Here is a 72,089-nt window from a genome sequence, read left to right as displayed (position 1 = left end):
TTTGGCAAATAGTTGTTCATAGTATTTTCTTACAATCTTTTGTATTGCTTTGATGTCAGTTGTTACTTCTCTTTCATTTCTGATTTCATTTATTTGAGTCCTCTCTTTTTCTTGATGAGTTTGATTAAAGGATTTATCAATCTTATGTTCTCAAAGAACCAGATCTTGGCTTAATTGGTATTTTGTAATTTTTTAGACTCTATTTCATTTATTTCTGCTCTGATCTTTGTTATTTTCTTTCTTGAACTCACATTGGGCTATGTTTGTTGTTCTTTTTTCAAGTTCCTTTAAGTATAAAGATAGATTATTTATTTAAGCTTTTTCTTCTTTCTTGAGATAGGCTTGTAAAGCTATGTATTTGCCTCTCAGGACTGCTTTCACTGTGTTTCAAAGATTTTGGGTTGTTTTAAAAAATTTTTATTTGTTTCAAGGTATCTTGATTTCTTCCTTTATCTCATTGTGGGCCCCTTCATTATTTAGTAACATGTTATTTAGCCACCATGTCTTTCTGTGTTTTCTAGTTTTGATCTTATTTTTTATTTCTAGTTTCAAACTATTATGGTCAGAAAACATGCTTGATATTATTTCAATCTTTTTTAATTTATTGAGATGTTTTGTGTCCTAACATGGTCTATGTTCCATGTCATGTTCCTAGAATATGTTCCAAGTGCACTTGGGAAGAATATATATTTTGTTGCTTTGGGGTGAAATGCTCTGAAGATATCAGTTAAAACAATCAGATTTAGTGTGTCACTTGAGGTCATTGTTTCCTTGTTCATATTCTGTCCATAGGGTAGAGCAGACTAGAATGATGCAAGGAGAGATGGGTTTGTGAATTTGGAAGCCTAAGAAAAAATACAAAAATCAACGAAGTCAACAAATGGAACAAATTGGACAAGTTGGACAACCTGGAAACATACCATCTTCCAAAACTGAGTCAGAAATAATCAGAGAATCTGAATAGACAAATTGCACCTAGTAAATATGAAGCAGTAATAAAAAAAACTCCCAAGAAACAAAGTACTGGACTGGGTGGCTTCACAGGAGATTTTTACCAAACATTCAAAGAATTAATACTTCTCCTCCTCAAACTATTTCAAAATATTAAAGAGGAGGGAGGACTCTCGAGCTCATTTTATGAGGCCAGCATTATCCTAATTCCAAAAGCTGATAAATACACTACTGAGAAACAAAAATCATAAGCCAATATCTCTGATGAACATAGATGCTAATATCCTCAGCAAAATATTAGCAAACTGGATCCAGCTATACATATGCCATAATCAGGTGAGATTTATTCCAGGGATGCAAGATTGGTACAATATCCTCAAATCACTAAATGTGATTCACCACATTTTGTTTAAAATGAAGAATAAAACTCACATGATCATATCAAATGACACTGAAAAAGCCCTGGCTGGTGTGGCTCAGTGGATTGAGTGCTGGCCTGTGAACCAAAAAGTTGCTGGTTCAATTCCTAGTCAGGGCACATGCATGGATTGTGGACCAGGTCCCCAGTTAGGGGAGTGCAAGAGGCAATCACACATTGATGTTTCTCTCCCTCTCTTTCTCCTTCCCTTTCCTTCTCCCTAAAATAAAAATAAATAAATAAATAAAATCTTTAAAAATAAAAGACAGAAAAAGCATTTGATAAAATTCAGCACCCATTTATAATAAAAACTCAGCAAAGTGAAATTATAGGGAGAGTACCTCAACACAATAAAGGTCATACATTACAAGTATATGACCTTTACACTTGTATTGGTTATACACTCACATACATATTACAAACCCATAGCCACAATCATACTCAATGAGCAAAGACTGAAAGTGTTTCTCTTAAGACTGGGAACAAGACAGATATGTCCATTTTAACCATTTTTATTCAAAATAGTACTGGAAGTCCTCGCCAGAACAATCAGACAAGAAGAAGGAATAAAAAATATCCAAATTGGAAAGAAAGAAGTAAACTGTCACTATTTGCAGATGACATTATTCTGTATATAGAGAATGCTAAAGATTCCACCAAAATACTCTAGAACAAATACATGAATTCAGTATACTAGCATGATACAAAATAAATATATAGAAATTATTTGCATTTCTATATACCAATAATGAACTATCAGAAAGGGAAACTAAGAAAACAATCCCATAAGCAATTGCATAAAAAATAAATTACCTTGGAATAAATTTAACCAAGAATGTAAAAACATGTACTCAGAAAATTGTAAGACACTGAAGAAAGAAATTGAAGAAGATATAAATATGTAGAAGCATATACCTTATTCATGGATAGGAAAAATTAACACCATTAAAAGTAAGCATTACCCAAAGTAATCAACACAATTCCTATCAAAATACCAATAGTGTATTTCACAGAACTAGAATATTACAAAAGTTTTATGGAATCAAAAAAAGACACTGAATAGCAACAGTTATCTTGTGAAAGATAACCAAGTTGGAGAAATCATGATACCTAATATCAAACTATACTATAAGACCATAGTAATCAAAACAGCACAGTACTGCTATAACAACAGACATATAGATCAATGGAACAGAACAGAGAGCCCCAAAATAAACCCATACCTTTATAATCAAATAATATCTGACAGAGAATGCAAGAACATACAATGGGATAAAAATAGTCTATTCAATAAATGGTGTTGGGAAAATTGGTCGGTTATGTGCAAAAACATTGAAACTATACCACCTTCTTGCACTATGAGCAAGAATAAACTCAATATGGACTAAAGACTTAAATGTTAGACTTGGACCCATAAAAATACTGGAAGAAAACATAGGCAGTAAAATCTCTAACATTTCTTGTAGCAAAATTTTTCTGATATATCTTCTTAGGCAAGAGAAACAAAAGAAAAGTAATCAAATGGGACTACATTAAACCAAAAAGATTTCCACAATGAAAAAAAAAACCTCAACTATCAACATAATGAAAACACTACCCACTGAAGGGGGAACATATTCCCCAGTGTTAAAACTGATATGAAGTTAATATCCAAAATCTATGAAGAACTTATAAAAATCAACACCAAAACACAAACAGTCCAATTAGAAAATGGCAAAGGACCTGAATAGACACTTCTCCAAAGAGGACAGATGGACAATACGCACATGAAAAGATGCTCAATATAACTAGTCATCAGAGAAATGCAAATTATAACCACATTGAGATACCACCTCAACCTTTCAGACTGGCTGTCATCAGTAAATCAACAAACAGCACGTGTTGGTGAGGATGTGGAGAAAGGAGAACCCTCATGTACTGTGAGGAATATGCATATTGGTGCAGCCACTATGGAAAGCAGTATAAAGTTACTTCAAAAAGCTAAAAATGCAACTGCCTTATGACCCACTGATTCCACTTCTAGGAGTATGTTCAAAGAAACCTGAAACACTAATTTGAAGGAATATATGCATCCCTCTGTTCATTGCAGTCTTATTTACAATAGCAAGATTTGGAAACAGTCCAAGTTACCATCAGTAGATGAGTGGATCAAAAAGATGTACATTTACACAATCATGTATAACTCAGCCATAAAAAAGTAAGAAAATCTTACCTTTTGCAACAGCATTAATAATAGACCTTCTTCTTATGGTAAGAAGCCAGTCGAAGAAAGAAAAATACCTTATTATTTCACTTATTATGTGGATTCTAATGAACAAAATAAACTAACAAACAAAATAGAAACAGACTAATAACTGTGAGAGAGAAGGGGACTGGTTCAGAAAGGTGAAGAGATTAAGCAAAGAAAAAAATCCTTATAGACGGACAACAGTATAGTCGTTAGCAGAGGGAAATAATGGTGGGGGGAGGCCTGAGAGGGTCAAAGGCTGATGAGTGCTAAAGAAAAGAGACATGACCTGGGGTGGTAAACACACAAAACATATAGGTGATGTATTATAGAAGTTTACACCTTGAACCCATATAATTTTATTAACCAATGTAATCCCAATAAATTCAGTTAAAAATTATCTTCAAATTTGTTTGCAAATGTGTATACAATTAGAAAGGGACAAAATTATATTTACCATAGCATTATTTAATAGTGAAAAATTGGAAACCGTCTAAACATAAATTATGCTATAGCCATCAGTCATAAAACATGTTTACAAAATAGAAAACAAGAAAAACTTTTGTAACATTAGTAGAAAATTAAAAGTAGCTATAGGGGACCGTTCTGCATGGCATGGGCCCAGCTCCCAGTGGAAAGCAAGGTCTAATCACAAGACCCATGCCCATGGATAGGTTCTCCCATGGGGAATCAGGGCTGCGTTGTACCTAGGCTGCTTTGAGACTTACTTTACTAAAAGTCCCTCACCCTAAATTGAGGCAGCAAGTACTTACTGTAACCTCCTAAAGTCTGTGCTAAACCTTCCCAATATGGAATATAACTGGTTCAACCACTTTAGCCCTTGTTTGCAACATCCTTATCTTTGAAGTAATTAGTATCATTCTTCCCTTTGTTTTCTGTAAAAGGTAACTACTTAAAGTGAACTTGTGCATGGTAAATAAGTACCCTCCTCAATGTAATGTGCCCAGGAAAGCAATAGAAGCTTGTCAAGGCAAGGGTTGGGGCTCTCCCTTTGAGAGAATGGCCATGGGGTCTCTTTTCCTCCACAGGACTTGGTAGTCCATGTGAATTTGTCTCATCTCATCTAAAGTGCCACAGACCCCGTGAGCCGGGGTCTGCCCCAGAGAGCAAATAAAGCATGACCATTCTGTCTATTTCAGTCACTGTTATCTGCTGATTTTTCAGTTTCTCATACATATGCAGGAACATTTGGACACCTGTATTGCCACATTTCTCTCTTCCCTAATTCTACTCAACCATCCTGGATGGCATTATTGTCCCAGTATAACATACCTCCACACATCAGGTCTATGGTTCTTTGATTTCTGGAATTCCAATGACATACATCCTACTTAGCAGCCTTCTTCTATGATCACTCTAGATCTTATCAACCAGAATTTTTTGTCTTGTAAATTTTAAAATATGGTAATCCATTTATTGACCAAAATCTCTCATTATGTTCTTGCTCCCCACACATCTATTCTTCAAACTTATTTCTACTCCATACCCCTGAGCACTTCGTTTTACTCCCTAATACATTCCTTTCTGTCTGCCCCTTTCCCTCTCCAAGAAGTTCAGCCCTCATTCTCTAGAGTCCTTCAGTTTTCTGCTTCTGGTCCATCATCCCTCAGCCTATAATGCCAACATTAAAGGTCTTTGTTCTACTCCTTGGCTGCAAAACCCCTGTGGGGAGATCTGATCAGTCACATGTATTAGGTTGTGGTTTCCAACCTCCACTAAGGAAGTGCTCCCTGCTCATTTCAACATGCTCCTACTCCTAATTCCCCCAGAAGACCAATGCTGTCCTTTTCCCCTCTTTTGTTGGCTTATTGGAAGCAGGGTCCTTCCTCTATGCTTCCCAGCCTGTCTTAATTCCATTCCTTGATGCTCAGCCTTTTTAGTTCAGCCTTTTTAAAAATATCATGGCCATCCCATCTGCCATCCTTTGCTTTTCTTTTCAGAGTCAAGCTACCTAAAGGAATGATCAACCCTTGGACCCATTTTTTACCTTTTTTTCTTTCTTGTCAGTAGTTCAAATCTGACTTTTGCTCCCAAAACTGGTCTTCCCAAGATTACTAATACTAAGTGACCACCTTTTTGCTAAACTCAGTGAGAAAATTTAAATCCTTATTTTATTGACTGCTATATAGACATTAATATTCTTTTTTTTGGTTGATTGTTTTTAGTTGTTTTTGGGTTTTTTTCGTGATAGCTTTCTTAAGATAAAATTTACATATCATATAATTCACTCATTTAAAGTGTATAATCCAGTGGTTTTTAGTATACTCAGAGTTATACAACTCATTATTACAATTAACTTTAGAAATTATTATCAGCCTCCCAAAAAGCCAGGCCCTTTAGCAGTCACTTCACTCTCTTCATCCCTCTACTCAACCCAGAACAAACATGAATTTACTTGCAGTCTCTATAGATTTGCCTTTTCTGGATATTTCACATATGTGAAAAAATAAATCATACAATGTGTGTTTTATGTGACTAGCTACTTTCACTGAGCCCAACATTTTCAAAGTTCATCCATGTTGTAGTATGGATTAGTATTTTGTTTCTTCTAATGGCCAAGTAATATCTCATTGTGTGACTACACCACATTTTATTTATACATTCATCATTTGATGTACATTTGGGTTGTTCCCACTTTTGGCTATTATGAATAATACTGCTTATGAACATTTCTGTACAAGCTTTTGTGTGAATATAAGTTTTATTTGGAGTATATACTTAAGAGTGTAATTGCTGAGTTGTATAATAATTCTCTGTTCAATCTTTTGAGGAACCGCCAGACTGTTTTCCAAAGTGGCTGCATCATTTTTCATACTATCCACCAGTGTATAGGATTTGAATTTCTCCACATCCTCATAGAACCTTGTGGCTTCAGACAACTTGCTGTTGTCTATCTTGTTCAATACAGCCATCCCCTTGCATATGACATGGCAGCAGATGGGGTTTGATTTGCATTTCCCTGATGACTAACAATGCTGAGCACCTTTTTTGTAGATCTTCTTATTATTGAATTGTAAGATTCTTGATGTATTCTAGACCTAAATCTTCTATCAAATGTATTATTTGCATTTTTTTTCTCTTATTCTGTGGGTCCCATTTTCACTTTTTATATGGTGTCCTTCTAAGAACAAAAGTAATTAATTAACTTTGACAGAGTTCAATTTATCTATCTTTTATTTTGGTGTTTGGTGTTCGTTGTTGTATCCTATCTGAAAAACTATACCTGATCCAAGGTCATGAAGGTTTTTCTCCTATATTTTTTATTGGAGTTTATAATTTTAGCTATTATATCTGGGGCCTTGATTCATTTTAAGTTAACTTTTGTATATGAAGTATGGTAGGGTGAACTTGACACTCTCAGTACCTAAAATCTCTCTTCTCTTGGAATTCAACACTAGCTTTCCCCCAGTTTCCACCCTATCATACTTCATATTAATTTTTTTGTTTATAAAAAGTGTTTTTCCCCATGTGTCTCCATTATAACTATTGATTTACTTTTTGACTCCCTTACTTGATTGTAAGTGTGAGAACAGAAACTTTCTTACTTAACTTTATTTCTTACTTAACTTACTTAACTTTTTCAGAGGTCACCAAAACCTCTGAAAAATCCTGGAACTCTGTGGGTGTTAATCTATGCTTCTGTAAAAAGAAAAAAAGATGGTATCAGAACAAAGTCCTGAAAGTAAAATATAGAACATGTGTGTGCCCATATATATACACATGGATACATACATCTTACTTTTTATCTATTCCCTGGGTTATCTATAATAAAGATATATGAAAATAATAGGAAAACATCTGTATTTAAGGGAAAGACAGAAAGGAGTTAAACTTTTGACAAACAAGAACAGTAAGTTATTGCCCTGGCTGATGTAGCTCAGTGGATTGAAGCAAAGGGTCTCCAGTTCGATTCCCAGTCAGGGCACATGCCTTGGTTGCAGGCCAGGTCCCCAGTAGAGGACACATGAGAGGCAACCACACATTGATGTTCCTCTCCCACTCTTTCTCCTTACCTTCCCCTCTCTCTAAAAATAAAAATAAATAAAATAAAAAAGAACAGTAAGTTATTGCACTGATAGCCTCACTAGATTCTGAGACCAAATGAAACCATGTAATTGAAAGCAACTCTTATTAAAAGCTCTATACAAATATAAGGCAAAGCTCTAAAGCAAACCTCAGACATTGGTGCCCTTGTCATCATTGAATAAACTCTGAATTCCTTTAGACAGGATTCATCTCATATATGTCTCTAGTACTTAGCATGATGTCTGGCATATATCACATCTAAATTATTTTGTTTATTCAACTGCTATATCTTGAGTATCTACAATGGGCCAGAAACAACGAATTGTCCTGGAGATAAGAAACAAAAAAAGCATAGTCTTTGCACCTTGGGCCTCTCTGTGCAATTGAAATAAAGAACAGATTTATACTGAGCAAAATGAAACCTACTGGTGTTCTTCATATGGTATCTCTTTAAAAATTTAATTATAATAACAATATATTTCAAGCCATGTATAAGAAAGTTAAAGAAAAACTGAGGAAATATTAATGAAACTAAACCTATCAGACATTTGTAGAGCCCCTACGGTATAGGCAAACTTTCCTAGAATCTGTGAGGAATGAAGAGATGAGTGAGACCTGGCTCCTTACCCAGGAAAGGCTAGTGAAGAAAGTGATAGACAGACACTGACCTATAACTATAGCCATAGCAGCCTGTGTGCCAAAGCTGTAATAGAAGGTAGGGTGGGATTACAAGGAGAACATCATGTTATCCTAGGGAGGTTTCTGTTCAGGCATGCCTGTCTGGCAACTTAGGTTGGGACAGCTTTACAAAGACATTGGAGTATCTGTGTGCCCACAGAGCATTTTACCACCCCACCCACAATGACAGGGAAAGGGCAGCCCTACCTGCAATCAGTGAATGCTGGGCTCCTATTCATGTGCAAGGCAAGACCTGGTTATGGACAGGATTTCCATTTCTTCTGTACTGTGAGATCAGTGCCACAGGATGGAAAGAAAAGATGGGGACCATCTATTTCAACCTCCCACCTAGTACCTCACCATTTGTTACGTCTTTGATCCCTGAGCCTGTGTCCATGCTCAAGGACACATGTCTTTTTGACCAAAACCAGCCCCTTTGGTTTTCTAAGTTACCCACACTTACAGGAAAAGTGGAAGAAATGTACATTCAATTAAATATAACTCAAACTATCTGTTTTACCAAAGCAAATGTATCATAAATCAGAAGAATAGGTGCAGTCTAAATTACATAGATGACACAGGAACTTGTCAATGGCTCCACCTTGGCAAGCTATCATCCCTGGTCTACACAAGGTCAATAGGTAATTCATTTCCTGAAATTACTTAATTTTGCTGTTTGTAACCAAATGGTTATTTATCTTAGGTAAAGAAACGTCATTTCAGGTAAAATTGACATTTGGAAATCCAAGTTTGCACTTAGATGAATTGTTACTGTACCATAAAACTGACTTCCTTCACAGAGGAACATTTCTTAAACACCTTAAAATAGGAATCCATTTTTTAAAAAATTAAAATCATTTTATACCACCTTTCCTGGGACATAGTAATTACATGAAGCTGGATATATCTGTATAAAGATAACTTCCCACTGTGATCAGCAGGTAGTGTCTGTACTAAGACAAGTTCCCAAAGTTTCAGTGCTAAAAGTCTTCTTGCTGTCAAGACAGATTGCTAGAAGTCAATGTTAACTTCCTTTCAAATTATAGTAATTAATAACAGATTTTTCCTGTTATTGACCCAGGGATAAATGCAGACTTGAGAAATTTTCAAAACAGATTTACATGGTACCCTAAAGGAAAATTGTCCTCATGGCACCAGTGTAACCTTATCACAGATTTCTGGCAAAGCTTGTCTCAGTTGCCTTCCTCCAGCAAAGCGGGCCTATGCATACTGTAAATTAGACCCAAAGAATGTTCAGCAATCTGCTGATGGAGGGCCTGCTAAGTGAGCATCTCTCCCCTCCACAAGCTGAAGTCTGATAATTTCTCTGTTCACCTCATTTGCATTATCTAATTAAAAATGCACAACCTTGAACTATATTTGAAGCTACAAATTTATTAGAACTTTACAATAAGAAACCAGACCCAGAATGGGTGTCTTCACTGTAAACATGTTAAATGAAGCAGTGTAACATCTACATTACCTGAAGATGTTGGTGAAATGCTTTACCTACTTATAAAAATCTATGCACTTATTCAATGAATATTTAACAAACACTAAGAAGACAAGGTAAAGCACCTTGTCTTTGACAGGAAGAGATAAACTCCACATAGGATGGAGGGCTGGAAATGGCCTAAGAGAAATGGATAGACCCTCAGTAGAAATACTGATGCTATCATGGGCCAAAAGATGGATAGATTCTCAGTGTATTTAATGTAAAAAGTTGAAGAAAGAATCTAACCAGTGACTCTGCAAACACCTGGCCTTCCTTTCTCAAACATGAAAGCTTTCAAACGATGGTGTCTTTAGCAGAGATGCAAATCTGTTTAATTGTTTTTTTCTAAAACTGAAAGTATGTTTGTAATAACCTAGATGATTAGTCACATGAAAAACTTTTCTCCAAAAAAGAAAATATTTTATGCTGATGCATTACATCAGAAAGGCTTCCCTACTCTCTAAATAGTGCTCACCTTTTTAGAGTTGGTTATATGCTGCAGGTGACCTGAGGAAATGTTTCTCTCCTCGCTTTGGAGAAAATGATAGCTGTATCTAGCACAAGGCATTGCCATCTGTATGTATTAGACTAAGCCAATTAGGATAATAGGCCTTTCCAAGCCTTGGATGGTAAAGGCAAACTGTGGGGTGGGGCTGGAGGAAAGACCATATTAGACTTGTTCAGATTCTGAAAGCAATTTTTCTCCTTTATGTAAACTATTAAAGTAATGAAAACTTATCAATTTTATTCCATTTACTCCATAAGATCTTGTTTTATAAATGTATTTGAATATATTACAACAAATGAATAATAAAAGGTAAGGTGGGATTATCTGTCAGTGTTGGAGCTAAAGAGAGTGCACACTCCGTTGCAGACTGGGTTTCTGTGTGGATGGACATGAATGTCAGAACATATCAAACGAATTGGGAGCAGTCAGCAAATCCAACCTATTGTGAATGCAGGAGGTTGTTCTGTTTCCTATGGAAAGGCACAAGTAGAATCAATCAAATTGGGCTTTAACTAGGACGTGAGTTAATCAGGAGACTAAATTCCAAGGCTAATTTTGGCACTGTCCAAAACAAAAACAAAAACAAACAAAAATGCTCTGTTAGACATTGTCTCCTGGTCCTCAGCTAAAATGGAAGCATCTGCCTAATTAGAAAAAGACATCATTCATCCAACACAAATTACGAAACTCATCCATGGAGGCTGCATACAAAATTATGTGGAGTTGGGTAAGAATTTCTATAATTCCCAAGAACGTGCTTACAGAATTACTCAGCCTTGGATGAAATTCTCATTTCATTCTGCTCACAGGACTGTGTGAAGGGAATTATTCTTATCTTTAAATGAACAAATGCCAAAAATATCCCACCTCAATATCCTCTCTCAGCAGAGCAAGAATATGTGTAATTTTTGACTGTATACACATTTTGCTTTCATTTTCTGGGCTGATTATATTTTCCAAATTCATTTATATTGAACTGGTCCAGCTTAAAATTTAATTGGCTTTATATAGCACAAAAAATAAGTCATAACAGTTGTACTAAATATTTAAAATACAAAATAAAAAATTAAATAATGCAAGCAGATTTATTCAAAGGCATCAGTTCCGCACTGTATTCCACATGTATACAGTTTGATCCAGACTGTACACCTATTATTTTAAGGTACCCAGAAAATTGTTATACATGTGACCATATTAAAGAACTGATTTTCTGTTTAGAGAAAGAAAGATTACCTACATTTCAACTCTGCATTTTAATGTCAGGAAAGCCAATGCATACTGTCACACATTTAGCAGGAGTTCCTGACACAAGAACATCTAAGAATTCACCTGCACATATGGCTGTGCCGTAATGAACAGACCTCGCCTGTCTCTTAAGGAACTGAAATGTCGGTGCCTGCAAATAATAGATTGCATGATGGCATTTTGTTCACATGGTACTTAGTTTTCATGTACCATGAAAAAACTAATTTTTTCAGACAAAAATTTTAATGAAATATTTTACTTTTCTCTACCAAAATATCATTCCCAGAGTATTCTTAAGAGGCAAAAAAGTATATACTAGTCAGTCATTCTTTTTTTCCATCCTCACTCTAGAATATGTTTTTTTCTTTTTTATTTGTTTTTTAGAGAGAGAGGAAGGGTGGAGGGGTAGAGAGAGAGAAACATGGATTGGTTGCCTCCCATACATGCCTCAACAGGGTCTTGAACCCACAACACAGGTATGTGCCCTGAGGGATCAAATCTCCAACCTTTTGGTGTACAACCCTCCAACCAATTGAGCCACCTGACCAGATTAGTCATTCTCTTTTGGTTTTTTTTCAGTTCAAGTTTCACTCATATTAAGATCTTAGAGTTTTATAGTAATAAAATGAGTATATGTTCAGTAATACGTCTAGTTATTTATGGTGGGTTGGTTAAACTTTGTACTTTTTCATTACGAAAGACTTTTTCTCACTTAAGAGCCAGTTAGGGAAGTTAGTGTAAATCATGGTCCCAACAGATGAAAGGCCCTAGGAATGCTCAATCTGCCACACAAAGGAAAATGATAAAAAATGGTCCACACTTGAAAATTTCTCCTGTCCCTTACCCAATCTCCTCTAGAGAATGCTGCCTCAAGCCCTTGAAGTGCTTAGAAGGGAAAGTATCCTCTCTCTAACATTGCTAGGAAGGTTGTTAGAGGGCAAGAAATCACCCACCCTTGTAGGAACTAAGTCAGTCTCTCTACCAAACTCCCTGAGTGCACTCTAAAGAGGAGACAGGGAAACTGCATCTTTCTCTTCTCCCAATCTCCACTCTTCATTCTTGTTCTAAGTGTCCCTCTTTTCTTGACCTATACAACATACTTCAAATACCCTACCCCTGCATGACCTAAACTCCTCTTTCCCTAAACTAAGATGTCACCGTACCATTCCATCCAACTATCTACCTCTTCCAAGCTAAGCCTCATCAGAATTCCTCGCTTATTTCATTGCCAAAATTTTCCAACAATTGCTTCTTTGACAAAAACACCTGTGTTCTTTTCATTCTGTGTTTTGTGTCACACACAGCATATCCCCATTGAACTAAACAATGTTGAGGTGTCGATAGAGCCAATGATATCTGTATTCCACCTGCAGCTGCCTGTACTGCCCTGGCCTCTGATATGCTCAGCACCACACTGGGGCTGCTTTTTATCTGAGGGTGGTGAGTGATAGGACAAATGGAAGCAGCCTGTGGGCTGTCCACCCAGGGCCCAGCTTTATCTTATGCATAGCTCTGACCAAGAGGACCACTGGTGTATAGTTAACTACATGGTTTTTGGATATTTGGGCTATACATACAAGGAAAGGTCAGTTGATATCAATAGCAGAATAAAACAAAAGGGAAGGAGACAAGGCATGGCAAAGAAATTGTATAGATCTTAAGAGAGCACTTGACCTAGCTCTATCTCCATGCCCTCAGTGCTACTTGACATCTCTCCCGAGTCTTGCTTAAATAGAAAATGCCTAATTAAATATGCACTAATCCATCCATTTTCCCTCCACACTTTACACTCTTCTCCCTTCCCCACACACCCAGGAATCCCAATCACTTGATGATTCTAAAACCTTATGCCCCTATCTCTACCCCTGCTTCTTTAGCAGTGCATCTCCCCATCACCATCCATGGAGATTGTTAGAGATAGCTAAAGACAACAGTCCTATATCATCTGTTTAAAGCACCAAGTGTCTAAAGATACTTTGGTTAAAAAGCTTTGGCTAGCTGACTGTATGTGAGAACTGTTGGGAAGATACATATTGTTTATTCCTGGTTCCTGACATCTGACTCAAAGCAATGAGATCATCCAATCTTAAATTCTGCTCAGTAGTGTTTAGCACTAAGCTCCTCTGCAATTTATTATCTGGCCTGTATTTACCACACCAATGAGAGAAGGCAGCTGGCTTTGCTATAATATTGCAGTTTAGTCCATTTAAATAAAGAACAGAGCCTGTAATGAACAAAAAATTTTTAAAAGATGAAATTTGTATTTTTATAATAAAATAAATGCCTTTTTATCTTTTTACTAAAGAGACTCTTTCTCAGAAAATGTTTTTGTTTTAGTTTTATATGGGTTTTTAATTGCTTATGCCATTGCAGTTATCCCAATTTTGCCCCCTTTGGTCCCCTCCCCTAACTCCTCCCTTTTCCACAGTGTTTTTCCAATCCCCACACTGTTGTTCATGTCCATGGAACATGCATATATGTTCTTTGTCTAATTCCTTCACTTCCTTTCAACCAGTCCCAACCTCACCACTCCCCTCTTACAGCTATCAGTATGTTCTTTATTTCTATGCCTCTGATTCTATTTTGTTCTTTAGTTTATTTTATTTTGTTCCTTAGCTTTCAGTTATAAGTGTGATCATATGGTATATGTCTTTCTCCCACTGGCTTATTTCACTTAGCATAATAATCTCCAGTTCCATCAAAGCTGTTGCAAAAGGTAAAAATTCATTCCTTTTTACTGCTGTGCAGTATTTCATCATGTAAATGTACCACAGTTCTTTTATCCACTCATCTACTGGTGGGCCCTTAGGCTGTTTCCAGATCTTGGCTATTATAAATAATGCTGCTATGAACATAAGGCTGCCTATATTCTTTTGAATTGGTGTTTTGGGATTTTTTGGATATATTCCCAGAAGTGGAATTGCTCAGTCAAAAGGCAGTTCCATTTTCAATTGTGTGAGGAAACTCCATACTGCTTTCCAGAGTGGTTGCACCATTCTACATTCTCACCAACAGTGCATTAGGGTTCCCTTTTCTCTACATCCTTGCCAGCACTTGTTTGTTGATTTATTAATGATAGTCATTTTGGCAGTGTGAGGCAGTGTTTTGTGGTTTTAATTTGCATTTCTCTGATGGCTAGTGATGTTGAGCATCTTTTCATATGTATATGGGCCATCTGTATGTTCTCCTTGGATAAGTGTCTATTCAGATCTTTTGCTCATTTTTTAATTGGATTGTTTGTCTTCTGAGAGTGGAGTCATGTGAGTTCTTTATATAGTTTGGAGATCAGACCCTTGTCTGATATATTATTGACAAATATGTCCTCCCATACAATGGATTCTCTTTTTACTTTGTCCATAATCTTTTTACCTGTGCAGAAACTTTTTAACTTAATATAGTCCCATTTGTTTATTTTTCCCTTTGTTTCCCTTGCCCTAAGAGACAGATTGGCAAAAATATTGTTACATGAGATATCTGAAATTTTACTGCCAGTTTCCCTCTAGAATTTTTATGATATTACAACTAATATTCAAGTCTTTTTTCCATTTTGAGTATGGTGTAAGTTGGTGGTCTAGTTTCATTTTTTTGCAAGTATCAGTCTAGGTCTCCCAACACCATTTATTGAAGAGATTGTCTTTACTCCATTGTATGCTCTTGCTTCCTTTGTCAAATATTAATTGACCATAAAGACATGGGTTTATTTCCAGGCTCTCTATTCTGTTCCATTGATTTATGTGTCTGTTCTTATGCCAGTATCACACTGTTCTGATAACAGTGGCCTTATACTTTGATATCAGCTATTATGATCCCTCCAAACTTGTTATTTCTCAAGACTACTGAGGCTACTCAGGATCTTTCTTTCATTCCATATAAGCTTTTCGGCTATTGTTCTAGATCTGTGAAATATGCCATTGGTATTCCAATAGGAATTGTGTTCAGTGTGTAAATTCTTTTGGGTAGTATGAACATTTTAATGATGTCAATTCTTCCAGTCCAAGAATATAGTATATTCTTCCACTTATTTGTACCTTCATCAATTACTTTCTTCAGTGTTCATAGTTTTTTTCCTAGGTACCTTATTTATTTTTTCTATAGATATTGTGATTTTTGTCTTGATTTCTCTTTCCGATAGTTCATGGTTGGTGAACAAAAATGCTACTGATTTCTGAATATTAACTTTGTATCTTGCTACTTTACCACATTCACTTATTAGGTCAAGTAGTTTTTGGTGGAGCCTATAGGGTTTTCTATGTACACTATCATGCAATTTGTGAATAATGACAGTTGTACTTCCTCCTTTTCAATTTGGATGCCTTTTATTTCTTCTTCTTGCCTGATCACTGTGGCCAGGACTTCTAGTACTATGCTAATAAGAGTGGTGAAAGCAGACATCCATGTCTTGTTCCATCTTAGAGGAAACGTTTTCATTTTTTGCCCATTGAATATGATGTTGGCCATCAGTTTTTTGTATATGGCTTTTATTATGTTAAGTTATGATCCTTCAATTTCTATCTCCACTTTGATGAGAGTTTTCATCATAAATGCGTGCTGGATTTTATCAACTGCTTTTTTTCCATCTATTGATGTGGTCATGTAAGTTTTATCTTTTATTTTGTTTATGTTATGTATCACATTTATTGATTTGTGAATATTGTACTAACATTGCATCCCAGGAATAAATCTCACTTGATTATGGTGTATGATCATTTTGATATATTGCTGGATTCAGTTTGCTAGTATTTTGTTGAGGATTTTAGCATAAATGTTCATGAGGAACATTGCCCTATAGTTTCCTTTCTTTGTTGTGTCTTTGCCTGGTTTTGGAATATCAGAATACTAGCCTCATAAAAAGAGCTTGGAAGACTTCTCTCTTCTTAAATTTTTTGAAATTGTTTGAGAAGGATAGGTGTTATTTATTCTTTGAATAATTGGAAAAATTTGCCTGTGAAACCATCTGGTCTGGTACTTTTTGTTTACTGGGAGTTTTTTTGTTACTGCTTCAATTTAATTAGCTGTTACCAGTCTGTTCAGGTTTTCTGTTTCTTCTTGATTCAGTCTTGGGAGATGATATGACTCTAGAAATGTATCCATTTCACCCAGGTTGTCCACTTTCTTGGCATATAGTTGTTCATAGTATTTTCTTACAATCCTTTGTATTTTTGTTGTATCCATTGTTGTTTCTCCTTTTTCATTTCTGACTTAATTAATTTGGGTCCTTCCTTTTTTTTCTTGATGAGTCCGATTAAAGCTTAATCAATTTTGCTTATCTTTTCAAAGAACCAGCTCCTGGGTTGACTGATCTTTTGAATCGTTTTTTTGTTTTTGTTTTTGGTTTTGGTTTTTTTTTTGAGTCTCTATGTCATTTATTTCCATTCTGATCTTGATTATTTCCTTCCTCCTATTCTCTCTGGGCTTTGTTGTTGTTGTTGTTCTAGTTCATTTAAGTGTAGGGTTAAGTTGTCTGTTTGAGATTTTTCTATCTTCTTTAGGTAGGCCTGTAATGCTATGAACTTCCCTCTCAGGACTGCTTTTGCTGTGTCCCATAGATTTTGCTTTGTTATGTGTTCATTTTCATTTGTTTTCAGGTATGTTTTGATTTATTTCTTGATCTCATTAATGACCCATTCATTATTTAAAAATATGCCTTTTAGTCTCCATGTATTTGAGTGATTTTGAGTTTCTTACTGAAATTAATTTCTAGAGTCATGACATTGTGATCTGAGAAAATGCTCGATATGATTTCAGTTTTTTTGAATTTGTTATGACGTCTTTTATGTCCTACCATGTGGTCTATCTCTGAGAGTGATCCATGTGCACTTGAGAACAATGTATATTCTGATGCTTTGAGCTGAAATAATCTATAAATATCAATTAAATCCATTCAATCTAATGAGTCATTTAAGGTGGCTGTTTCCTTGCTGATTTTTTATCTGGAAGATCTGTCCAATGGTGACAATGAGGTGTTAAAATTCTCTACAATGACTGATTGCTATTGATCTCTTCCTTAAAGTCCACCAAGATTTTGTTTTTATATTTAGGTGTTCCTATATTGGGTGAGTATATGTTTATGAGGGTTACATCCTCTTTTTGGATTGATCCCTTTAGTGTTATATAGTGACCTTATTTGTCTCTTTTTATGGACTTTGTTTTGAAATTTATTTTGTCAGATATAAGTATTGCTACTCCAGCTTTTTCCAAAAGAAAAACATTTTTATTTGATTAAACTCTGAAAATTATCCTATTTTTCACCTCCTCACTGGAAAATGGCATTTTTATTTAAAAGGTGATGTAGGTTTTTTCCTCAACCCATGCCTTTATATATTTTGTCCCAGGAAGCAATATTGTACACTTACAATGATTTTGAGGCATCTCTTTAGCTCTTTCCCGGCTATAACATAACCCATATGCCAATTTCTTCTAAACAACTCATTGTCAATAAAATTTATAGATACCAGGAAGATCCCACAGGTTAAAATTTCATTCAGTATAGAATACAAGTACTTGATTTGGAGGGAACCAGGCAAAGTGGATTTGGCATTAAAATCACCATGAAGAAGAAAAACCTATCTATTGATATTGACTTTGTGGTAGAAAATATTCTGCTCCTGATCTAGCTATCCTCTTAGTTTGCTTTTGTTTTAGGTGTGGTTGTTAATAACTGTGAGTTTGCTGTCCTTTCACTGTTCGTCTTTTTTATCTTCTTTTTCTTAGGTAAGTCCCTTTACCATTTCATATAATAAGGGCTTGGTGATGATGAACTCCTTGAATTTGGTCTTATCTGAGAAGCACTTTATCTGTCCTTCCATTCTAAATGAAAGTTTTGCTGGGTAGAGCAATCTTGGTTGTAGATCTTTGGTTTTCATGACTTGGAATACCTCTTTCCAGCCCCTTCTTGCCTGTAAGGTCTCTTTTGAGAAATCAGCTGACAGTCTGATGGGAACTCCTTTGTAGGTGACTGTGCCCTTATCTCTTGCTGCTTCTAAGATTCTCTCCTTCATTTTAATCTTGGCTAATGTAATTATGATGTGCCTTGGTGTGTTCCTTCTTGAGTCCAACTTCTTTGGGACTCTCTGAGCTTCCTGGATTTCTCGGAAGTCTATTTCCTTTGCCAGATTGGGGAAATTCTCCTTTATTATTTGTTCAAATAATTTTTCAACTGGTGGTTGTGCCTTTCCCCCTTCTGGTACCCCTATAATTCGGATGTTGGAACGTTTAAAGATGTCCTGGAGGTTCCTAATCTTCTCCTCATTTTTCTGAATTCTTATTTCTTCATTCCTTTCTGTTTGACCATTTTTTTCTTCCTTCTGGTTCTCTCCCTTGATTTGAGTCCCAATTTTCTTTCCATTACTATTGGAATCTTTTGTATCCCCATTCATTTCAATTAATTTAGCTTCCATATGTTTCTCTAATTTGTGGCTAAAGTCAACCAGTTCTGTAAGGATCCTTATAACCAGTGTTTTGAACTGTGCATCTGAAAGACTGGCTATTTCTTCATCACTTAGGTCTATCGGGGGTCTGGGGCTCTGAGTTGTCCTAGAGCCATTTTTGGTCTGTTCGCGCTGTTAAGTGAGCGGAGCGAAGCCTTAGTTGTTTACCAGGACGGGGCGACCCCTTTAAAATCAATCAAGCAAGCTACAGAAAATTCTTGATAATGCATGTACTAAATGAAGATATCATTGGCTGTACTCTAATTTTGTAATTATCTCAAATTTCTAAGGACAAAATTTTAAAATTTGTGTGTATAGATACATGTTTCACAAAGTGCTTACAGAAAACATGAGTGGCATAAAAGACATCATGAAGGACTTCCGCCAAGATGGAGGCATAGGTGGAGATACCATGCTTTCTCACACAACCAAGTTTAGAGACAATTAAATATTAGCAACAGAAAACACAGCCAGAACACAGAAAATTGAACTTTTCGGAAGTCTGATAACAATAAATTCTTCAGCCTGACTGGTAAGAGGGGCGAAACCAGCAGCTGGCGGAGCAGGGTAGCACAAGAAAACTCGGTCAGATGGACTCAGGTGTGTGGAATCCAGGCACAGGGTTGGACCTGGTGGGCAACTCAGCAAGCGACCACAGGGAAACAGCGAGGGAGCAGGACTACGGGTGGACTGTGGTCGCGCATTCGTGGGTGGATAGACAAGTGAGGGAGTGGGCAATTGGACAGGAGCCAGCAGGCCCCAGTGGTGAGCAGCAGTGGAGGGCTCCGCCATTTCCCGGCTCTGACCCTGCCTCCACATATAGCGTTATAACCCAGCGACCTAAGTGGCTCTGCCCTGGTGAACCACCTAAGGCTCTGCTCATCACTCGGTGGCACGAAGCAGCAGAGGGGGCCGCCATTTCCCTGCTCTGACCCCGCCCCCACATCCAGCTTCACAACCCAGCTACCTGGGAGTCCAAGGCTCCTCATACTTAACGGGTGTGAACAGACCAAAAATGGCTCAAGAAGATCTCAAAGCCCCAGAGCCTATAAATATAAGCGATGAAGAAAGAGCAAAACTCTCAGACGCGCAGTTTAAAATGCCGGTGATCAGGATCCTCACAGAACTGGTTGATTATATCCACAAATTAGAGAAACATATGAAGGCGAAACTAATTGAAATGAATGGAATTGCACAGGAAACCAATAGCGATGAAAAAAAAAACTGGGACTCGAATCAATGGAGTGGACCAGAAGAAACCAAATAATGGCCAAACAGAAAAGAGTGAAGAAGCAGGAATTCAAAAAAATGAGGAGAGTTTTAGGAACCTCCAGGACATCTTCAAACGCTCCAACATCCAAATTATAGGGGTACCAGAAGGGGGAAAGGAACAGTCACCAGTGGAAAACTTATTTGAACAAATAATAAAGGAGAATTTCCCCAATCTGGCAAAGGAAATAGACTTCCAGGAAATCCAGGAAGCTCAGAGAGTCTCAAAGAAGTTGGACACAAGAAGAAACACACCAAGGCACATCATCATTACATTAGCCAAGATTAAAATGAAGGAGAGAATCCTAGAAGCAGCAAGAGATAAGGGCACAGTCACCTACGAAGGAGTTCCCATCAGACTGTCAGCTGATTTCTCAAAAGAGACCTTCTAGGCAAGAAGGGGCTGGAAAGAGATATTCCAAGTCATGAAATCCAAAGACCTACAATCAAGATTGCTCTATCCAGCAAAGTTTTCATTTAGAATGGAAGGACAGATAAAGTGCTTCTCAGATAAGGTCAAATTCAAGGAGTTCATTATCACCAAGCCTTTATTATATGAAATGTTAAAGGGACTTACTTAAGAAAAAGAAGATAAAAAAGATGAACAGTGAAAGGACAACAAACTCACAGTTATTAAGAACCACACCTAAAACAAAAGCAAACTAAGAGGACAGCTAGATCAGGGGTGGAAACATAGAAATGAAGATCTCAAGGAGGGTTAGCAACAGGGGAGTGGGAGGAGGAGAAGGGAGGAGAAGGTACAGAAAATAAGTAGCATAGACAGTAGATAGAAAATAGATGGGGGGGGCAAGAATAGTATGGGAAATACAGAATCTAAAGAACTTGAGACGCATGGTCATAAACTAAAGGGGGGTAATGGTGGGGATGGGGGGTAGGGTGGAGGGGAATGAAGGGGGGAATAGAACAACTGTAATGCATAATCAATAAAAAAATTAAAAAAAGACATCATGAAGGCAAGGAATATTAGAAACTTAAAAAATTAGAAATCACTGGACTATAGAACATGCAAAAATTGTTGCCCTTTACTTTTTTTTTAATCCTCACTTAACTCTATCCACAAAAGGCCCAGTTCTCTTCTTTATACATTTCTCACACAATCACATCATGCTTAGAAAAGTACAAGTTCAATATGAAATAGAGCAAGACAAGATGCAGATTATTCTGGCTCTCTGTGAAGATCACTGCAATCACAGGACTTGAAGGTTAATGCCTGGCCTAGAGGAGGGTTACTGTCAGGCCCTGACATCAGGCCCCAGTGGATGTCTCTACTGCCTCTCTGACCACTCTCTAACCCCTCTGCAATAGAGTTATACTGAAGCGTGACAGACTACCATCCCTGGAGGCTGAAGCCCGTAGTGGGCTTCCAGCAGACAGCAGCATGCAGAAGTATGAAATGTTCTGTAAATCCAGCCCCTTCTCCTCCTCATTTGTGGCCCAGAAGAGCTACTCCAGGGACAGGAAGCAGCCAAATTGCAATTGGGCCCATATTTGGTCTTTGTCTTCAAAGGTGCCCTCAGGCTACAACAGTTTACTCAACTTAATTTGTGTGGGCTGGGTGGAATAACTAGCATGCTCATGTCCTACAGACAGGCTTAAAATGACAGGCAGTTTTCAGACTAATATCACTCAAGCAAATATTTCTCTAAGAAATTTTGCTTTCCCATTGCCATACCATGAGTTGTGTTTGTTTGCTTTAGAATATGGTCTTTTTTAAGGAATATGTTGCTTGTTCTTGACTCCATTTACCCTGACATAATAGAAAAATGTTAGTAAGAGTATGTTATCCTTCTCCAGTCATGTTTTAGAGTCTCTTCAGTATGAAATGTTCTGATGTATGATTCATCATAATGATAATTTATAAGAATAGAATCTTGCCCTTTGGTACAGCTATTTACATCTACAATCAACAGTTCTCCTAGTTGGTCCTTCTTCCCCCTTCTGGTTATTTGGCTTGTTAATTTACAAACACTCTCAACGTTAACATGCCTGTGTTAAAATCTTGCCTTCAATATACAAGATTAAATAAGATGGTTTCTTTTAATTCCTACTGCTCTAAGGCAACCCATGCATTTGTGTCTTGGCTAAAAATGTCTTTGAAAAACCTGTCTAAAAAAAATCTTCTTTCTACTTAGTCCCTATTATGTTTTACAAAATAAAATCTTTGCATCAAATATTTACCTGAGTTTAGCTATGTCAATTGCTGGAGCATAACATCATACATTATTCATTTATTGCATGAAAATTGGGAAAGGTCTAAATGATGCAAAGACAAATTGTTAGTGTTAGTTAGAAAACAAAAAGCAATATGCTACCTAAATACTTAAGACAAAAAAAGGTTTCAAAAATGTTCCATTGTATCCTTTCTCTCTTAATTTTACCAAGTAAAGCTAATTTATTGAGTAAAGAACAAAGCAGTTTGCTGCGTTCTTCCCCATGGTGGATGGGGAAGGCATAAGCCTAGACACATTTTGTGGTTTTCAAGTTTTATACATTTTGGCAAGTGAACCACAGAAAAACCTTCATTTATGCCACTTCACAGATATCTAATATTTCATTTTCAACAGTCAAGGGAGATTGATTTGTTGTCTTATGACATGTATTGAATAGCAAAGTAATACTAAATTTTTCCTTCTTTATTTTAATAGATCTACTTTTTTTTAAAGCTTTAGGCATTTACTATATGTTGGGTTTTTAGGAACTACACTATCAGATTAATAATTCACTTTATAAGTATTAAGAATATACTACCTGCTAAGCAGGAAGAACTAAGAATAAAAGAAGAAAACTGTGGTCTTTGCCTCACAGAGTCCCCATACTATGAGTGGCTAAAGACTAATACTTCCCTTTTCCATTATCTAGTTAATGCTAAGTCTTTATAGGATGGACACTGCCAGAGAGAATATTTAGCCATCTACCTATTAAATTGCATTGTACCTGAACTTAGAGAGAGAGAGAGAGAGAGAGAGAAAGAAAAGAAACACGTTTCAGTGAAATAAGCCATTCTCAATGTCAGACAAATATAATGCATTTTGTTCACATATTTTCTTATCACAAATTTCTTTCAAAGTCAAGGTATATTTTTACACAAGCAAACCTTTTTAAGATAAGTAAATTCTGAGTTTTAATAAAACCTGCAAAGTGCCTAATTCATATACGAACATTTGAGGAGAGGACAGAGTTACATAAAATCAGAAGACATTCAGCATTTTCTACATGCATACCAGTTCACCACTTTCCTCAGGAGGAAAGGTGAAAGCTGGCTTGCATTTTCCCTGACTGTAAACATTGGTATATCCATTCTCTGAACATAAAATAATAATGGGTTATAATAGCATCCACTTCTGGTATAGAATCTGCTGTCTGGAATCATGTTATTAATGGAATTTAAATTATTTTCACTTATTATTCATAGTAATACTTTCAGCTCTAGGCAACATTGTTTTTTTAAATATATTTTATTGATTATGCCATTACAGTTGTTCTATTCCCCCCTTCATTTCCCTCCACCCTGCACACCGCTCCCCCACCATTCCCCCCTTTAGTTTATGACCACGTGTCTCAAGTTCTTTAGATTCTATATCTTCCCTACTATTCTTGCCCTCCCCCTATCTATTTTCTATTTATCATCTATGCTACTTATTTTCTGTACCTTCTCCCCCCTTCTCCCACTCCCTTGTTGCTAACCCTCCATGTGATCTTCATTTCTATGGTTCTGCTCCTGATCTAGCTATCCTCTTAGTTTGATTTTGTTTTAGGTGTGGTTGTTAATAACTGTGAGTTTGCTGTCCTTTCACTGTTCATCTTTTTTATCTTCTTTTTCTTAGGTAAGTCCCTTGAACATTGCATATAATAAGGGCTTGGTGATGATGAACTCCTTGAATTTGATCTTATCTGAGAAGCACTTTATCTGCCCTTCCATTCTAAATGAAAGTTTTGCTGGATAGAGCAATCTTGGTTGAAGGTCTTTGGATTTCATGACTTGGAATACTTCTTTCCAGCCCCTTCTTGCCTGTAAGGTCTCCTTTGAGATATCAGCTGACAGTCTGCTGAGAACTCCTTTGTAAGTGACTGTCTCCTTAGCTCTTGCTGCTTCTAGGATTCTCTCCTTCATTTTAATCTTGGCTAATGTAATTATGGTGTGCCTTGGTGTGTTCCTTCTTGGGTCCAACTTCTTTGAGACTCTCTGAGCTTCCTGGATTTCCTGGAAGTCTATTTCCTTTGCCAGATTGGGGAAATTCTCCTTTATTATTTGTTCAAATAAGTTTTCCACTGGTGACTGTTCCTTTTCCCCTTCTGGCACTCCTATAATTCTGATGTTGGAACATTTAAAGATGTCCTGGAGGTTCTAAGCCTCTCCTCATTTTTTTGAATTCTTGTTTCTTCATCCTCTTCTGTTTGCTCATTTTTTTCCTCTTTCCGGTCCACTCCTTTGATTTGAGTCCCAGTTTCCTTTCCATTACTATTGGTTTCCTGTGCATTTCCCTTAATTTCCATTAGTTTAGCCTTCATATGTTCCTCTAATTTGTGACTAAAATCAACCACTTCTGTAAGCATTCTGATCACCAGTGTTTTGAACTGTGCATCTGAAAGTTTGGCTATTTCTTCCTTGCTTATATTTATCAGTTCTGGGGCTGTAAGTTCTTCTTGAGCCATGTTTTGATCTGTTTGTGCCTGTTAGCTACGAGGAGCAGAGCCTTAGATGTTCACTGGGGTGGGGCCACCCAGGTCGCTGGTTTGTGATGCTGTAGGTGGGGGTGGGGTCAGAGAGGGACAATGGCGGCCCCCTTTGCTGCTTCCTGCCACTGGGGCCTGCACAGTTTGTCTCACTGCTCCCTCCTTCACCAGTTTATCTACACGCAAATGTGTGACCGTTGTCAGCCCTCGGTGAGTCCGCTGCCCCGTGCCTTCAATGAGTCCACCGCCTTGTGCCTTCAGTGGGTCCGCCCACTTCTCTACACATGGGATCCGCCTATGGCTGCCGGCACACCTGGGTTGCGCTCCCTGGCTCCTGGGTCGGTCCTGTGGATCTTTCCTGCCTGACCCAGCTCTGCTGCTGGCTCTGCCCCTCTTACCAGTTTGGCTGAAGGGTTCGTTGTTGTCAGACTTCCGTGAAGTTCAATTTTCTGTGGTTTTGTTGCTAAAACTTTGTTGTTTTTAAACTTGGTTGTGGGAGGAGGTACAGTGCTTCCACCTATGCCTCCATCTTGGCGGAAGTCCTAGGCAACATTGTTAAATAGGCAAAACTTGTATTTGGTACCTCCCACTTTATTAGAAACTTCCACTGTTAGGGAAAGCTAGACCCATACTTACTCAGGTGTTTATTGCTAATGAAACAAAATATTCAGTATTTTTATTGAGTATTTTATCTCTTCCAGGGATATTTACACACTAATAATGTATTTTTAACACTCCAGAAAAAGATGGTTGTGAATTTGAGATTTCAGGTTGTAATGGACTACCAGAAAATGAGTGTCTGGTCCCGAAGAGCTCCACACACACCTTTCATCAACTGCCATGCTTCTCCATCAATGTGGAGGCAGACTCTTGTGAAAACAGCAAAGCACTCGATTTTAAGCATAAACCTATTTATTACTTATAAATATATATTAGATTAAGTATTCCAATTTAACATTATAGAATATCACTTTACAAAATATTACACAATCTCATCATGAATGCAGAGCATTCATGTTCTCTATGCTTTCTCAAAATACAGATAACAAGACATTTAACACATACTGTTCTTTGCTTGTCTAAAGGAAATTGCCATGAAATAAAGGAGAGAAGCCCTGACTGGGTGTGGCTCAATTGGTTGTGCATCATATCACAAAGCAAAAGGCCACCAGCTTGATTTCCAGTCAGGGTACATGCTTGCATTGGGGGTTCAGTCCCCAGTCAGCTGCATACCAGAAGCAATTGATCAATATTTTCCTCTCACATCGGTGTTTCTCTCCCTCTCTTACTACTCCTTTTTCCCTCTTGCTAAAAATAAGTAAAGTCTTTTTTTTAAAAAAAAAAAAAGAAGAGAAGAAACTGTAGGCTCCAGGCAATCTCACTGGTCTCCTTATTTAGCTAAATTACAGATGTCTTATTGATGAGAAAGAATAATAGAATTTTCATGGGTGTGATTGACAAGTTGACTGTCCATTTTTTTAAAATTATTCCCAGAGAAAAAAGAGAGTACAATGGAATGAATTATGAACTAAGAATCAAAGTTCTAAAAGTTCAAGTCATGGAATTGTCACTGTGAGATTTGAGCAAATCACATCTTCCTGTGCTTTAGAGTCCCATCTGCATAAAGAACTAGACTTCACAAATCCCTGCCAGCATCAAATGCACCTTGAAACTAAGAACACAGTTACAGACTAACATGAATAATTGTACAATAATTGTCCAGTTGAAACCCCAACTTAGAGTAATAAAATAGGACTTTAAATATTTGAATTGCTTGAAATAATGAATGGCTTTCTTATTCCCTCTTCCACATATTCACACTTGTCTCTTTTACAGCCTTCTAGTTATGATTCATTAAGAAGAAAAAATATCTTTCTTGCCAATTTAGTGAAAGGTTGATTTTAAATGTAATTCAGATCAAAGTTGCCTTTTCTGTGTCAAGTGAAACTATGTAACAAACTCCAGAAAGAGCATTACAAATTAGGTAAAATAATAGCATTTCCAATAATTAATGAGTCTGCTTATCTTGGTATCTTCAATAAACATTTTATACAGATCTGTATTTATTCTGTAGTCAGTTACAGGGAGGGGCAAAAGGAGGATTGCAATTGTGAATACATAAAACATAGAGTTTATTCTTGTGTTAATATTTATTAGTTATTATATTATCTTCTATACAAAAAACTGTAGAACTGCTTTTGCTTCACCCTGTACAAACCAAAATGATACAAAGAGCTGAACACCAATTTTGGTTTGTATATCACAGTAGGGGAATTCCTGCCAATAGCACAGCTTAGCCTTGTTTTTATAAATTGCTTAATAATGCTTAAATGACTTTTGAGAAATTGGATTTTCTCCACTTCTTTTTAGGCAGGAACCAGAAACAGGAAAAGATGTAAATATGGTTAACAGACCCCTTTCCTCCAGACTATTTCCTAAAGATGAATACAGATCTCAGGTCAGATTGGTTCCTTTATTTTCATTTAACATATTTTTGGAAGAACACTTTTTAATAATAGACTACTCTTTGAGTTTCTGATTTAAGTAGTGACTATTGATTGACTAGTTAGAACTTCCATGCTTTATGAATTGTTCTCTAGAGGTGATGAAATGAGGAAATCAATGCTCTTATTTGCTTTTATAGTCAGTCTACAGAGTGAATTGGATTTTCAAACACCAGAGACAAAAGGCTATTTTAGAATGCCATTAGCTAAGGAATAAAATTTTAAGAGGACTAATCATATCAAGGCAAATGTTGCTCAAAATATTCTTAAATGTTCTAAAATGAGTGCTTAATTTGAAGAGAACCAACTCTCTGCCACCAGATGTGGTGTGTTTGCTTTAAAACTAAAATTGTCACATTTGGCATTGTTCCCTTGTTACTTAAAATGTGCAAAGCACTTATCTGATGACTTGGAGTCACATAAAACTGGTTTTGTCCTGGATATGTGCCCAGTAGCAGGTAGCTTAGTTTATCTAAATCTAGTTTCTATTTCTATATGATGGAATAACAACAGTTACTCCTCCTAGGCTTCTAAGGAGGATTAAATAAGTAACTTATAACATGATGTCTGACTTATAAACAGCAACATAGTACATGGTACCTATCATATTACTATTATTATTACTACTACCACTACATAAGTAGATGCTCAATAAATGTTGATGGAGCAAACTTTGGAAACAAGTTTTTAAAGGTCTGTGGGTCCCTGACCTGTCCTTGATGTCTCTTCCATGTCTCATCCTCACCTGTATGACTTTGGCTTCAATTATTTAGAACTTAATAATTCAGAATAAGGACCCTGCCTCTACCATTTGAAAATTTGGCGTTAGTGAATGGTATACATTCCTCCAATCAGATTTAACCTACTAAGCACTTCTCTATACTTAACCCATAAAACTAACACTTCTCACAATGTTTTGTCTCATGAGGAGTGCATGGAAGTCACACTAACCTCCCCCAAGGACCAATCTGGAATTAAAACTAAACTGTGTAGAAATCACTTGGAACAAACAAGTAAACAATAGTGAGAGAGAAGTCTTACAACCTCAGACAGTCAGAAGAATCAACTTTATCATAACCTGACTGATAAGGAGTGAGGTAGAGACTCCAGAAGGCTGTCTGGGTGCCAGTCAGCAGTGCCAAAGGAACAATTGAGCAGCCAGTTGGATCCCTCTGAGAAGAGTAGGATCTAAACCCTAACCCGGGATTCTTAGCCTAGAGCACCAGAGCCTAAACAACCACCAGTGAAAAGCGGCAGGGTTGCTTCCTGCCAGAGATGGATGGCTGGAGATGCAAAGAGCCATTTAAAGGGCCAATGAACAGATTTCATTTGCAGCCCTGGACTCCAGCAAATGTAGGGGCAGGGTGGGTTAGAAACACCTGAGAAGAGACTGGGGATGGAAGCTTTGGAAAGATAACTGAGAGAGTAGATACTGGGATCTCAGTGCTGAGTCATCTACGGTAGAATAGAAGCCATCATGTTCAGGCAGACCACTCTCCTGAGTGGTACCAGCCTGAGGGGAAACAATAGCCCCTACCCTAGAAGGGACTCTGCCCTGACCTTATGGTGCCTAAGCCTGACTGCTAAGTACAGAGTGACTAGATTAACAACCAAAGGAGACAGCCACAGACAGTAGATCCCTAGAAGTCTCAGCTAGGGGCAACATCTGACATCACCAGAGGCGGATCCAGAAAGAAAAAACAATGGTAAATACTAGAGGCTACTGAGACAAAATCCACTGTGGTCTTCTCCATGGTTTGCATTTTTTTCTTTCCTGCATAGCTTTTTAACATCCATTTCTTGTCCATCAAGTTTGTGCATATTATGTCACTAGATTTTATACTATAGTGTATTTCAATTCATATATTTTGTTCCTCCCTTCTCTTACCTTCTTTCCTAGCATGATTTTCATATTATAATCTGTTTTCTCTCTTGATAAAACTTGTTTCCATCCTACACTCTTACTATTTCTCCACCACCCAGCCTCACAAAACCAATATTTTTGTTTATAGTCATTTCACATCCTTTTCCCCCCACTCTTAAAATACACACATTCTCACTCTACCTTTAGCAATCTATGCTAGTTGGTTGTGCACAGGGTAGTTGTTGTGGCATTCTTTTCAATTTTATCTCTAGACCTTCACTAAATTTCTGCTTCAGATATCAAATTTTACTGGTCTCCTTTTGTACCCTTTTATTCATCTCAAATTTTGAATTTTGCCCTGTCTTAGCCTGTTTGTTTCTTTTTTCTTTCTTTTTTTCTTCTCATCCTTACTTTTTATTTTCTTTATTCACCCTTTTTATTTTTTCACCTCAAATTTTTATTTTCCCTGTCTTAGCCAGCTTTTCATTCCTCAGTCTTAGTATTATCTCTCTCCTTATCATTTCAAAATCCACTCCTCTAGACATCTCTTAAGCTTTTCTTTTCTTTTTTTAACCTCTTATTTCCCTACAACCTCTGTTAATTTTGGCTCATTTGTTGTTAACAGTGCTGTGGTGAATCTTTTTCTCCAATTTAGCTCCTACAGTTTTATTATTTATTAACTTTTTTCCTTCCTTTTTATTTCTCTCTCTCACTTTATTTTATCTTATTTTAATTTCTGCTAAAACCTATTACTATGCACTTCCTTTCTCATATTCCATTCCTCTTTCTTCATTCCCTCTTTAATTCAGAATTTAAATTTTACTTTCTTCCTTCTCATTACTCTGACTGCCAACTCTTATTAGTGTTCCTCCCTCTACCCTCTCAAAATCATTTTTCTTTCAGTAGGTCATCTCATATTTATTCTTTTCTTATAACAGTCTTAATCTCTTTACACCCTTATTAATACTGGATCACTTACTGTTGGCAGAGGGATTTTGGGGGCAGTTATTTTTGCAGACATGGTTTTCTTCTGGAAGCACCTGCACAACAGCATACAAGATGTGGTATGTAGAGTGACCATCATCAGCCAGCTGGAGTGAAGGACCCACCAAAGAATGATCCAACAACAATCAAAACCCAATTACAACCACAGAGCCAATGTAAATAGCATCCCAAGAGCATCAGCTTCAGAGGTCAAGGAGACTGCATTACTGAATCTTACAGGTCTCCTTGCATAGAATTTCACACCACAAAGTCAGGGAGTGAAAACACATACTTTTTTCCTTCCTTTTTCTTTCTCTCTCTCACTTTATTTTACCTTATTTTATTTTAATTTCTGCTAAAACTTAACACTGTACACATCCCTTCTCATACTCCATTCCCTTCTTATACTCTGAGTATCAATATAAGAAGGAGAAGCAAACAAGAAGAGTCTGACAAACAGTGAGAAAACAAAGAAACACCCTCCAATCAAAAGAAAAGGAGAAATCCTCAGAAAGAGTGTTAAATGAAGTAGAGGCAGCTCAACTATCAGATATTGAGGTCAAAGCAATGGTTATCAGGAAGCTCAATGAGCTCAAAGAGTATTACCAAAAACTACAGGGAAACTACAATGAACTCACTGCAAACTATATCAGCATGAAAAAGGAAATAGAAACTATCAACAAGGGCCAAGAGGAAATGAAGAATACAATTTCTGAATTGAAGACCATAGTGGAAGGAATAAAAAGCAGGCTAGATGAAGCAGAGGATTGGATCAAGGAGCTGGAAGACAAGGTAGAAAAAACTCCTGGAAGGAGCAAGAAAAGGAAAAATGACTCAGAAAGAATGAAGGGGGTTAAGGGAAATTCAGGACAACATGAAATGGAATAATATCTATATAATAGGTATACCAGAAGGAGGATAAGAAGAGAAGCAAGGGATAGAAAAACTGTTTGAAAAAGTAATTATGAAAAACTTCCCTAATTTGATGAGAGGAAAAAGTCACAGAATCCAGAAAGCAAAGAGGATCCCAATCAGGAGGAACCTAAAGAGGCCCACTTCAAGACACATCATTATTAAAGTGGCAAACTTCAAAGACAAAGAGAGAATCTTCAAGGTATCAAGGGAAAAATGGGAAGTAATATACAAGAGACCTCTCTCTGATAAGGTTAGCAGTCAACTTCTCAACAGAAAGGCTGCAGGCCAGGAAGGAATGGCAAGAAATACTCCAAGTAATGAAAACCAAAGGACTTCAACCAAGCCTACTCTACTAGCAAGGCTGTAAATTAAAATGGAATGTGATATAAAGAGTTTCCCAAACAAAAGAAATCTAAAAGTATACACTTCCACCAAGCCAGTACTGCAAGATAAGTCAAGGGACTGCTTTAAGAAGATGAAGAGCACTTCCAGCCAAGATGGAGGTATAGGTAGACACACTTCACCTCCTCACACAACCAAAAGAAAAACAACAACAACTTTAAAAACAAAAAATAACAACTGCCAGAAAATCCAACTGTATGGAAGTCCGACAACCAAGGAGTTAAAGAAGAAACCAGTAGGAGGGGCAGAGACAGGCAGCCAGGTTGGAGAGAACTCACTGCAAGGCTGCAGCTACAGGAATGGAGCACGCAAGGAAGTGGCTGGTGGAGCAGGTGGTCCTACATTTGCATGCTTATAACTGGGAGAAACAACCAGGCAGCAAGACAGACTGTGCAACCCAGGGTTCCAGTGTGGGGAAATAAAGCCACAAAAGCTCTGACTGAAAACAAACAGTGGGGGTTGAGGCAACAGGAGATACTCCCATCCTCACAGGACAGTTTTTTGATGACACCCACAAGGTCCTAGGACATACACAAACCCACACGCCCAGGAATCAGCACCAGAAGGGCCCAATTTGCTTGTGGGAAGTGGAGGAAGTGACTGAAAGTCAGCAGAGAGCTAAACAAGTGGCATTGTTCTATCTCAGAACCCTGAGCTACTGTACCAATACCCACCTATGTGGGTACCCCAGCCCTGGCGAATACCTAAGAATCTACCCCTTACTATATAACAAGTGTGCAGAGACAAAAAAAAAAAAAACCAACTATGGCCCAAATGGAAGAACAGATCAAATACCCAGAAAATATATAACTAAGTGATGAAGAGATAGCCCACCTATCAGATGCATAGTTCAAAACACTGGTTATCAGGATGCTCACAGAAATGGTTCAGTATGGTCACAAAACAGATGAAAAACTGAAGGGTATGAAAAGTGAAATAAAGGAAAAAATACAGGGAACCAACAGTGAAGGGAAGGAAACCAGGACTCAAATCTACCATTTGCAGGAGAAGGAAGAAATAAACATTCAACCAGAACAGAACAAAAGTACAAGAATAAAAAAAAATTAGAAGAGGCTTAGGCGCCTCCAGGACAACTTTAAACATTTCAACACCCAAATCATAGGAGTGCCAGAAGAAGAGGAAGAGCAACAAATGAAAAATTTATCTGAAAATATAATGAAGGAGAACTTCCTTAATCTGGCAAAGGAAATGACTTCCAGAAGTCCAGGAAGCTCAGACAGTCTCAAAAAAGTTGGACCCAAGGAAGCACACACCAAAATGCATCATAATTACATTACCCAAGAATAAAGATAAGGACACAATCTTAAAAGCAACAAGAAAAAAGGAGACAGTTACTTACAAAGGAGTTTCCATAAAGACTATCAGCTGATTTCTCAAAAGAAACCTTGCAGGGAGAAACAGGAAGTAACATTCAAGGGAGTCCCAATAATACTAGCAGCTGTCTTCTCAATGGAAACGCTCCAAGCCAGAGGAGATTAACAAGGAATATTCCAAGTAATAAAAAACAAAGTCCTGCAAACAAGACTACTCTATCCAGCAAGGCTCTCAATTAAAATGGAATGCTAAAATATGAATTTCCCAAACTCAAGAACCTCAAAGAATATACCTCCAAACCAGCTCTGCAAGAAATGCTAAAGGGTCTGCTTTAAGAAAAGGGAAAAAAAAGAATGAGAGAGAGAGGACACAGGTATAAAGGAAGTAAAATGACAATGAGTAAGCACCTATCAATAATAACCTTAAACATAAATGAATTAAATGCTCCAATCAAAAACATAGAGTAGCTGCATGGATAAGAAATTATGACACACACACATGCTGCCTATAGAGAACCACCTCAGAACAAAAGACCTACGCAGACTGAAAGTGAAGGGCTGGAAACAAATATGCCAACAAAAGAATAGGAAAAAAAGCTGGGGTACTAATACTCACATGAGACAAAATAGACTTCCAAAAAAGGGCCATGAAAACAGAACTGGAAGGTGCAGTTCAAGGAAAGAATCCATCAAGAAGACATAAACATTGTAAATATATATGCACCCAACATAGGGACACCCAAATATATAATGAAAATCTTGGAGGACTTCATGAAAGATATTGACAGCAGCACAATTATAGTAGGGGATTTTAACACCTCACTGTCAAAAATGAACAGATCTTCCAAACAAAATATTAACAAAGATATCGTGGCATTGAACAATGCTCTAGATGAAATGGACTTAACTGATATATATATATATATATATATATATATATATATATATATATATATAGGGAGAGAGAGAGAGAGAGAGAGAGAGAGAGAGAGAGAGATTCATCCCAAACAAGCAAAAATACACATTCTTTTCAAATGAACATGGAACATTCTCAAAGATAGACCACATGATAGGACACAAAACGAGCCTCAACAAATTCAAGAAAATTGAGATCATATCAAGCATTTTCTCTGATCACAAGGGACTGAAACTAGAAACCAACTTCTAGGAAAAAACCCAAAACACTCAAATTTATTGAGATTGGATAGCATGCTATTAAACAATGAATGGGTCAAGAATGAAATTAAGAAAGAAATAAAAAATTTTCTGGAAACACATGAAAGTGAACTTACGACAATCCAGAACTTACGGGACACAGCAAAGGCAGTTCTGAGAGGGAAATTCATAGCGATACAGGCCTACCTAAAAACAATAGAAACATTTTATGTTAAAGAGACTTATCTAAGAAAAAGAAGATAAAAAGCATGTATAGTAAAATGACAGCAAACTCACAATATTAAAACCACACCTAAAATAAAAACAAAAACCAACTACAAACAAGTAGAATAGGAACAGAACTACAGAAAAGGAGATCACATGGAGGGTTAGCAAAAGGGAAGTGGGAAGAAGAGAGAGGGGGAAAAGGTACAGAGAATGAGTAGCATTGATGGTATGTAGAAAATAGACAGGGGGAGGGTAAGAATATTATGGGAAATGTAAAAGCTAAAAAATTTATAGGTATGACATATAGACATGAACTAAAGGAGAATGTGGGTGATGGGGTGCAGGGTGGAGGGGAGTGAAGAGGGTAAAATGGGACAACTGTAATAAAATAATCAATAAATATATTTAAAATTATTTTTAAAAAGATAGAAACATTTCAAATAAACACCCTAACTCTACACCTATAAGAACTTGAAGAACAACAACAAAGACAGCCCAGAGCAAGTAGAAGGAAGAAAATAACCAAGATCAGAGCAGAATTAAATGACATAGAGACTAAAACACAATTCTAAGGATCAATAAATCCAGGAGCTAGTTTTTTAAAAAGATAAACAAAATCAACAAACCTTTAAGCAGACTCATCAAGAAAAAAACAGAGGATCTAAATAAACACAATCAGAAATGAAAGAGAAGAGATTATAAGAGATGCCACAGAACTACAAAGGATTGTAAGAAATTCTTATGAAGAACTATATGCTAAGAAATTTGAAAACCTAGGTGAAATGGACAAATTTCTAGAAAAATATAATCTTCCAAAACTCAATGAAGAAGAAGCAGAAAGCCTGAACAGACCAATAACAGCAGATGAAATTGAAGCAGTAATCAAAAAACTCCTGAAGCACAAAATCCCTGGATCAGGTGATTTCACAGGAGAATTCTACAAAGCATTTAAGGATGAGCTAACCCCTCTCCTTCACAGACTATTCCAAAAAGTCCAAAATGATGGAAGACTCCCAAACTCTTCTCATGAAGCCAACATCTTCCTAATCCCAAAACCAGATAAAGACACAACAAAGAAAGAAAACTTCATGCCAATATTGGTGATGAGCATAGACACTAAAAGTCTCAACAAAATATTGGCAAACTGCATCCAGCAATACATTAAAAAGATCATGCACCATGGCCAAGTGGGATTCATCCCAGGGATGCAAGAATGGTACAATACTCGCAAATCAATAAACATAGTATATCACATAAACACAAGGAACGATAAAAATCACACAATCATATCAATAAATTCAGAAAAAGCATTTGATAAGGTACAGCACCCATTTATGATAAAAACACTCAGCAAAGTGAGAGTAGAAGGAACATTCCTCAATCTGATAAAGGCCATATATGACGGACCTATAACCAACATCATACTCAATGGGAAAATCTGAAAGCTTTCCCATTAGGGAAGAAACAACACAAGCATGTCTGCTTTTACCACTTCCATTCAACATAGTATTGGAAGTCCTAGCCACAGGAATCAGACAAGAGGTGGAAATAAACGCATTGAAATTGGAAAGGCAGAAGTTAAAAATTATCATTGTTTACAGATGACATGATAGTGTACACAAAAAAATCCTATAGTCTTTACCAAAAGAATTATTTGACCTAATAAATAAATTTGGCAAAACAGTGGGATATAAAGCCAATATTCAGAAATCAAAGGCATTTTTGTACACCAACAATAAAATGTCAGAAACAGAAACTAGGGCAAAAAAATCCTATTTACTATAGCAATAAGAAAAATAAAGAACCTAGGAATAAACTTAACCAAGGAGGTAAAAGACCTGTACTCTGAAAACTACAGAACACTGAAGAAAGAAATTAAGGAAAACAGAAACAAATGAAAGCATGTACCATGCTCATGGATTGGAAGAATCAACATCATTAAAATGTCCATACTACCCAAAGCAATTTATAGATTCAACACAATCTCTATTAAAATGCCGATGACTTAGTTCACAGATGTAGAAAAAATTTTTCAAAAATTTATATGGAAATATAAATAACCCCAAATAGCCTCAACAATATTGAGAAAGAAGAACAAAGTAGAGGGATCAGAATACCTGATATCAAATTATATTACAAGGTCACTGTAATTAAAACAGTATTGTACTGTTATAACAACAGACACATAGATCAATGGAACAGAGTAGGGAGCCCAGAAATAAACCCAAGTGTCTATGGTCAATTAATGTTTAATGAAGGGGGCAGGAGAATGAAATGGAGTAAAAATGGCCTCTTCAATAAATGGTATTGGGAGATCTGAACAAATACACATAAAAAAATGAAACCAGACCACCAACCTACACCACACACATGAATAAACTCAAGATGGATAAAAGACTTAAATGTAAGTCATGACACAATAAAAGTCCTAGAAGAAAACATAGGTAGAAAAAAATTCAGATATCCCATACAGCAGTATTTTTGCAGATACATCCTCTAGAGCAAGGAATATAAAGGCAAGAATAAACAAATGGGACTATATTAAATGAAAAAGCTTCTGTTACAAACATTCTGAATGAAGTTTCTCCACAACTAAAAACTCTGTACACTGTATTTTACAGGTCCTTCCTACTCTTACATCTACTAACCTGGGAGCTAGGTATAAACATGTAAGTAAGAAATAGACAGATCAAAATCTAGAAGGTACTTTTTCAGTATCATGCTACCAACCCGTTAACTCAGGGTACCTTAACTCTAGATTCCCTAGATCTTGTAATGATGTTTTTTCATTCTTTACTTTATTGGGAGTACAGATAGTAATCTATTAATACTCTGTTAACAATTTCAGTATTGTAAGTGTTACCACTTTCAATGACTAATCATGTTCCAGTGAGGAGAAGAGAGAATGAGAATTTTACTCCCATCACTGAATCAGTATTTCTTGGTACATTTGGCTTTACAGAATTTTACTCTAAAATAATCTTATCTTACAAGTAAAAGTGACAACTCTGAGTGAAATAAAGACATTTATTTGAGTAGAAGCAGTCATTTTTTTCCTTTTTTTCATTAAGTAGTGAGAATCATAGAAAACTTAAATTATAAAATAAAATTGCCATTAAAGTGGAAATTAGCTAAGGACAGAAAAAAAGATGAACAAGATGAATATGAATACTCTGAAAATTAAAAAAACAAGCAATGATAAAAATTAATAACAATTCCTTTGCATTTCCAAAACAGCTTATGTTTAGAAACCTAAGAACTGAAGGCAGTGAACAAAATTATAATGCATAGAAGAAAATCAAAAGAAGATAGCATTTCCTTTAACCTTTAGCAAAGGGAAACAGAATTTAAAAAGAAAATAAAAATTCAAGAAATTATTTCTGCCTCACCCTTCACTCATTAACATTCTTCTGAGGAATGATCAATTTTCTTTGAAGTTGTTATTCTCTCAGTGGGTTTTCTATACACCATGAATTACCTTGGATGGCAGAATAAGATAGGCTTAGTGTGATGAGGCCAAGATGGTAATGTGTGTGTTATGGAAGAAATACACTCCTTTCTTGTTCTGCTTCATTTTTCTCCCTAGTATGGTTTCTGAGAGAAGGGCAAAGACAGAATGGGAAAGCAGGAATTAAAATCCCTCATCCAGCCACACATCTTCTGGAAACCGCCCACCAGCAACATAAACCCATACCAAGCTCATCTTCAACCAGACAGGAGATTGGGAAACTATAACACTTATTTGCATGCCAAGTGATAGCTCTATAATAACACAATCTTGTGTGGCACATTTTCTGTGTGTGCTTTATGACCAGAATAAACTGGGGCTGTAATTTTCCCCACAAATTAAAAATTTTAGAAATATTTTAACCTCACCTTAATTTTTAAAAATAGCAGCTATCTTTCTTTAAATGTCAAAATCCTCATCAAGATTAAAGAAATTTTATCTATTTTTCAGGTTACATACACTTCAAGGGAAAGACAAGCATGTTAAATAAAGAAAACAGTTTTCAAAACAAAAGCCTATGCTATTTTGAGCATTCTGACCACACATCATACACTCAGGGCACATGCATAGTCTGACTTGGCTCCCTCCGCAGCATGCCAGAGCTGGTGCTAAGACGCCTGACATCAGACTTAGTCATATTTTACATTCCAAGCTTGTGAAAGTCACTTTACTTCTCTAGGCTTCAATTTACTCTTTTGTAAAATGGAAATCAAATAAGATAAAGTGGCTTGACTCATAATCAGTGCTCAGCAACTGTTCTGTATTAATTACTAGTTTCAGCCAGTGATTATTAGGAAAAATGAAGGGAAAGGGGGCTATAAGTAATTAACAAGCAAGCCTGTTTCAGAAACAATTTTTAGTTCAGTATGCATTTAAATTGATGTGTAGCTGATATTCTTAAGCTCAAAAGGGAACTAAATATAATCATTCCACTGCAATATCAGGTGGAAGGGGACATGAGGATAGCAATATTAGAACTTGACCTTGCCTTCTTAACCTCATTACAAAGTCTTCTGCATAGTGAAAGAAACAATCAACGAAATGAAAATGCAACCTGCAGAATGGGAAATAATATTTGTAAATTATGTATCTGATAAGGGATTAATATTGAACATACATTTGAAACTTATATAAATGTACAGGAAAAAAGGAAAACAAGTTAATTAAAGAATAGGCAGAGAAACTGAAAAAAGAAATATTTCCAAACATGATATATAGATGGCCAACAGGTACACAAAACATCACTAGTCATTAAAGAAATGCAAATCAAAACCACAATGAGATATCACCTCACACTTACTAGAATGACCATTATCAAAAAGACAAGAGGTAACAAAGTGCTGGTGAGGATGTGGAGGAAAGGGAACCCTTGTGAACTCTTAGTAGAAATATAAATTGGTGCAGTCTTATGGAAAACAGTGTGGAGTTTACCTCAAAAAATTAAAAATGGAACTACAAAATGATCTAGCAATTCCACTTCTGGGTGTATATCCAAAGAAAATGAAAACAGAACTCACTCAGATACCTATATCCTCCACATTTATTACAGCATTATTTATAACAGCCAAGATACAGATACAACCTAAGTGTCTATTGACAGATGAATGGATGAAGATGTGATACATAATATTGTGTGTGTATGCATACACACACAAAATGAAATATTTTTGTCCATAAAAGGGAAGAAAATCCTTCAATTGCAACAACATGGAAGGAACTTAAGAGCATTATGCTCAGTGAAATAGGCCAGACAAAGACAAATACTGTATGATATCACTTAGATGTAGAATTTTTTTTAAAGTTGAGCTCATAGAAACAGAATAAAATGATTGTTACCAGGGACTGGTGTGGGGGAAGGAATAGGAAGATGTTGGTCAAAGGGTGCAAACTTCCAATTGTAAGATAGGTCCTGTGAATATAATGCACACTATGGTGATTATAGTTAAAAAATACTAAATTGTATCCTTGAAAGTTGATAAGAGGGTACATTTAAAATGTTCTCACCACAAAAAATAGGTGGAAATTATGTGATATGATGGAGGTGTTAGCTAACACTATAGTGGTAACCATTTTGTAATACATACGTGTATCAAATTTACATCGTGTACACTTTAAACTCACATAATGTTACATGTCAATAAAGCAGAGGGTGTGGGAGAACCTACAAGTTCATCCCTTAGGTTCCTTCTATGTCTATGGAGGGCTGCATTTAGAAGCAACATTATCTCTTCCAGACACAGAAGGTGCCATAAAAGAAATTCCACTGAGAAAAGTATAAGGATTGCCTGCATCCAACTCATCTCTCCTGTATCTGTGCAACCTTGGACATGTCACTAATTTTTTTAAGCAAGCTTCTGCTTTCACCATCTGGAAAATGGGTCTACTTCATTGCTTGTTTCAAAGGGTAATGTAAACTGTAATGCTTGGAAAATAATGGGCTTAAAATAAATATTGATAAATATTATCTGTTATTAATATTATTGTTTCTCTCCCAAATTAAGAGTTAGATATAGTTAGTAAATATTTCCCTAACTAGGTCAGTTCCAGGATGCTGCTCCTCACCCCATGCCTACCTGTTCTTGCACCTGTTACAGCAGAGCCCTCTAGTAGAATGGCAGCATGACTTCCCAATGAGAGGTTAATCACCTGCTCTGTGATCTGAACAAAGTGAGCTCATGGCCATGGGTATGAAAGAGCCCTCATCCTGTATTCATCCCACTCTGATACTACCCACCTCCCCACCCCACCCCAATTCCCTTCCTTTTCTTGCTGAAATGGTGACTAAGATGAGCCAATGGCTGGTAATACTGGAGCTACCATTACATCAAAGTGAGAAGAGAGATGCAGTGCTGAAGCTGGAAGCTGTGTTATCTTTGAGCAGATGACACTAGTCCAGAGACAATAATCATTTCAAACTGGACAAGAGAAGGACAATGAAAGAATGATAATACTGTTAGTCAGGTAGCAGTTCCTACCTTATCATCCCCAGCAGCTGAAAACATGCACCACACCAGAGGGTAGGATAAAAGTGGAATTAGAAAGGAACTACCTTCAAGAGATACAGTGCTCCCAAATCTGATATGCAATTGTAATATAGATAACATGGAAAACAGATAATAAATATAGCTTTTAATTCAAACATGACCTTCAAAGAGCTTTCTCCTTAGAAACACAAATGAAAAGCCCAAACTTTTAAAATGGCAGGTTCAAACAATAAGTACCTTCACTTGTCTCCCATCCTCAAGTGCAGGGCACATTGTAGATTGTTCTTCTCAGTAATAGCCTTATAATGTGCTTTCATCACAAATTCTAAAGATTTTTATTATGATGGAAATATATGCTTCCTTTACCACATTTTATCTTATCCCAAAGGTATTTTATCAATATTCATGGGGCTAGTACACGAGTATTTCTAAATGACAGCACGGAGTAGTATATGATAAATGAGAACACTGCTGCCACTCTGATCAGTAGGCAAGATCAAGAGCATGTGGTGAGCCAGAAAAATCAACTGGGCTTGGCTGAAGTGTCAGGCCCACAAAAGCCCTGGATCAGGTGGTTTCACAGGGGAATTCTACAAAGCATTTAAGGAAGAGCTAACCCCTATTCTCCACAGACTATTTCAAAAAATTCAGAAGGACGGAAAACTCCCAAATTCTTTTTATGAAGCCAGCATCATCCTAATTCCAAAACCAGATAGAGACACAACAAAGAAAGAAAACTTCAGGCCAATATCGCTGATGAACATAGATGCTAAAATCCTCAACAAAATATTGGCAAATCGCATCCAACAATATATCAAAAAGATCATACACCATGATCAAGTAGGATTCATCCCAGGAATGCAAGGATGGTTCAATATTCGCAAATCAGTAAATGTAATACATCACATAAACAAAAGCAAAGACAAAAACCACATGATCATATCAATAGATGCGGAAAAAGCTTTTGATAAGGTAAAACACCCATTTATGATAAAAACACTCAGCAAAGTGGGAATAGAGGGAGCATTCCTCAACATAATAAAGGTCATATATGAGAGACTTACAGCCAACATCATACTCAATGGACAAAAACTAAAAGCTTTTCCACTAAGATCAGGAACAGGACAAGGTTGTCCACTTTCACCACTTCTATTCAATATAGTTTTGGAAGTTTTAGCCATAGCAATCGGACAAGAAAAGGAAATAAAAGGCATCCAAATTGGAAAAGAGGAAACAAAACTGTCACTGTTTGCAAATGACATGATAGTGTACATGGAAAATTCTGCAGACTCTACCCCAAGACAGCTCAACCTAATAAATGAATTTGACAAAACAGCAGGTTACAAAGTCAATACCCAGAAGTCAAAGGCATTTTTGTATACCAACAATGAATCAGCAGAAGCAGAAATCAAGGAAAAAATCCCATTCAATATAGCAAAAACAAAAATAAAATACCTAGGAATAAACCTAACCAAGGACATAAAAATCCTGTATGCAGCAAACTACACAACACTGAAGAAAGAAATCAAGGCAGACACAAACAAATGGAAACATATACCTTGTTCATGGATTGGAAGAATTAACATCATCAAAATGTCCATACTACCCAAAGCAATATACACATTCAATGCAATACCTATTAAAGTACCAATGGCATATTTCACAGGCATAGAACAAACACTTCGAAAATTTATATGGAACCATAAACATCCCCAAATAGCAGCTGCACTTTTGAGAAAGAAGAACAAAGTAGAAGGGATCACAATACCTGATATCAAACTGTATTACAAGGCCACTGTAATCAAAACAGCCTGGTACTGGCATAAAAACAGGCACACAGACCAATGGAACAGAACAGAGAGCCAGAAATCAACCCAACTCTCTACAGTCAATTAATATTTGACAAAGGGGCAGTAACATAAAATGGAGTAAAGATAGCCTCTTCAACAAATGGTGCTGGGAGAACTGGACAGCTACATGCAAAAAATGAAACTTGAGCACTGATTTACACCATACACCAAAATAAATTCAAGGTGGATAAAAGGCTTAAATATAAGCTGTGACACCATTAAAGTCTTAGAGGAGAACATAGGCAGGGGAATCTCAGATATTTCATACAACAACATTTTTACTGATATGTCCCCAAGAGCAAGGGACATAAAGAAAAAAATAAACAAATGGGATCTCATCAAAATTAAAAGCTTTTGCATGGCTAAAGAAAACAGTATTAAAATAAAAAGAGATCCAAATGTATGGGAAAACGTATTTGCCAATGATACCTCAGACAAGGGTTTAATCTCCAAAATATACAAAGAACTTACATGACTCCCTCTATTCTAAGAAGACAAGCAACCCAATTAAAAAGTGGGCAAAGAACTTGAACAGACATTTATCCAGGGAGGACATACAGAAGAGCCAGGGACACATGAAAAGATGCTCAAGAGATGCAAATTAAAACCACACTGAGATACTACTTTACACTGGCCATCATAAACAAAGAAACAACCAACAAGTGTTGGAAAGGTTGTGGAGAAAAGGGGATCCTAACCCATTGTAAGTGGGAGTGCAGTCTGGTATAAGCACTGTGGAGAACAGTATGGAATTTTCTCAGAAAAATAAAAATCGACCTGCCTTTTGATCCAGCAATTCCACTGCTGGGATTATATCCTAAAATCCCTAAAACACCAATCCAAAAGAAGCTATGCACTCCAATATTCATAGCAGCACAATTTACAATAGCCAAGACCTGGAAGCAACCTAAGTGCCCGTCAGTAAATTAATGGATCAAAAAATCATGGTATATATACACTATGGAATTCTATGCAGCAGAAAGAAGGAAGGAGCTCCTATCCCTTGCAACAGCATAAATGGAACTGGAAAGCATTATGCTGAGTGAAATAAGCCAGGCACTGAAAGACAAATACCATATGATCTCACCTATAACAGGAAGCTAAACAACAAAACAAACAAGCAAGCAAAATAAAAAACACACTGAAATAGAGAACAAGGGGACAGTGACCAGAGGGGATAGGGGAGGGAATTTCAGGGGGAAAAGGGGAAGAATTTACAGGAACTAGTATAAAGGACACATGGACAAAAACTAAGGGGGGTGGAAATGGGAGGGAGGTGGAGAGCACTGGGGGGGTGGGCTGGAATGGGAGTAAAAAGCAGAAAACTGTACTTGAACAATAATTTAAAAAATTTGTTTGGCACTTTAAACAGTCTTTTTCAACATATTACAGGTTTTCTAATCTCTTCCGAAATTAATAAGTTTAGCTTTCAGCTACATACATTACTAGGATATAAACACACACACACAAAAAAAAACAACCAGAAAAAAAATCAAGTCCTAATTCTGTTATATGACTGAGAACCAGTCTGATAAAATGTTGGAGGCATAGAGTACATTATTGGAACATTTCATGGAAACATACCAAGGAGTGCGCATGTGATAGGTATGATTCTTGACTAAATAAAATGATATTAGAATAATCTGACTACAAAGTTATACAGTCAAACTTAAGGACAGACATTAACTTTGTGTCATATTTGGTCATTTTTTTGTTTGTTTATGATTTAAAAAAATTTTACTTAGTTATTTTTCAAGTATAGTTTTTTATTTCTCCCATCCCAGCTCCCCCGCCCCGTGCTCCCCACCTCCCCCCATTTCCACCCCCCTTAGTTCTCGTCCCTGTGTCCTTCCTATTTGTTCCTCCAAATCCCTCCCCCTTTTTCCCCTTAACTTCCCTTCCCTTTCCCCTCTGGTCACTATCCCCTTGTTCTCTATTTCAGTGTCTTTGTTTTTTTTTTTTCCCTGCTTGCCTGTTTGTTTTGTTGTTTAGCTTCCTGTTAAAGGTGAGATCATATGGTATTTGTCTTTCAATGCCTGGCCTATTTCACTCAGCATAATGCTTTCCAGTTCCATCCATGTTGTTGCAAAGGGTAGTAGCTTTTTCTTTCTCTCTGCTGCATAGAATTCCATTGTGTATATGTACCACAATTTTTGGATCCATTCATTTACTGATGGGCACCTGGGTTGCTTCCAACTCTTGGCTGTTGTAAATTGTGCTGCTATGAACATTGTGGTGCATAGGTTCTTTGAAATTGATGTTTTAGGATTCTTAGGATGTAATCCTAGCAGTGAAATTGTTGGGTCAAAAGGCAGGTCGATTTTTATTTTTCTGAGAAAATTCCATACTGTTTTCCATAATGGTTGTACCAGTCTGCAATCCCACCAACAGTGAACTAAGGACCCCTTTTCCCCACAACCTCTCCAACATTTGTTGTTGGTTGCTTTGTTTATGATAGCCATCCTGACTGGTGTAAAGTGGTATCTCATTGTGGTTTTAATTTGCATCTCTCTGATAGCTAACGATATTGAGCATCTCTTCATGTGTCTCTGGATGTTCTGTATGTCCTCCTTGGAGAAATGTCTGTTCAAGTCCTTTTCCCATTTTTTAATTGGATTGGTTGTCTTCTTAGAGTGGAGTTGTGTAAGTTCTTTGTATATTTTGGAGATTAAACCTTTGTCTGAGGTATCATTGGCAAATATGTTTTCCCATACAGTTGGTTGTCTTGCTAATTTAATACTGTTTTCTTTAGCCATGCAGAAGCTTTTTATTTTGATGAGATCCCATTTGTTTATTCTTTCATTTATATTCCTTGCTCTAGGGGACATATCAGTAAATATGCTGCTGCGTGAAATATCTGAGATTTTCTTGCCAATGTTCTCCTCTAGGACTTTAATGGTGTCACAGCTTATATTTAAGTGTTTTATCCATCTTGAATTTATTTTGGTATATGGTGTAAGTTGGTGCTCAAGTTTCATTTTTTTGCACATAGCTGTCCAGTTCTCCCAGCACCATTTGTTGAAGAGGCTATCTTTACTCCATTTTATGTTACTGCCCCTTTGTCAAATATTAATTGACTGTAGAGGGTTGGGTTGATTTCTGGGCTTTCTGTTCTGTTCCATTGGTCTATGTGCCTGTTTTTATGCCAGTACCAGGCTGTTTTGATTACAGTGGCCTTGTAATACAGTTTGATATCAGGTATTGTGATCCCTTCTACTTTGTTCTTCTTTCTCAAAAGTGCAGCTGCTATTTGGGGTTGTTTATGGTTCCATATAAATTTTTGAATTGTTTGTTCTATGTCTGTGAAATATGCCATTGGTACTTTAATAGGTATTGCATTGAATGGGTATATTGCTTTGGGTAGTATGGACATTTTGATGATGTTAATTCTTCCAATCCATGAACAAGGTATATGTTTCCATTTGTTTGTGTCTGCCTTGATTTCTTTCTTCAGGGCTGTGTAGTTTTCTGCATACAGGTTTTTTACCTCCTTAGTTAGGTTTATTCCCAGATATTTTATTTTTGTTTTTGCTATATCGAATGGGATTTTTTCCTTGATTTCTGCTTCTGCTGATTCATTGTTGGTATACAAAAATGCCTTTGATTTCTGGGTATTGACTTTGTAACCAGCTGTTTTGCCAAATTCATTAATTAGCTCAAGCAGTTTTTGGGTAGAGTCTATAAAATTTTCCATGTACACTATCATGTCATCTGCAAACAGTGACAGTTTTGTTTCCTCCTTTCCTATTTTGATGCCTTTTATTTCCTTTTCTTGCCTGATCTCTGTGGCTAAAACTTCCAAAACTATATTGAATAGAAGTGGTGAAAGTGGACATCCTTGTCTTGTTCCTGATCTTAGTGGAAAAGATTTTAGTTTTTCCCATTGAGTATGATATTGGCTGTAGGTCTCTCATATATGGCCTTTATTATTTTGAGAAATGCTCCCTGTATTCCAACTTTACTGAGTGTTTTTATCATAAATGGATGTTGTACCTTATCAAAAGCTTTTTCCGCATCTATTGATATGATCATGTGGTTTTTGTCTTTGCTTTTGTTTATGTGATGTATTACATTTACTGATTTGTGAATATTGAACCATCCTTGCATCCCTGGGATGAATCCCACTTGGTCTTGGTGTATGATCTTTTTGATATATTGTTGGATGCGATTTGCCAATATTTTGTTGAGGATTTTAGCATCTATGTTCATCAGCAATATTGGCCTGAAGTTTTCTTTCTTTGTTGTGTCTCTATCTGGTTTTGGAATTAAGACGATGCCTGCTTCATAAAAAGAATTTGGGAGTTTTCCATCCTTCTGCAAATCCCTCCCCTTTTATTCCCCTTAAATTTTCTTCCCTCTCCCCTCTGTTCACTGTTGCCCTGTTCTCTATTTCAGTGTCTTTGTTTTTATTTAGCTTGCTTGTTTGTTTTGTTGTTTAGCTTCCTGTTAAAGGTGAGATCATATGGTATTTGTCTTTCAACACCTGGCCTGTTTCACTCAGCATAATGCTTTCCAGTTCCATCCATGTTGTTGCAAAGGTTAGGAGCTTCTTTTTTCTCTCTGCTGCATACAATTTTATTGTGTATATGAACCACAATTTTTTGATCCATTCATTTACTGATGGGCACCTAGGTTGCTTGCAACTCTTGGCTATTGTAAATTGCACTGCTATGAACATTGTGGTGCATAGGTTCTTCGAAATTGAAGTTTTAGGATTCTTATAATTAAACAAATTTTTTAAAAAATTAAAAAAAGATTTCATTTTATAGTGTGGTAGTTAGTTGTTGCTTGGATATTTAAAAAAATTGGGACCTGTTACCTCATGTGAAAGTGTATTTTGTTCATGGAAAGTAGACTGTCGAGCCAAATAAAACACATTCTTTTCTTAAGGTTATCCAGTTCTATGGATTTTAAAGAGATGACATGCCCTCCCTCAGTAACTTCTCATGAGCCCCCAAATCAAGTTGTCAGTTTGTTTAGGAGTGGAACAGAGTCACATTCAGCAGTCACAGTTTGACTTTGTAGCAGATCCACAATTCTGGTAATCAAGTAATCAGTCCATGGCAGGGCAATGTAGAACTTCAGAGGCTGTCCGCCCTGGAGGGGATGGCCCAGAGTGCATGGCTACAACCCTAATTTCTCACACACCATGCAAGGACATCACATCGAACTGTTACTTCTTGTACAACAACACTAACAACACCACTGTTGTACATTTGGCATCACACAGAATAAGAGTCTTCTTACTGAATTTTTATGGTATCATTTGGTGGTTTTGTCATTACTGGGATGCAGTGTCCATTTGTGTGTGTGTGTGTGTGTGTGTGTGTGTGTGTGTAGAGAATAGCCATTTGCTATCCGGGCTTCTGGAGTAATTTCTCACATTTCTGCTCTAGAAATGTGTGTATTTGGTAGATATATATTGTACTTCTAAGATTAAATTTGCTTGCTTTTTAATTAAAAAAATTGGACCCATCACTTTTTTTATTTAATCACTATTGTATTTTTTCATTACTATTTAGTCCCCTTACATGCCCCTCCCCCCAGCAATCACCACACTGTGGTGCATGCCCAGGAGTCCTTTTGCCTTTCTGCTTGATCCCTCCCTACCCATATTGCCCCCACTAGGTGTCTTCCTGCTCTCTATCTATAAATCTGCCCCCATTTTCCTTTGTTAGTTTAGTTTATTCATTAGATTCCATGTATGAGTGAAATCATATAGTATTTGTCTTTCTGGCTTCTTATTCCACTTAGTATAATGTTCTCCAGGTCCAACCACACCGTTGCAAAGGGTCGGATTTTCTTCTTTTTTATAGCTGAGTAATATTCCATTGTGTAAATGTCCCATAGTTGTTTTATCCACTCATCTACTGCTGGACACTTGGGCTGCTTCCATATCTTGGCGATTGTAAATAATGCTGCAATGGACATGTTCTTTCAAATGAGTGTTTTGGGTTTCTTAGGATATAGTCCCAGAAGTGAAATCACTGAGTCAAAAGGCAGTTCCATTTATAATTTTTTGAGGTATCTCCATACTGCTTTCCAGTGGCCGCACCAATCTGTACTCCCACCAACAATGCAAAAGTGTTCCCTTTTTTCCATATCCTTACTAGAACTTGTTTTTTGATATATTGCTGATAGCCATTCTGACAGGTGTGATTGATATTTCATTGTGCTTTTAATTTGCATTTCTCTGATGATGAACACTGAGCATCTTTTCATATGTCTATTGGCCATCTGTATGTCCTCTTACTTTGTATTCCTTTTATCTAATTCACTGACACATAAAGTTTCAGAGGTTCTGTCTACTGAAGTTCCCTCCCAAATCTCAGATTGATGAGCATCTTGTATTCTGTATTGAATTCAAGATAAACTCAGAAGGACCTGTGCTCCATGTGACTCTCAACACTCTCAGATTGAATTGTCTTCCTCAAAAAGAGATGTTGAAGTCCTCACTGCAGTACCCATGAATGTGATCTTATTTGGAAACAGGTATATTTACAAATGCAATCAAGTTAAGATGAGGTCATGCTGGTCATGTAAGTGACCATGCTGGTCTTTATAAGAAAAAGAATAGAGATACACAGGGGAAAATGCTATATGACAATGAAAGCAGATAGTGGAGTGGTGCAGGCATAGGGCAAGGACCACCAAGGATGTTGGCACAACCAGAAGCTGGAAAGAGGAAAGGGAGGATCCAGTCCTAGAGCCTTCCTCCAGAACTGTGAGAGAATAAACTTCTCTGTTGTTTTGAGACACCAAGCTGTTGTACTTTGTTAAAGCAGCCACAGGAAACTAATATAGTACTCAAAAAGGGCATTCAGTTTCCTTGCACTAAAGAGGGAGTAACTTTGAACTCCTGTTTTCCTATGTCCTGGAGTTAGTAGCAGAGACTGAAAGGAAGAGTTAAAATATCCATGTCTTGTAGCTCTGAGCAGTGACCCCATGAAACTCAGGCTTATTAACTCATTCCATGCCTCTCTCATGAAGCACATGTCTGCTTCACTTGTCCAAATCCTGGTCCTTCATGAACTTTCATTCTAGTAGGGAAAGACACACACACACACAAAAAAAAACCAGGGAGACGGGTAAAAACAAATAAATAGTGATGTTATTGCAGACAGTGTTCAGCATCAGCAAGAAAATAGGTTCCTGATTCTTGAAGTTGCTCCTAAAATCTTTGCCATTTCTGGAATGATAACAGTTTCTTTTGTACATGTGAAAAGAAAGACTGAGCTAAGATGTTGTCAGTCCTGTCAATTAAGAAGCCATGTTTAGAACATGTGCAGTACAGCAATGACTCAGAGGGATATGACACCCTCAAGTATACACAGTACATTGTGGTAGACAATATATACTTATCTGAAGGGCAATACCACCCTCTCAGAACATGTGCAATAGAGCAACAAAATAAACAAATGCTTACGGAGGTGGCACAAAACAACATGTGTTAATCAGAGGCTGACACAACATTGTATTATATGAGAGTATGAAAGAAAAGGCCTTCGAACAGACAGCTGAGAGAGCTGAGAGGAGCTGAGATGGCCAAGGGATGCTCCATTGCTATGATTGACCATGGTCTAGCTGACTCCAAAGCCATCGTAGACTCTGCCTAGCAAGATGCTGACTGGCTGCCTCCTGGACAGGGACCTGATCTGGACTTTGGGACTCGGGTTCGTTATCCCCCAATTCTCTTGTGTGATGTTATTGCTGATTGTTTCTGAATAATTATTATCATTATTGGGTTATTAGATTTGGATCGAACTTGCATTAATAAGAACTGACTGAATAGCACAGTCACCTGGTTGACTGACTCAGTCTTATTCTTTAGTGACAGTGTTGCCTATAAGCCATACAGGCATCCCAGCTTCTCAGGGCCATGACAAAGGCTGGAGGATGACTTATAGGAAAAAGTGTATCATGAAACATTCACTCTCAACAGTATGCTAATGAAATGACTAGTGGCTGAGAAATCCTAGAAAATTTCAGGACTGGATTAAAGTACTTCAAACTTTCATCCCTATTGCCCTATTGTGGAGGGAAGAAGAGGTAGTGATTGAGTTAATCACCAATAGCCAAGGGTTTAATCAATCACACCTACAAAACAAAACCTTCATGAAAATCTCTACATGTTGGTGAACACCTTGAGGGGGGGGGCAGTGATGCAACTGGGAGGGCATGGAAGTGCCACACCTCTCCCCCAACAACTTGCCCTATGCATCTCTTTCATTTGGCTGTTCCTGAGTTGTATCCTTTATAATAAACTAGTAATAGTAAGTAAAGTATCCTCCTGAGTTCTGTGAGCCATTCTAGGAAATTATCAATATCCAAAGGAGGGTGTTGTGGGATTCCCTCTGATTTTGTAGATAAGCTAAGTGGGTAACCTGAAGAGCCAAGGCATGTGACTGGCATCTGAAGTGAAGAATGTGTTGTGGGCCTGAGCCCTGAATCTATGGAGTCTGATCTTAGTGACAGAATTGAATTGGATTTTAGGACACTCAGATAGTATTCTGACAGTTATAGAATTGACTGGCATGAGGAAAAAAAACACATGTTTGTGAGTTTTGTTCACAAACCACAAGTACTGTGAGTGAAAAACCAAGAAGGGGATCAAGAGTAAAAAAGTAAGAGAAGATTTGGTGATTTGGAAAGGTCACTCTGAGGAAGCAGAAGAATGTGGGGACGGAGTGAACCATGCAAAGTTCTAGTGGGAGAGTGTGAGACACAGGGAGCATCATGTTGCAAAGGCTCTGTACTGGAATGTGCTTCGTGCAAGGCAAGAGTGGAGGGTAGGCTGGACAGCTAGAATGGAAGGATCTGGACTAGAAGCAGCAAATAGGAGAAAGAGACATGGAAGATGAGTCCAAAGAACTCAGGTCATTTAAGCTTGAATTTTTAAAAGTCTGATAGGAAGCTTTTGATTAGCATGTGTGTGTGAGTGTGTATGTATTTAACATTCTAATCTGTCAAATAAAGAATCAAATGTTTGCATGATTTTTAAAATAGAGGTTAATTTAAGCTTTAAGATAAAGGGATGATGTTTGATGTTCCTCAATATAATTATAGACCTGTAAGATGATGAGCAGATAGGCCATTCTTTTGACTTTTCCCTGAATCGTTAGACATGGAGACAGAGGAAAGGCTCTCTCCCCATTTCTGATGAGTTCCTTCCTACGAGATGAGCTCAGTGGGGGGACTCTGGACCTCCCCTGCCTCCTGTACTGGGTAGGAGGAGAGTCTGGGATGCCTAAAAGTGGCATCATTATAGAGCCCTAAACCTGAAATATGTATCAAATATCTGCTCTATGCCAAGTATGATGCTTGCTGCCAAGTATGTAACAGTGAAATCAGATGTGGTGTTTCCATTAAGGAATGAACAGTCTGATAAGGGTGCAGACAGTCCCCATACATGCAGTATGAACTGAGGAAGGATATAGTGATGTAGTGAAAATTTAGAAAGCAAAAGGAAAGATACCTGCACTAAGCCAGTGGGTGATCCTGTGATGGGGCAGCCCCAGTAGAGGGGCATGTGGAAGAAACCAACGCAGTGACACTCATGCCCAGAGCTGGTCCACTTTCCTGGGTTGATTTGTGTTTCAAATGTCCCCATTAGGAATTGAAAAATGGCCCAGCCAAGGAAGATTGGGGGATGGAGAGTGAATAACTGCTGTTCTCAACAGAAATAATTCCTGGAAGTGGGGGCAGATGAATAGTTAGGTGGAGAAATGGATGACTAAATGTGTACTTCCCAAAATAGATAGGCTGCCCTGTGTCTTTATGAATGTGTGATGGGCTGGTGCTTGTTTGAATTTATGAGAATAAGTTAAGGCAAAAAGATAAAGAGCAAGATCTGGTTTCAAACTAAAATGTGTAAACTTTTAAAGTGTTTTTTTTTTCTCTGCAGAGATGCACAGCCCAGGTGTGGTGGCATGTGCTTTGGGCAGCTTTTATAAAACAAATAATTTTTCTGGTTTGGAAACCAGAGGTGTCTATGCTGGTTCTAGCAGGACAGACACTTCCATCAGTGTTGTTCAAAGGCATGGCATGGAAAAATTGTTGGTCTCTGGAACTCTGTTCCAAGATAGGTTATATAAAACGAGAATTTCTTAGAAGTCCACAAAATTGTTGAGGTTAGTACAATATATCATCCATACAGGCTAGGTTAAATTATGGTAATAGCAATCCCTAAATCTCAGTAGTTATAAATACAAGGTGTAGTTCCTGTCCACAAGCATGTTGGTTTTCTTCTCTGTTTTGTTCTATATCTATGACCCAATCTTATAGGATAACTATCAGCTTAAAAACTGCTGATAATAATGAGGCAGAGAGAAGGAAGATAATAGCAAGCAGGGTGCACACTGACTTTCTGAGCTTCCCTCTGGAAGAGATTCATGGACTTCCTGTTCTCTTTACCTGCCAGAGCAAACCACAGGTCCAGACCTGACTAGGATGGCAAAGAATTGCTAGATAGTACATGGTTTTCACAGCTATAAATAATGCATATAAATGAACTATGCACAGACCATGGAGGTGATGACAAAACTCAGATGGCATTTTCTCATATCTTGTATATTTGTTTGTGTGTTTGTATATGTGTGTGCATGCAAAAGTGTAGAGCTAAGGTTGAATACAGACAACCCTAAGGACAGATTAAAAAAAAAACAAAAACTATATCCTCTCCACCTCAGCCCACCAGTAAACCTCTCATGCTCCCAGGTACTTAACTACTACAGAATTTTTAAATTTATGTTCTAAGACCTCCTGTCTGCTGGGCTGAAAACAAGCCGGGGCAATCTCTGAATATGATTGGAGAGCTTTTCTGAGCCAGAGAGAAGATTGGAATTGAACTGTTTTACTCAGGAGGTGGGAAAGCAGCTATCTGCTCAGGACACCAGCAGGAAGTGTGGTGGCTTGGAGAGAACTGGAAAGGCTTTTCTGGCAGGGAAGCAATTCCCACCCTCTGGGTGTCTAATCTTGTGTAATGATTTTATCTGGTACAGAAGGAATTGGGGGAAATGATGTATTTTCTGCACTCTTTACCCAGGGGGTAATCCTTAAAAAGGGACTGATCATTTTTTATACATGTTCTCAGAGCTAACAATTTTTTGCACATTTATTGTTTATTGAGATAGAAAACTGTTCCTGAACCACTGCCTCCCACTCAACCAGGAAGAAATTGAGAAATTACACATTAATTAAAGCTTCGTATTAATTAAAAATTAATCTGTTTGTTATTCACATGAGTTTTTGTGAGTCACAGTGTTTACAAATAAAGCTAAATGCAAATACCACACTTGTGGTGAAAGTCCAGATCCAGGCCCATTCGTTACTGTGGGTGCAGTGTGAGGGGCTGGTAGGCAGCGATGGTGAGTGCAGACTCCTATAAAATAACTTCAAGGGTTCCAGAAACTTTCTTCCCCTTGCCAAATGAAGTTTCCGGAAGCCAAATATCTGAACTATTTTAACTATACGTTTACCTGTGTTCACAGCCATTTTTTCAAATTGAAGTTTCCACTCCCAGAATGTCAAGATAGTAACCTGTCTTGGGTAAAACCTGAGATTCATTACTTTGGTATGTAGACACAGGAAAAAAACAAAGAAACAACCTAAAACTAAGTATATATATGTAAACATTTATACACACATATATGTAAACATTACATATATGTGTAATCACATATATGTAAACATAGGCCAATAGAATCTTTTAAAGCTGTCAGTCAGATGTTATTATGCCATAAAAGCAAAGCTTCTCTATTGTGTTTCATTTTACCCACACAATTCCTTTGTTCAAAATGAAATAGATTTGTGAAGTCTATAATATAAAATTTTAATGGTTGTTCATTAAACATGTTTGAATGAGATTAATGTGAATTTCAAATATACATGAATCAACCCAATAAGATTCCCCCACTAATTAGAAAAAAGTTTCAGATTCTCTGGCTATAATTGAAGTTGTTCAGACTGACGGAATTTTCAAGACAATTTCATGTTTGTCAGAAAATTTGTAATTTATTTCTTGATAGCCTGATAGGAGGTACTAGGTAAAAGCAACTGCCATATCTGGGTCTCCCTGAAGTTTCTCCCACAAGCTTTCAATCTTGTGTGCACTGAGCCTCCAGCAACAGTTCCATTCAAGTCCAGTTCCCTACAACTGAGGTTTTCCTACCCGTCACTGGTTCCCAAGGAGCTTGCTGCTTGTGGGTTTCTACTCCAGTAAGTTCATGACCTCTCTTCTACTGTGGGCCTAAGGACAATTGTTGGTTTTATAGTTTTTTTTTCAGCTATTTATTTGTGGCTAGGATAAAGTGATGATGTCCAAGCTTCTCACATGCTGGACTGGAAACTGGAAGTTTGTCAGCAGATTTGAAATCATGTTTAAGTGGTGCCTTTCCTGCATGGTGAACCCACATAAAAATCCAAACCTAAAAATGATCACAGCTCTTGTTGACATTTTCATCATCATATCTTTAGTACCTAGCACACTGTCAAGAATAAAATAGTTGTTCAGCAAGCATTTTTTAATTTTTTTACTAACTGGCTGGTCTAAAAGGCTTTCAAACAACCAGGGGGAGTTCTGGAGGTTTGTGGGCAGGCCATCAGAGCAGATGACTTAAGACATAACTAACCAACAACTGATGACCCAAGATGGGAAAAAACAGAGGATGGGGAAAAAAGAGAGCAAACGAAAAAATGAAAAAAATAGAAAAGGAAAAAAAGGACAAACAGAACCTAAGATCGTGGAGTATAGCGGAGCCACTCTCTGTTGCCTCAGGTGGTTTTCTGCCAGGCACTGTCTACCCATCCTAACCTTGGACTGAGAGCCCAGACCCCTAAGGCTCTGAACCCCAGACATATACATAAGCATCCTCCACACCCTCTTTTCCATTCCCCTCCTTTACTTGCAAAAATGACTAAGATTTTTTATATCAGCATTGCTAACACTGTGGTCATAGAATTTATCAGCTAAATAGGGTCACTTTTAAGAGTGTAAAGGGGGCTTTTAATAATTACTATGGGACATCAGAATAACCAAGATTTCCCAGGAATACTGGAAGGTAGGGTTACCCTACTAATAGCCCATTCTGTCTACAGGTAATTTTCTGCTTTTGGCTTAAATATAGGTAATGCCAACAAAGTCAAATATGTGTGATACCACATATGATAAAAATTGGGGTTGCTAAATTTTCATTTTTTTTTACTATTATTACTTGAGAACTTGTATACATACTATACATCTTTTTTTAACACCCCAGTTTAGCACACTCTCCTCCCTCTGTCCTCTCTCCCTTTTTTCCACTTTGTACTAGAGTTATATGGGCGCACCTATCTTTTCTCCCTGCTAACTCTTATATTGTTTAAAGCAAAAACCACATTTCTTTAAAATTTTTTTAACTTTATAAGAAGCACTGATGAACATGTAATTTTGATAAACATAAGATGCAAAAAAAGTCAAACCTAAGGAAATAATGATTTGGGAATAAGAAATCTTATTTACATTGACCTTAATTGGAGAAAGGACATTTTGAAATGCTTTATCCTCTGATGAACTTTGAAGGCCAATTTTTCTTAAATGAGTTAATGTCTAAATTTTAGCTCTGTTGACAGTTAACTCAAGGGTCTTTTATCTATGCTTAATGTCACTAGCTATATCCTGCCATCAGTCTTAGGAAAAACTCCCTATTGAAATCAATGGAGAATTCTATGTAAAAATCAATGGCAGGATATGGCCTTTAAGAATAGTGGTTGCTCTAAGCTTTTGGCTTTGAGGCCACCATAAATGTTACTTCAGGGTAGCCCTTGAGACCATGTTCAAAAACAACAATGAAAAAAATTGCTATTATTTTTTAAGGAAAGAAAATGGTAGGAAGGAAATGGCACATGTTTGTACAGGATAATCTACATGTTCCCACAATTTAGCAGTGGCTTTGCTTTGTATTTTCAAGATTCTCAAAGAAATATCAATGGAAAAAGACAAATGCTTTTAAAAAGTCAATGCTTCCTGATTGGAAAATAAGTGCACACTACTATACATAATAAGAAAAATAAGCTCATTTGAGTGTAATCAACTGCTTCCTCTTCATTCATACAGTAACCCTGGCTCACATTTACACTCTGCCCATAGAAACAAAACCAGCACATCAAGGCTGAGAGGAGAAAGGAGTAAGAACTGTGAGGCTGCTCACTCTCAGTGTTAAAGACCTTGTGTGTTCCAGGCAGTTAAACTTATTTGTAAAATAAATTCTAGAATAATTTGAGAAAAAATGTGGACCATTTAAAATAAGATATTGCAAACTTTCCTTTTCTGTTCGGTTATTGTAAATGTGCCTCCCTAAATGAATATGAGATATCTCTTGTATAAACTGAGTAAAATAATGAATATCTGTCCATAATTAGACATTTTAGCTTCACCAACAGAGGAAACATCCATATCAGACTTTTGGAGTACTTTTGGAGATAAGGAAGATGTGAGGGTGATTGGCCCATAGTCACATGTTGTCCTGTAACTCCCAGGGGTAGATGGTCAGCATAGACATCAAGTTGTCAAACTGCATATGCCAGGACCTGCAGCATTAGGCTTGAAGAGACTTGAAGAGATTGAGCCCTTGTCTTAGCACACTTAGGTTAAATGGTTCAGTCAAGACAGGTGTTCTCTGCCCCATATTCATTACGAACAATGATCTTAATTCTCTCTTCATACTCAATATATAATTATGTTCTTTGAAGTATATAGGAAAAGAGAAACTCCTTTTCTCTTTAGGTAACATGTCCATTCCTGTGGCATAAGGGCTAAAATTAAGGCCCAATATTATGTATAAGTCACCATCTGGGTCTTAAATAGTGTAACTGTAAGTTCCACTCCCTACTCTGCTCCTGTAGGTAAGGTCCCCTAGCCAAACTTATCATGGAGTCATGCCAGTTCTTGCTTATTCCTGAGTAGTGAGTTTCAGTTCCCTGACAGTCTGAGGAAATATTCAACCAAACCAACTACATCCTCACGAAGTAAACAGGGGCACCTCACCCTCTTGATGCTACAAAGCCTGCCTCCCACAGCCCCCAGTTTGCTCATTCTGTTCCTAAGTGCAATGTCATGTTCCGTGTAGCAGACAGTTCTGTAACTTTGGGCTGTTAGTACATGTGACTCCTAAACCGCTATTGTTCTCATCTGTCCAATGTCAGATGTCATTTGTTTGGTTATCTCCATCTCCCTGAGGTGGGAATCTCTACCTCACCAATGGAGTAAAGAGAAGACAATTGACACAATTTCCTGAAAAATAGGTTGAGTTTAGAAGTGGTCCCCTATGCTCTTAGGTGTAATAACCTTAATTAAAATGTAAACAGTACAGCATAAACACTTTAAGGTAATAGTCAATATCACTGTGCATAATGTTTGAAAAGGAGACATACTTTGAAGATCTGAAAGAAATAGTGCAATGAAATATGGTTTGATACACAAGGCCTGATGTATAGAGAAAATGGTAAAAAGGCATTGGAAATAAAAGAATTACAAAATGAAAACAAAATAAGGATATAATACAAGGAGAAAAGTTTTCAAAAGAAGAGAGGTTTAAGTAGCATGCTTACAGGGTGGAGGGGCTGGAGGTTGAAGAGTTGTTTCCTTATCACTCTGCCAGCATCAGTAGATCCTTAAAGTTTTGCTGAATGATTGACTATATTCAGATGGAAGAATTTGAGGGACAGTCGGAAGATTTAGAAGGTGGTTTAGCACTGAAGCAGTTCTATGTGATTATTAAGAGGCTATGTATGATGATGAAATAGTCTTCTGAAATATAGCAGAGGTTAAATTCAAGTAACTGTGCGGCTTATGTCTGTTGTCATCTACTCATTTCATGAGACCCTAGCTGGTGTGAGGTGGAGAGGTAAGCTGTGGGCCAGATTCTCACAGTCCTGAAGCTACTGAGTCAGTTCAGTTTATACAGTGAACACAAAACATAGTAATATACACTTATTGTAACAAAGCACAGGGTGGGCTGCATGTTCTAGCATCTGTGGGGAGAATTACAGTGTCAGGTACTGTCCTTGTTCTCAGTTAACTTACAGTGTGTCTGGGAAGCAAAATAGGCTTCTGCTATGAGGGAAAAAGAGGCTTACATTCTGGTCACCAAAGCCAACATCACAGTTGTCACCTTAGTTTCCTGAGCTGTGTGGGTTCTGACTGAACTTGCCTCCATCAGGTGTGGTCACACCTATAAGTATGTATACCAGAGAACTGAAAAGCAGGCCCATGATTTTAGTGTTTTTGTTGTATTCACAAGACAAATAATGAAAATAATAAAATCTGATGGTGAGCTTCACTCCATTATATAAACTTGGTATTGAGGATAAGAAGCTGAAGAAATAGTAAGAATTAAAGATTGGATAAGAATGTTAAGAAAGGATGGGAGGATGTATTAATTATAAACATGGTGTTTGGAGCCAAGCAGATATGACCCTGGCTCTTCTGCCTGTGGTCTGAGCTCCCCAAACACAAGTTTCTTCCCCTAAAAGCAAGCACACTCACAGAATGCCTTCCTCGCAGGTTTGTGGTGAAGACAAAATGAGGTCATCTGTGCCTGGTGTGTAGTGAGAAATGTTCAATGAAGACAACTATGGATACACAAGACTGCAAAGCATGTGACTGGGGTTAGGTAGCTGTTACAGTGCAAATGCACACTGTGAGGGATGTTGGTATATATTAGCCTGAGAAAATATATTCTTTGCAAAGTGCTGCTTAGGCTACAGACTGGAATTTAATGTCTATATAATTTGTAAATTAACACACTCCCTTATTTTAAATTTGTTATTTAAAATAATATAATGATTCTAAGTACCCAACCCAAATTAGGGCACGCCCTCCTTTAGTGACACTATATTTTATGTATTTGAAGCACCTGGCACACAGCAGCACAGGAGATGGTGGCTGTACCACTTATCATCTGGTGGTTTTCTTTTATGGCTGTAGTAAATAAGTGATGTGAAAAAATAGAACTTTAGTCCTAGTGTTATAAAATGTGTATTTTCTTTTCTCACTTAATATTCAACTGAATTTTTGTTCTGGTTGAATTTGACCTGAGTGCTGTGGCCATAACCCCAGTTTTAGGAAGCTTGTTTTTAAAATTGCATTGATGTTAACCATATAAGATAATGCAAATGTGTTTACAGATTAATTTTATTATAGTGAAGAGTGTTCTCATATGATTAGGATAATTATTTTCATGTATAAACTTTAAGATACAATTGCAGATTTGATTTTATGCTTAATATATTGTTTATTATTTTAGTTTACTGATTAAATTAATGGTGTCATATTTTCATAAACTTGTAAGTTCTCCTCTTCAAACACTTTTTTGGTAAAAATTGCTATAGAATATTTTAGAGCAAATTATAACCTAAGGCTGTCTTTATGGTGTTGTCATCTTGAACCCAGTGGGAGAGTAGTTAGGGCATACATAAATAAATAAATAGATGCTGTCAAACATCCAAATAAAAATGTAAAATATTCAATTTAAAAATGAATATTTTGTCTAAATGGTACCAACGCCCCCAGATTTTTGGCTGTCTTTGAAAATGACTGGGCATTAGAGTGGACTACACAAAGGCTGAGTGGGTGCAGTATCCGTTCTTATTATATGGAGTTGGGAAGTGATCCAGACCTGTGTTCTGCAGACTTGAGCATGACCAGGACTGCACCCCTTAGGGTTTTCTGTCCATTGACTTTTCTACTTTGGGAACCCCAGTGTTTTCTCTTTCCAGGGAATTTTCTCTCTTGTCTCTGAGGACAGGGAGGACTGCCTGGGGGCTCAGAGATTCTTACTTTTGGCTGAGCCACTGGCCATTTTCTCTTCACAATGGGCATAGGAAAATGCCACTTGTATTTCAAACTAAAATCCTTCAATGCACACAGATTCTGAAACCCTGATTTCCTTAAGAATGGGAACAATTTGGGTAATGAATATGAAGTCAAAAGATGGTTAAAATGTTCAGGGTTACGATCATAACCACTATTTAGTGAGAGCTTTCTGGGACTGGCTGTTTAGATTACAGCCTTATTTTTTCATAGCATTTTTTTCCTACGAAATAATGACTACTAATTAACCCCAGTGTATGATGGTAAAATAGGCTCAGAGAGGTTAAATAACTTGTCTTAGATCACACAGCTGAAGAAAGGTAGCATGTTTGCACCTATCATCACTACTAAAGAACTGCGGGGAATCAGGCCTAGAAAATGCATATAGATTGTTATGGCTTGCTTTGGCTAAAACTCCATCACCCTGGTCTAAAACAACAAATGTATATTGTCTATCTTCAAGGTAATTTCCAAAGCCTGTATGAGGTCTCCCAAGAACAGAGCTAATGAGCTCGTCACCATTCCCCTTGCATGTTATTTTCATTTTCTTGATTGTACCTAAAATGTAGACAATAATATTCTATGTGATAGATAAGACCCCAGGAAAACAATAAAAGCCTGGCTAGGCAAGGGTCAGGGCACTCCCCTCTTGAGGGAGTGGCTGAGGCACCCATAGGCACTCTCCCCTTGAAAAACTAGTCGTGCCTGTTCCCTTTTCCCACACAGGATTGTTGTCACCTGTGCATTGATTCTCGTCTTCAGCCACAACAGGTGGACTCTGCTGGACAGGGTCTGAGACAGAGGACTGAGTGGAATAGACATTATTTTTATTACTCACATTATGGGGAGCACCAATACCAGCAGGTCAGTGAAGCAGGACTGTATCCCCCTGTGTCCAAAACTTGTTTTAAAGAATCCCAGACTAAGGAGGCATGTGCCCTACATGTGAATCTAAACTACATTACCTCAGTGTAAAGAAGCAGTCACAGGATGGGAAGCTACTCCCAAAATAGGATAAGGAGTTGCAATCTATTTCCAAAACAATACATATTCCTTCTGGCTACCTGTCCTCTGACTAGCCCCAAGTCATGGGAAAGGGAAAAGCCACGTGTTACCTCACACATCTGCTGTCAGAGTGTTGTGACATGAAATAGTGCACAGAAGAAAAGATAGGGGTTTCCCCCAATAAAACATGAATGTGCTCTTTTTGAGGAGAAGCCTATGAATCTGTTACTAACTGTTATCCCAGAGCAAATATGTGAATAATGGAAGTTGGGAACAAGTTAAAAATAAGCTGAGAAGGGCAGGCCTAAATCTGGTCCATGTTGAAAGATTTTGAACGAATAGAGAATAGCACAGACTGCTAAGAGCTGGGAGAAGGAAAAGAAGGGAGAAGGATGTAATTTTCCATTGTTAGAATCAAAGTTCTTTCCTTCAGAGCCAGGCCTGGGTCCTGAGAGTCAGCCATGTCCAGCTTGCTGTTCTTCACACTTTCCAAAGGACTCTATCTCATTAGAACTCCACTGATGGAATGTTGACATGGCTAGAAGCTCCTAAACTGGAAGAGATAAGCTCTTGCGCTTTAGAAGCATATGAAGTAGAAATTATTAAAATATTTCTGATGTGCTTTTGCATGATAGGTCTGGGAGATATAACTGAAAATGGCAAAGTCCTGATAGCAGGGAGAGGCCTTTAAATCCCTTGTCTATTTTGTTCAGTGCCCAGGCAGACCATTCTTTTTCTCATTAACACCAAGAAGCCTGAAGGACTAACTGGCTTGGGATGACCTTCTCTGTAGGCAAGGGTCACTGAGGGCCCTCCTGGGGTTGTTCTGGGGGTTCAGCAGGGACTGTGACTGCAAGTTTAAACAGTCATATCCTGACTTTACTCAGTCCTAACCAAGGACCCCCTCCACTGCCTCTCATAAGAAGATCTATTCTAAATCTAAAGAGATCTGGAATATACTAAAGAGGTTTATATTTTTTGGAACTCTCTTTATCTAATAGCAAAGCCTCCCTCCCCCCACCAAATAATTCAACTAAATGTCTTGCAGTTAGGGAAGACTGTGGTATCATTGGATACCACAATTCGAAATTAGTACTGGTACAAGAAATCACCGAAACAGACCTTCACAGAAGTAGCATATCTTTAATTTATTCTCCTAACGACTTATTTGTGTTCCCTAGAATTTATTTGTTTTCCCAAAAATGTTCTGGTTTCTTTCTAAGATGGTATATAAGCTCCAAATTTTAACTGCCTTTTGGAGTTAACAATTTTCTGTAAACTCTTATATACTTATGTGAATGAAAATCTGTCTTTTCTCTTGCTAATTTGTCTTTTGTCAGTTTAGTTTGCAGGCATCCAATAACAAACCTAAGAGGGTAAAAGAAAAGTTTTGCCTCCTTGATACACCAAACTCAAAGGTTTCAATAAAATCCACCCTTCCCATGCAAGATGCTATCAAACTCTGTGGAGGTGGCATTTTCCCTGCACAGTAATAAATTCAGTTTTGTCTTATTAACATGGAGAGTCAGCATTTGACTCTGCATTTCAAAAACTGGTGAGAAACTTCTTATATAATATGAAGACTTCCATGCAGTTGCAATACTATTAATTCTCTGGATATTACAGAAAAAATTCATTTTAGTCTGGAAAGGATTCTTCAAGATATTTGACAAAGATTTGTTCCAGATATAAAAAAAAGGTTAATTTGTGCTTTGTGAAACTGGTGGAAATTGAGAGTGTTAGCAAAAAGTGATAGAATTTTTTATTAGCTTCCAAATAGAGATTAAGGTCTGTGTCTTGAGATTTGGAAGGCACTAACTGCCCTATACAATATTAATTCTGCTGTTAAACAATTAGTTTGAAGATTGAGTATAGCTCTTCCTTCACAAACTCAGATCACAACATATTGCCTAAACTGAATTCATAAAACACTTGTGGCTGTAGCAGAGTTCATTAAATAATTTGCCATAGCTCAGTGGATCTCTTCACCTGCTCCTCTGAGTGCTAGCACAGTGGCAAATGGCAGACTGCTCCTGTACAGCGAGTCCTGACCCTGTTCTCTTCTGAAGGGCTCAGGAGTGATTAGGAAAAGCTGAAGAGTAAACCTCTAGAGACAGTCATGTGTCTTGGTTTCCTGGAAACTGGTCACAATCTTCTTCAAATCTATGACAGTAATTTGTAGAACATTTTCTGCCTTTTAGATTGAGTTAAAATGATAGCCTGGATTCTGTCATTCCCTGTAGTAAGATACTATTATTTCAACATGCAGCCAGGAAGGTCAGACTAGTTCCAGAGCTACTAGTTTCCATCAGAGGAATGGTACAATTAAAATAATAATTATTTTTCCATTATAATAAAAATTGGCTATTTAGAGGAAAACAGCACATAAAGAACATGGTTGTTGGTAGCCTTAGATTTAATAGACATACATAGAGCAAGTAAAATTAATCACAAGACAAACTAATTAATAAGAAAAAGATGAAGAGTTAATATTATGCTTTTAAATGGCATGATTATAGTATCATTTGGAAGAGTCAAGCCAATTCCACTAGGTATGCTAAAATTACTTTACAAAATGATTTTTAAATCTTTTAAGTATTTTTAAAGGATGTTATTTATTTATTTTTAGACAGAGGGGAAGGGAGAAATAAGGAGAGGGAAGAAACATCACTGTGTGGTTGCCTCTCATGTGCCCCCTACTGGGGACCTGGCTCACAACCCAGGCATATGCCCTGATTGGGAATTCAACCAGTGATCCTTTGGTTCAATCCACTGAACCACATCAGCCAGGGCTAAATCTTCTAAATGGTGTAAGTTTTATTAACTTTATTCACAGATATAATAAAGGCAATACAAACAATGTTAAGAGGAGTTATGTGGAAAGAAATGATATAATACAGATAAGGAAAATGAAATTATAGCCTTGTAAGATTCAATCTCAGGTACCTTAGAGAACTGGCACTAGGACTGGTTATCAGGCCTAAGGAATGATGAAATTGCTCTTGAGGGGTTGTACTGCCTGGAACCCAAAATGATATCGAGCCTCGATAATTCAATTAGAGGGAAGGCAGAGTATGATGGCTTTGTTTCCAGTAGAGCACAAGAGAATTCCTCTCCCTCTCTCACCTTGCCCCAATTTCCAGATTATCTCAGTAGATTAAAAGAGAAAAAGAAGTCTTGAATGCATGTTTCCCAAAGCCATATTGTTAGAAGCTTAGGCATTGTCTTCACAATTAAAGACATCTGGACTTACTCTATTTTACATTGAATTTGACTAAATTGTTTAAATGTCAAGCAGATAGTTCTCCACTGTGTCCTTGGAAACACAGAATCTCTTAAGCTTTTACTCTACCCACTCTGTTGATGAATAAAGAGGGCTGTGGTGTGGGGCATTAAGGGGAGTCCATTCTGATCAACAACTACTTCTTGAGCTCCTCCCATGTGTTTGATTCTTTGGCATAGGTCATTATAGATGCACAAAGCTTATAACATTGTAGAATTAGCACTACTTTCCTTTTCCAAAAGGCTCTTGTCAGTCAAATGATTAGATTATACATTACAGGAATTTACCAACTAGACCCATCACCTCTTCAATGGAAACTATCAACAGACAGCTTGTGCCCTAAAACAGTTTGAATCCTTGGTCTTAATCGACCTGCCTTTTGATCCAGCAATTCCACTGCTAGAATTATATCCTAAGAATCCTAAAACATCAATTTCAAAGAACCTATGCACCACAATGTTCATAGCAGCACAATTTACAATAGCCAAGAGTTGGAAGCAACCTAGGTGCCCATCAGTAAAATTGTGGTATGTATACACAATGGAATTCTATGCAGCAGAGAGAAAGAAGGAGCTACTACCCTTTGCAGCAACATGGATGGAACTGGAAATCATTATGCTGAGTGAAATAGGCCAGGTGTTGAAAGACAAATACCATATGATCTCACCTTTAACAGGAAGCTAAACAACAAAACAAACAAGCGAGAAGAATAAAAACAAAGACACTGAAATAGAGAACAAGGGGACAGTGACTAGAGGGGAGAGGGGAGGGAATTTAAGGGGGAAAAGGGGAGGGATTTGGAGGAACAAATATGAAGGACACAGGGACGAGAACTAAGGTGGATGGAAATGGAAGGGAGGTGGGAGCATGGGGTGGGGGGGCTGGGATGGGAGAAATAGACAAAAAACTGTCCTTGAAAAATAACTAAATAAAAAATAAAATTTAAAGAAACCCTTCACTTTTGTCACAAACTGAGGACTGTCCTATTATGATTCTTACTCAGCTCTAATACAGGTTCTGATTTGAAAAACCCACCTATAAACAAGCTTCAAATTCTTTGTAAGAGCGAGCCTTGCCCTTTTTTTCCCCCAAGACTACCAGAGCTCTCTGGAGGCAGTGTTCTCCCAACCACAGCAGGAAGTAAATTCTGCATTGCCTCATCAAGAATTTGTGTTAGTGACAGGGGATATACCAACAAATAAATGAGAGTAAGTGCTGGAGCTGGAATTCAACACCCACTTCCTCTGACTTCCATGCCTACTCTTACCTTAACAGCTACATATAAAGCTTCTCCTGAGTGGTGCTGGCATTAGGACTTTGGGGAGGGATTGAACAAAAATAAAATTCTGTGACCAGAAGGCAAACATGAAATCTCTAGGGTCAAACCAACACCTAAAAGTTATTCCTCCCAGGCAATTTTCTGTTGCATTAGACATAAGTCTATGTGGTTATGTAACAGAAAAGTAATTCTGCAAAATAACTGTAATTGTCCCATCTGACAAGTAAACTACATGAGAAAATAGTGAACTCTTTCTAAATGAATATCTAATAAAGAAACAGAGAGAAGGAGATAGATGTAGTTACACTTTTTTTTCTTTTGCTGACAAATACCCTTTCTCAGTATTCTCTTACCAGCTCTTAATTTTAAGAGACATTACTGTTCTGTTTGTTTGTATTCTATTTGCTGTCTTGTACAATTACAGAGTAAATTATGTTGGGTCCCCCAATATGTACTATGCTATTCACTCTAGTGTAAGATATAGTTAGGTTTGTAAGATATTTGTATTGTAACCCCAATTTTCACTCCATTGAAACTTTCCAAAACATTATCCTTTGTGATAAAAATTTTCTTGCTTTTTTAAGGCTGAATATATATATACACACACACATACATGCATATAAATATAATTTATGTATATTTTTGAAATATAAGAAAAGATTGCCTGCTTCTGAGTTATTGGTGAATTAAATCAGAGGCTATTTCCATTATGGAATACTTTGTAACCTCTGCAAACTCAACAAGTCAAAGTTATCCCTACAGACACCCTCATAGCACTTAGAGTTATATAAAAGACAAATTTATTACTACTTTATGATATTCTGTTTTCTAGGTGAAAAAATAAATAATTCTATTTCATTAAGATAAAGAAGCAAGTTACTAATTCAGTAAATTAAAAACTTCAGCCACTGCAAGAAGACAACATTCTTCATTTATGACCAAATATTAACTAAGTACCTACTTTGTGCCAGTCACTACCTTGCCTTACATTTAATTTCTCCATTGTTCTCATGAACTAGATACTGATATTCAGATGAAAATACTGAAATATAAAGTGACACAAATTAGAAAAACAGCTAGATAAAATTAATATCTTTAGTATATTAATCTAAACTTATTTTATTCACTCAGTGAACATTTATTGAGCACCTACTGTGTGCCATTAGGGCTACAAAGGTGAGAAAGATAACCATGGTTCATACCTTCACAGACCTTACAAGCATTTCAACTATAGAGCCTGAGTATTTATACACTGAAAAATGTATATTGTATACATCAGGGAACAGGACATTTTACATGATATAGTGAAAGAATGACTAATGTTGTGAAAAGAATGATAATTATAATCAGCACAAAAATTCATATGTTGAAATAGCAACATTGGAAAGACATGAATTGTAATAAAGTTGTGGCTGACATAGAAATTATGACATTAGTTTTAGAGCTAGATGCAATTGTAAAGGTGGATAATCTAGTTTTATTTTTAAAGTCTGTATCTAGATGTCCCATACATGACCTTTTAGGGAACCCACATGATGGGGAAAGAATGTGGACAATAAAAGAAAGGGAAAAAAATAAAAGAAGGTTCTACTGTTCAGTAAAAACAGTTCTATTATCTGTTAATGTATTAATTGCTAATACTATTGGAAGAAAGGTCTCTACTACAAAAAATATCATTTCAAAATTATTAATCTGGCTTAAATGCCTCCTATGTGACCCTTATATCGTCTGCATCATTTCCTTTTGCTTGGACTGAAATACAAAATGGGAATGGTCAAGGCAAGAATTTCAGATGTAATCATAATTAATACAAATTGACATCCTACAGATCTTACTCAAGAATTAATTTCAGTATTGAAGAAGCCAAGAGGATCACACAGTTCAAGAGCCATGGGATTTCGCACTTCATTCACCAGGAATTTCAAATTAGAGATGAAACTTTAGGGAAGACATTGGAAGAAAGAAATTCATTACTACAAAGAAAGGCCACATGTGTAAGTCACTGGATCCAAAAACAATCTTCCATCTTGTTCAAAGGCACCAAAACCCCCCAAACCAGCCTGATTACCTTTCCTCATCTTCCAGAGAAAAGCACCATCATGTGAGTCAAAGACATTTTGGATCAGATAAAAAGATATTATCAAACCCATGTATAAAATATCCAGGAGCAAGAGACAATTTATCAAGATTAGGATAGTTTTTAATCATCTAAGCCCAGATGTTTAGAAGAAACCACATTTTTCAAGAGACACTGGCCTTTCTTGCAGGAAGGGGAAATTTAGTTCCTATAGTACTCTGCAGCTTTGGAAATGATCACTAACCCTTTCTAAACTTACACAACATCTAAACCCACACCTGTGCCTATGACTAGTGAGGAACCATCATTCTGCTTATGGGTAATGTACTCTCTGTGTCAGATCTGGACCATCCAAAATGGTTGGGAGTAAAAAATAAGAACCCCTTGGGGAAAGGCCAGGCATTCATCACTTCCTGTGTCCTGGGTGCCAAGTACTTAGTTAAAAATAAATATTCATTGAATAAGTCAATGAATACACAGGAATATCATAGATTCAGGGAGTGCTATACAGAAGATGAAGATTGTGGTGGGACAGAGAGATAAAATAGACACAAGGGAACAGAAACTCATCAAATGCTCTAAACACAAGAACCTGGAAGATGGAACAAATTTCATATTCCATGGGAAGTCTCTCATATACCATACCATGTGGGGAAAAGCTGTAACTGTCTTTGCTTGGCTTAGCCAGTTCAAACTAGAGTAATTAGAAGTTATAGTGCAGCAGTTTCTTGCATTGCCAAATTGATACCATACATGGGATAGATCCTTTGTTTGGGACCAACTGAGTAACATAAACTTCTACACTAATCTAGTGGTAATTCATAAAACTGTTTTTACACAAAGACATGGCCTAGGTTACATATGGTTTAATAAACTATACTTAGATTTGTTTAGGTAAAATGAAACAGGCAGAGCAATGTTTATAAAAGATTTGGCCTTATACAGGATCCAAGATGGCAGTGTGATAGGTGGAAGCTACACTAACCTCCTCCCAAGACTAAACTTGAATTACAATTAAATTATAGAAAAATCGACTTCCGCCAAGATGGAGGTGTAGGTGGACCCACCTCACTTCCGTGCACAACCAAATCTAAGAACAACTATTTTTAACAACGATAATTACAACCAGACCACACAGAAAATCGACAATATGGAGTCCGAAAAAAATAAATAAATAAAGGACGAAATGCTCGACTAAACGGGTAAGTCAGCAGCGAAGCCGGTTGACCGAAAAGATCCCTGACCTGGTGGTGCGCAAGCAGCTGAATGCGCAGATCGGATCGCGGGCTCACTACGGGGGCACACAGGGAAGAGGAGCGGCTGGCTGTGTCTGCGGTAGGTCGCGCATTTGCGTGCAGATAAACCAGTGAAGAGGCCAGTATTGAGACCGCAGGGCGCGGGGCAGCAGGCTCCCACAATTCTGCTTGGATTAACAGGCTGGGGCAGTGGTGAAACGGGATGGACTGGGCTAGCGGACCGCCATTGCTCCCTCTCTGACCCCGCCCCCACACGCAGCGTCACAAACCAGCGACCTGGGTGGCCCCACCCTGGTGAACAACTAAGGCTTTGCCCCCCTTACTTACCGGCGCAAATAGACCAAAAATGGCTCAAGAAAAACTCAGAGCCCCTGAGCCAATAAATCTAAGTGATGAAGAAATAGCCAAACTTTCAGATGCACAGTTCAAAACACTGGTTATCAGGATGCTCACAGAACTGGTTGATTTTAGTCACAAATTAGAGAAACATATGAAAGCTAAACTAACTGAAATGAATGGTAATGCAAAGGATACCAATAGTAATGGAAAGGAGTCTGGGACTCAAATCAATGGAGTGGACCAGAAGAAAGCAAATATTGGCCAAACAGAAAAGAATGAAGAAACAAGAATTCAAAAAAATGAGGAGAGGCTTAGGAACCTCCAGGACACCTTTAAACGTTCCAACATTCGAATTATAGGGGTACCAGAAGGGGGAAAGGAACAGCCACCAGTGGAAAACTTATTTGAACAGATAATAAAGGAGAATTTCCCCAATCTGGCAAAGGAAATAGACTTCCAGGAAATCCAGGAAGCTCAAGAGAGTCCCAAAGAAGTTGGACCCAAGAAGAAACACACCAAGGCACATCATTATTACATTAGCCAAGATTAAAATGAAGGAGAGAATCCTAGAAGCAGCAAGAGCTAAGGGGACAGTCACCTACAAAGGAGTTCCCATCAGGCTGTCAGCTGATTTCTCAAAAGAGACCTTACAGGCAAGAAGGGGCTGGAAAGAGGTATTCCAAGTCATGAAAACCAAAGACCTACAACCAAGATTGCTCTATCCAGCAAAATTTTCATTTAGAATGGAAGGACAGATAAAGTGCTTCTCAGATAAGACCAAATTCAAGGAGTTCATCATCACCAAGCCCTTATTATATGAAATATTAAAGGGATTTACCTAAGAAAAAGAAGATAAAAAAGTTGAACTCACTGTGAGCAAACTCACAGTTATCAACAACCACACCTAAAACAAAAGCAAATTAAGAGGACAACTGGATCAGGAGTGAATCATAGAAATGAAGATCATGTGGAGGATTAGCAACAGGGGAGTGGGAAAAGGAGAAGGGGGAGAAGGTACAGAAAATAAGTAGCATAGACAGTAGATAGAAAATAGATAGGGGGAGGGTAAGAATAGTAGGGGAAATACAGAATCTAAAGAACTTGAGACACGTGTTCATGAACTAAAGGGGGAATGGTGGGGGAGGGGCATGCAGGGTGGAGGGTGGAATAGAACAAATGTAATGGCATAATCAATAAAATTTTAAAAAAAATTATAGAAAAATCATCCAACATAGCTATAACTAGCTGTAGAGAAGCCTTATAACCATGGACTTACAGAAAAACCACATCAGCACATTAAGAGTGGTAGGAAGTGTGCAGGCATGAGGAGGATGACTGGTCTCCCATGGGCTGCAGCTGACATACCAGTGGGATAATTCAGTGGTTGGGGAGGGGGATATCCTTTAAGTGGGGCCTAAACCCCAAGCTGGACTCTCCAGCCTAGAGCACCAGAACCAGGGAAGGCACCTGCATAACATCTGGCTATATAAAGAAGTAGAGATTCTGTCTTTAAGGAGAGACAGCTAGAGATGCAACCACCCCATAAAAAGGCCAACAAACACAATTTTGTTTGCAGCCAATTAAGATGGACCAGTGGAGGAATGGCAGAGTAGACTAGAGCTGTGTGAGGAGAGCCTGGGATTGTAGCTTGGGGAGAGAGCTAAGGGGTGTTAGAAAGTGGAAGAGTGTAGGGTGGAGAGGGGAGAAAAGGGAGACAAAAATTGGGATGACTGTAATAGTATAATCAATAAAATATACTTAAAAATAAAGTTAAAGGAGGAATAAAGAGTTTTCCAGACAATAAAAGGTAGAGTGGTATTGTTACCACTAAACCAGTACTACAACAAATGTTATAGGGCTTGCTTTAAGAAGAAGAGAAATAGGAAGAGGAGGAGGAAGAAGAAGAAGAGGAAGAAGAAACATAGTTAAAATATAAAATGGCAATAAATATGTATCAATCAATTATTACTTTAAATGTAAATGGTATAAATGCTCAATTAAAGCTATGGGGTAGCTGAATGGATAAGAAAACAAGACCCAATATATATGCTATCTTCAAGACACCTACTTTAGAATAAAAGATATACACAGAATAAATGTAAAAAAAATGAAAAATTATTTCATGTAAATGTAAAGAAAAATCTGGGGTAGCAATACTTATACCTTACAAAATAGGCTTTCAAACCAAAGTTATAGTAAGAGACAAAGAAGGACACTACATGATGATAAAGAGGATAATCTAGCAAGAGTAAATAACCCTAATAAACATTAATATATCCAACATGGGAGCACTCAAATATGTAAAGCAAATCTT

Source organism: Artibeus jamaicensis, unplaced genomic scaffold, assembly GCF_021234435.1.
Source record: "Artibeus jamaicensis isolate MK-2021 breed Jamaican fruit bat unplaced genomic scaffold, CSHL_Jam_final contig_515, whole genome shotgun sequence".
In the NCBI taxonomy this organism is placed as follows: Eukaryota; Metazoa; Chordata; class Mammalia; order Chiroptera; family Phyllostomidae; genus Artibeus; species Artibeus jamaicensis.
The sequence above is the reverse complement of the archived record's forward strand: the minus strand, read 5'-3'. Positions refer to the sequence as shown.